We start from the raw sequence: 72,089 nt of genomic DNA on the forward strand, positions 1-72,089 counted from the left end.
TAGATAGATAGATAGATAGATAGATAGATAGATAGATAGATAGATAGATAGATAGATAGATAGATAGATAGATAGATAGATAGATAGATAGATTGATTGATTGATTGATTGATTGATTGATTTGGGCGAGATGATGCCAGGGTTCAGAACATACTAAGTAACAAAAAAATGTTTGAATGCATGAGTGGAGAACCAGAAGTTTATTAATTTGAGCAGCGAATTAGTCACGGGGTGGAGAAGAGCTGGCTGGTTTGAGTAAGGGGATTAAGTGATTGAGGGACAGACATAGTCGAGAGGAATGGAAATCTTGAAGGAAGGGCGTCTCACATTTTTAGATAGAATGTGATTATATTTTTTTCATTTCTAATATTTTAGCTGACTGTGCCCCAGTGTGAACGAGTATAACTTGAGATTGCCCAGGGTAAAATACAAATTGGAATATTAGTATATAGCATTTATAGCCTAAAGAGTGCAGATTAAAAGTGTATGATCTAAACATTTCTGTGTGAGTCAACAAGGATCAACCCCATTTTAGATTACGTATTATGCTTGCCACGTATTTGCTCCAAATGTGTCCCATCTTTTATAGTCCATGTTCAAATGCATTTACATCCTTTCCTCCAACTCCTATTTGCGAGCATCAAAAGTAGTGAATCCGGCTAGTCCTTGCACTATGTGTCTAGGTACACGTAGAATATATCACTTTAGGTGAAGTGGCAAAATACACTCCAGTACACTTTGCCTACATGTACAAGCCTCATCCTCATCCTGTAAAACAGTATTCAAGGCCGCCCCCCTTCCCTAAACAAAGAGCATCAGTTCGGTGAGTTTTGGAAAAGGCTTATAATTCAGACTGCGTTCCTTCACTTAAAACTATGCGTTCTGAATATATTATGACACATGCAGATTGCCAAGAATGTTGCACACATAGAACATAACACGGAGCTTAGCAACCAGCATATGTTCCTGCGTCCTACAAACGGAAGTACAAAGCGGATTCCTCGTCCATCGCTGTATTTTGGTTTCGTTTCAGGTTGACTTAGTATATTTTTACTGGGCCTGGGCAGGCTGAAGAGCAGCACCCGGTAAAGCAGAAGTGTCGAAATAGAACTGTCATCTGCCATGTCTCCAAACAATCCCACGAGCATTAAGGTTTACTATACCAGTGTCTCTGGCTCCAGGGAGGTAGGTAAAGCCTACATCAAATCAATTCATGAGGTGTGTAACCTTTTGAAACAAATGTGTCGCAAGGATGTATTACTCAAGTATGTCATGATTATATTGTTCTTATAGGAAACTATACAAACAATTTTGTATATGTTCGCAAATTGAAAGAATTGTTCGTATGCAAAGTGGTTTAGCGATGTTTGTAAAAAGTCATCCAAACATTTTCTGATGATGTGAAACTGGAGTTCTCCAGTCCTCTCAATGGAGCATCTCCAACACAGTCATTCAGAAATGTTTTTATGAACGTGACAGAGCCATGTCATGATAATCAGAAATCCACATACAAGAAATTTAAAAAACACTAATCTAAATAGATCTCAGTTACTTAGTCAGTGGTTGCCCTAAAGGTCCAGGATGGATCCGCCTCCAGGACTTATGCGGTGCATCCTTGATGACACATGATGGCTAACGCAAGGGCTTTTGCTTGATTCACCCAGGTGAAGAAGAGGCAGTTCGAAGTTACTCACCTTCTAGATGCTAATCAAGTAAAATATGAGCTAATAGATATATCGATCAGTGAAAACCTTCTTCAAGAGATGCGGCAGAAGAGCGGAAATCCAGGTGCCGTACCACCGCAGATATTCAATGGCGATGACTACTGTGGGGTAAGAGAAAATATCTAATGTTGTTAAATGTTTCCCTTTTTGGCAATGGCGCTTTGCCTGTCACAGTCTATTAGCTAGTTGAGCAAGAGCGTGCATGTCAAACAGTGACAAATAAGTGATGCAGGCATTAGTCAAATCATGCAGCACACACCCGATCACAGCTACCACTGTGTCAAAGTGGGGCAATTTCCAGTAACTGCACTGGGCATGGCTGGCAACAGCACTCAGGTAGGAGAGGGGAAAATTCAGTGGATGCAGATGTCGGGCTTTTCCATTTAACCTTCAAAAAAGAAGCGAGGTTCTAGGTAAGTAAATTCCTTCTTTATTTGTATATATTAAGAAGACAAGAAGGAAGAAACCACCCGCAACCACTCCAGATCCAGCTGTTCCCTTCAACCTGCCCTTCGCAATCTAAATAAAAATTGCTTCACAGAACCTTCCCCATAGCCATGTATTCCACCAACAGCACTAGCAAACTATAAATATGCCAAAGGAGAAGCCCCAACACACCTCCCCTTTATACACATTCCCAGTAATAAAACAATAGCATAACAAAATGCAAATACCATGGATGACCATAACAACAAATGCCACTTAATGATAATTTATTTTTTTAAAATATTTTTATTGCGAAACCATAGAAGGCACTGGTTCTCATAGCCTCTCAGGGCAATCAAGGACAAGATTATCAACATGCGATGTTCAGAGTAAAACACAGCCATATGGGCCCACATCCCGGAGGCAGGGCGGCGTAAATTCAGAGCATGTCTCAAATAAACATAGCCGTACATTAACAATATGTAGCCATCATTGTATTCCGCTGATTTTTATATACATATCCTCTCTCCCACGTCCTTCATATAATCCCACTCCTATCCCTCTGGATAACTACTTTTTGTTATGTTTCCAATAAAACACTGTTTTAACATAGAACAAGGAACAAACCCCCCGTGCGTGGCATCAGTGATAAAGTACGTGAAGAAGTCAGGCTATCCATGCGAGGCCCGAGATGCTGCAGACACTATACCCAGAAGAAGACCTTCGGGAATCAGAGCAAATCACAGCTATGTATAACAAGGAACATTAGTGTGCGTCTAGCAGGGCACTATCCCGGACCAGGGCCCTCCAACCCGTCTCCCTCCCCGTCGCTCTCGGATCCAGGCCCCTCAGGAGTGAACAACTCGGCACTGGTGGCATCTGAATCATCATCCCTCAACCCCTCTATACACATCAACCTCCAGGCAAGCAGGTCGTCCTGTAGTTTCCCATCCCGGCGAGTGCCCTGCATATGTGTCTCCTCAGCCAGGGACCATTCTCTAGCATCTCTCAGCCATAGGGATATCTCGGAAGCCTTCTGCCCCATCCAAGTGATAGCTACGCGCCGCCTTGCCAAGACCAGTAATAATTGTAAAAACTTGTAAGAGAGATTCCTTTTTTTAGGTTTGGGTACTAGGGCCAAGAGACAACGGAGCGGATCCAGTGTAATCTTGAGTTTCGTAGCACGACCAATATGGTCCACCACCTCCCTCCAAAAGGCATTGACCCCTGGGCACTCCCAGGCTAGATGGAAAAATCCCGCCCTCTCCGCCCCACACCTAGGGCAGTTGTGTCGCCTATCTGCAGAGATGCGATTCAGAGAAACTGGGGTCATATAGGTACGGTGGACAAAGTTAAAATGTATCAGCTTGAACCGTGCATTACACGAGACTTTTCGGGTCAAAAACCCAATTCGTTTGCGCTGTCCCGGCTCCAGAGCCACCCCCAAGTCCACCTCCCAGGCAGCCCAGGACGGCGCGGTCGGTGGGGTCGAATCCTGTCTCATGGCCGAGTAGAGCTCGGAGACCAGCCTTCTACCTCTACCACATGATATAAGGATGTCAAGGGTGTGGGTCAGCGGGGGTGCCTCCGGGAACTGACGCCACGTCGTTCTAGCCATTTCCTGGAGCCCTCTGTAGTGTAGGTACTGCCCCCCTCTCAATCCAAAGAACTCCGTGGCTCGTTCAAAGGACACAAAGGAGTCATCTGGATAGAGGTCCACCAAAGTCTCACATCCGCCATTCCACCATTCCCGGTAGGACACATTCTCCTCCATCCGGAGCACCGGGGCCAAGATCCACACCAGCAGCTCCCTATGGAAGGGGGCCCGTTTCAATACCTTCTCGACGAATCGCTGTCAAATTTCCGCTGTGTGTCGTACCACATAGGGCAAGGCCACATCCGCTCCACTTCCCTGCTTCAGAGCCTCTCTCAGAGCCCTCTCGTTCGCTCTGCCCGTCAGCAATTGCAGCTCCCAGTTATCCTCCTCCGCGAACCACTTTGCGGCTGGGAGGAGCTGTGCCGCATAATAATATAGGTCAAACCTCGGGGCCTCGAGGCCTCCCTCCTCCCAACATCGGGTCACCGTGCGCAGAGCAACTCTGCTACGCCCGCCTGCCCAAAGCAGAGACGTGAGGAGCGAATCAAGTGTGCGAAATACTCGGGAAGGAAGCGGACACAGGGTATTTTGCAAAAAGTACAATATCCTGGGGAGCCTCACCATCTTGGCGATTGCCAATCGTCCCATAAGGGAGAGCGGAAGCGTGTTCCAGAAAGACACAGACTTGTGAAGAGTCCGAAGCACTCGGTCGGCGTTGTAAGCCAGCAGGTGCTCGTCGGTCAGGGCCACCTGAATGCAGAGATAGCGGAACGCCTCACGCTTCCATCATAGCCCCAGACACGGGGGATCCGCACTCGGGTTAGGAGCACAGCCCACCAGCGGGAAAATCAAGGATTTACCAAGGTTAATGCGGAGTCCAGAGGCCGCGCCAAAGCGGTCCAGAATCCGCATCAAGGCGGGTAATCGATTCACTAGGGGACATCAAATAGAATAAAGCATCGTCGTCATAGAGGGAGATCACGTTTACGGTGTCGCCCACCGTAATGCCCCACTGCTCAAGCACGGCGCGAACAGAAACCGTCAAGGGCTCTATTGCTAAAGCGAACAGGAGCGGGGAGAGGGGGCACACCTGTCGAGTGCCCCTCCCCAGGGACCATTCCTCCGAGCGGGCCGACCCAAGCCGAACCCTAGCGCGGGGTGCCCCATAGAGCACACGGACCCATTGGCAGAACACCGGCCCGAACCCCGTCCTCTGGAGCATCTCCAGCAGATACCCCCAGTTAACCGTGTCAAAGGCCTTAGCCAGGTCGATTGCACCAGCACATGGGGACCCTCTCTCCCACGTACCTCATGGAGGATATGATTCAGGCGCCGCAAGTTCATCGTTGTATTATGGCCAGGGATAAACCCACACTGGTCCGAGTGGATCAAGTGGGTCATGTGCGGGGCTAGGCGAGTGGCTAATAGTTTAGTGAGGATCTTCGCGTCCGTATTGATCAGGGTGATAGGCCTGAATGCTGAAGGGTCGCAACCATCCCCACCCGGTTTCAAGATCATGCAGACCTCTCCCTGGTTCATAGTAGGTGGAAGAACGCCAGACTCCAGGGCTTCATTATAAACCTGCAACAAGAGGGGGGCCAGGACTCCCCCGAACGAGTGATAAAATTCAGGCGGGAAACGCTGATCTCCTGTAGCGTCAACCCCGCATCTAGTTCCTTCGCCGCTCCCTCCGAGAGGGTCTGGAGATCCAAGTCCTGAAGATAGGGCCGATATGAAGCCTCCGTGACCAAGGGGTCAGCTGCATATACGGTCTGCAGGTGGGATCGAAAGACTTCAAGAATAGCAGATTCCGAGTGCACCATATTGCCACTTGGGGCTCGTAGGGCAACTATCCTCTCCGGTGCAAACTCACGCCGCAGGATCCAGGCCATTAATCGGCCAGATTTGTCCCCTTCGCGGTGAAGACGCTGTCTGTACTGGCCCAAAGTATATTTATCAAGGCGGGTGAGGATGTCATGTACAGACATCTGAGCCGCCTTCTCTGTCTCCTGGTCCGAAGTATCAGGATCCGGGCGAGTCTGAGTGCGCTGAAGCACGACCTCTGCATCCCGTAAATCAGACAGTAGCTGTTTCCGGACCCCATATGTAAGGCTCATACAAGCCCCGCGTACCACCGCCTTCAGGGCCTCCCATCTGGTGGAGTAGGGTAAATCACCACTCCCCCAGTTCAAATCTATGTAATCCGGTAGTGCAGTCACCACGTGGTCTCTTCCCACTCGGTCTTGGAGAATGTCCACCGGCATTCGCCAGGTGCAGGGACGGGCAGCCTGGTCAGCCCACTGTGCCATGCATGTCACCGGGGCATGATCCGACAAATATCGGGCCTGATGTGTAACCGTCAAAGTAAGAGACGGAACGAGATTGGCCGCAAGTACGCGGTCCAATCTACTATGTGTCCCATGCGTCAGGGTATAACAGGTATAGAGCTTCTGAGTGGGGTGGCAGGTCCGCCACACATACAGAGCCCCCAAATTATGCATTACTTCTTGGAGGCGCCAACCCCACCAAGCGTGTCCCCCTAAGTGCGGCACCACGGTCTGTCTCAGGCCTCTCGTCAGCCCCCCAGAGCCCCAGGGAGCAGACGGTTACTCGCTGCAGGGGCACCCTCCCGATGGAGGATCCGCTTCAATATATCGTCAGGGGGAGAGGTGGGCACCGCGATCCCCGTTCACGGGGGCAAGGCAGTCCAGATCGCCGAGGCCGCCCGGCAACTCCCAGCCGCAGAGCAACGCGTGCCTGTCGCAGCCCCCAATGAGAGCAGGCGTGTTCCCCGAAGTGCGGCACTAGAGTCTGTCTCAGGCCTCTCGTCGGCCCCCCAGGGCCTCAGGGAGCAGACAGGCACTCACCGGAGGGACGCTCTCCCAGCGTAGGATCCGCTTCAGTATATCGTCAGGGGGAGGGGTGGGCGCCGCGATCTCCTTTCGCGGGGGTAAGGCAGTCCAGATCACCAAGGCCGCCCGGTAGCATCCAGCCGCACATCCACACCTGTCAGCCGCAACCTCCGATGAGAGCAGGCTCCTCCGAAGCCAGGCCCGACTCCAGATCGGCTGAAGGCCTCGTCCGGATGGGCCACTCCCACTGCAATGCTCCAATGTAGGCCCAGACCACGGCCTCACGTAGATCGCTCCGGAGCCCTCAGGCTGCCCACAGGATCTTTGGCGCAGTTTGCAAGGGTTCCGCGATTCGCCCCTCCAGTACAGGGGTCCCGCTGGTATAAGGGAAGCTTCAGGCTCGCAATTCCATGAATAGACAGCCCAGGCAGGATCTTTTTACAGGATAACTGGGTCTCCGGGATGGGAGCTGGCGGAGCTCATGTCCTGTCGGCCATGCTGCTTGGCCACGCCCCCCACTTAATGATAATTAACATTCAACACCAAATCTTGACATTTGGCAGGCAAATTGTCTTCCTATGAGAGACTCACATACCACTGACTCCTCCAATTGTTTCCTAAATTTCCCTCTTTCTCCATCTATACTTTACCCTTTGGCTCTATTCAATTGTTCCTTTCCTTTCTCTCCCACTCCATCGGTACTCTGTTCGCACCAGTAATCCCATAAACAATAGAAATGGTATCTTTATTGCACCATTTCCCATCATCCAATTTGACCTTTTATTTCTCACCTCCATCATTCTTTTGAGAGAAGAAAATTTGGACTTACCCTTTGGTAGAACTTGTGATATTTTTACCCTCACGCAATCACCAACAGGCACCTTAACACTTCTGTTTTTGCCAACATACTTGGCTTTATTCTTATTTTCTCTTGGTGTAAAAATATTTTAGAGTGCAGCCTATCACTAGTGGGCTGCTTTTATCCTGTTTTTAACAGGTTTAAGACAGTATTAAGTATATTTTTATATCCCTGCTGTGACTCGTATTTCCTGTGTGTTCAGTGGATGGTCTCTGTTTAAAAAGATGAAATTGAACCTACTCAAATTTTTTAATCACAAGTGTTTACTATCTGTTTTATTGATGCTTGCACTTTCATGGCCCTAGTGGCCGAAATAAAGGTATAATGGATGGATGGATATTTTTACCCTCACGTAATCACCAACAAGCACCTTAACACTTCTGTTTTTGCCTAGATACTTGACTTGAGCATGCAATCACTAATCACCCACATTTTATCGGGTTAGTTTTTGGAACGGAAAAGTATCCTGTCCAAGTTCTAAACAATTTGGAAGAAGGAACCCTACCTCTAAGTGATGCACAGTTAATACTTGGGAGTAGTTTTTATAGCCCTAAGAACTTTTATTAGCTTCAGAACACAACCTAACCCATTGCCCTTAGTAGGTTGCAGTTTGTATCTGAGGACTCTAATACACTGCTCAACTAGACCGTTACTCCTACGATGGAATAACAAAGTTTTGGAATGCTTCAAACCCAAATGGTTAAAAATAAATTAAACTGCGAGGGCGGGAATTGACTACCATTGTTAGTGTAAATTGCATCTGGACTTCCTTCTCCAGCAAAAATTGGCCTGCCTGCCTGCCTCGAGCAGAGAAGACCATCGAGGAGGATTAGGACATCGCACTTAACAGGAGATTTTCCCCCATGATGATTGAGCCACATGCCAATGCTGAGACAGAATACATGGACTGCCTGTGGAATCTTCCAGGAGACTGAAGATTGAGGTGACGCATCTCTGGGGCCCAATGAATGTCCCGGATCAAGAGCTATGCTGATTCCGGGAGAGCCCTTGACAGAGAGCTGCATGGCCCTTCTGGTGTGTGGAAGGGAGGAGCTTCAGTTGCCGGGCGTTGGAGATGGTCATGCCTGAGGTGAGATGCCCATGCTTGTGGCTTACTGTCTTAGACTGTGTGCATCCCTGCCCCCTGTGTGTGTGGGGCCCATTTTGCAGCGACACTGCTTCCCTGGTGAGCAAGGGGACTGGTACTGGGCTGGGGCTGTGGGAGGCACAATCTCAGGCCCGGCTTCTGTCTGAGAGGCCTGCGGCATTGAGCATTTTGAAGCTCTGCCACAGGCTCATCCTGCTGAGGTGTGGGGCCTATGGGCCTTGGGCAGTTACAATTTTCCCTCTTTGATCCTCTTTGATCCTCCAGGAGGAAGTGGAACTGACAAGTCTGCTCCTGTGTTGCTAGGCATTTCATTCGTAACCAGGACTTTGGTTACAGCGGAGGAGGAGGGGGTAACTTGGTTTGTACTAGCCCCCAGCCACCTATATCTTTGATACCCTTCCACTTGTCCTTATCATGTAATAGGGAAGAAAAGGGTAGGAGGTCCTTTGAATCTACCAACCCCTTCTCCAACTTCAACATCAATTGATAGAATGTTACAGAGGGTGGTAAAGGTTATCAGCAATGAAATTGACCTCATGGAGAGAAGGCTCTCCCTTAGTTTAATCAACATGAAGTCACCGCCAGGCCACTCACCTGGAGTTCCAGCCCCGGGTCCACTTGCTGCAGGGCCATTAGATTCCGTGCCCCAAACACTACCTGTGGTTAGGAAGAAGCCTGCCTTAAGTTCCACGTCAGACCTCAAACAGTTGAAACATTTGGCCAAAACTGGACGAAAGGGAATTTCAACCCCACTGCCAATCCATGCACCAATTTTTTATTCTGACCACCCCTATCTCCGCGATGCAGAAGGGGGCTCGATTGACTTGTTGAAAAAATTACGTGTGGGGGTGATTTCATTGGAGGACAGCCTAATGAAGATCAAGGACTTTTAATTCAGATGGCGTTTTCACCAGTTATTGCAGAGTTGGACACTATAGAACATATTCTTCTGGCACCCAGTGGTCTAGAGGTGCTTGATAACTTGAACTCTACTGTAGGACCGGCTCTTAAATCCATCAAGGTGGTGGACACAAGGATGGTTGATAATGCCGCCTGCTTATTTCCACCAGCACCAGTTGGTTTAATAGCCAAGGCCCCATATCTTACCAATAATTCTGTAGACTCTCTAATAATCAGTGACGGTTGTACTTATAACTTAAGTAGACAATGTCAAAAGTAGCGGTTTCAGATCCACCACAAGTGGGGGAAAGGCCCTATGGAGAGCCCAGTCCAAACAATCGAGCAGCCTGTGATTAATCTTCCTCCACATGCTTGCTCTTATGTGGTAGTTTTTATTGGGAGTTCCTCAATTACGAAGGGAGCAGCGGGAGACTCATGAGAATTTACTCAACAAGACTCTGCACTGGTTGACCCGGTATAGAAACCTCCCCCTTAACTTGAAAAGTAATATTCTATTGACAAGAACAGTGGTCTTGATTGGCTCGGGTCGTGGATCAGCAAGGTGACTGTATGGTTGTAAATTTCACATCCCCCCTTTTGGTTAAGTATCTAATTGTGGGCAAGTAGGAAGATGTTCGGTTGCCAGCAATTTTCTTCCACTTCCCCTGGGCTTTTTTTATAAATTAAGTTTGCCCACACCTGAGTTTGTACGTGATCCTGCTGCTGTCTTCAACCCTCCACCTCTTTCGCCATTTGGCATTCCAGTACATAATCGCTATGATGTGCTAGTTGATATAGACTGACACGAAGATACAGGGAAGGAGAGCTTAAGATCTGCAGTTGTACAGGATTCTGCGAATTGGACTTTCGATCCCTTTGCCTCTTAGAACATTGCTGGTCTTCAATCCAAACTTTCTAATCCAGAGTGGTGTAATTTCATTGACTCTTATGATATATGTCTGTTCCAAGATACCTGGTTCACCACTTTGCTTTATCGTCTAGGGTTTGCAAATTATAGCGAGATGGGTGTTTCTTCAGGAAGAGGTAGGACCTCAGGGGGTGTCACAATATGGGTTAAAAACACTCTCCATGCTCCTAATAAAGTTAAGTTGGCTTTGCCAGATATAGTAGACATCAGCTTAGTATCTTTTGATTGCATATCCTGTCATGTTTATAATATCTATTGTAGACTGAAGAGTGGTAAACCGGAGTCATTGGGGTTAGTTTTTTAGCTGCACACACAGCTGCACTTCCCTCTCAATTAATGAAAATAGTAGGTGGAGACTTTAATTGTCAGTTTGAACCGTTGGATGCACTTCTTAATCTGCATTCTTTCTAAGAGGACCAAGCATGGTCCATACCCCCATTGACAATCACTACAGAAGTTAGATGATCCCTCCTGGCAGTCTAGTTAAATGCTTTCACCTTAAATGTAAGCCTTAGGGCATGTAACTGTAGGACCGCTTCAGATATGGAAGGATGCCAAACATTTAACCAGCTCCAGGGATCTAGCCTTTTGGACTACTTCCTTCTGGGTGCTCAGGTCTGACCTGCCCTTATAGACATGACAGTGTTATCTTGCACTGATAGCAACCATAATCCGTAAATGCCCGTAGTTTGACTCGTCCATGATGATCTCTTCAATAGAAGGTTGGCCCTATCTACTAACAGGTGTGGGGTTAAATAGAGTGCTTTTTGCCTGTCTGAAGAATTAATTGGTAGCATATATAACTGTGTTGTCGGAGGAATAGATGACATTCTGCTATTATTAGAGCAGTCCCATCATGTGCTGTGTGACTTGGCTATACTTGTGAATGTTTCTTTCGTAAATCAGTTAGGGGGTGGAAGGATCCCTTGTCCTGATAACGATTTGTATTGTTCTGGATTCGAGTCATACACGGTGTGTATAAAAATACCGATAATGAGAAGGAAATTTGCCATTTGATCGCAGATAACGAACAATGAGCATGGTTGCAAACCAGGCATTTGAGTATGTGGTTTTGACTGCAAGATGTAGTGATCGATAAAGTATTGCCATATTTGTATGTTGCACGTTAATATAAAATGCACACTTTTGATCTATGTCCAACTACCTTCCCCAAGGTTACCTACATCATTTGTATTTACAGGCACAACATTGACCTCCAAGGCGTAAAGGACTAACACGTCGCCTTACCACTCACATACCACACGGTCCTGAAGAAAGCCCACTGACCTTTCTAGGCGAATAGGGCTGAAACATGATGACCTTTTAATTTCACGAGAATTGATATTGTGAGAATCTTAACAATTCTCTTTACGCATATCTACTATATTTTCACTGTTGACTCGAATCCAGAACAATAAAAATCGTTATCTGGCTGTCCGAGTTATTTTAATCTCACAATCACCACTTATCACTGAACACTACTGCTTTTAACCTTGGGTTACTACCTCCAGGTGGAGGCTGCATACCAACCAACCCTGTGATTATGCAGACACAAGAGTAATATAGCGGAGAACCAAGATATACCGCTACCAGAAAACATCTACTCACGTGCATAAGGGTTTTTTACCAAGGGACATACCACCTACCTGTAAAATGCAGGTTAGCAGGACAAGTGATCCTTCCACCCTAACTGATTTACGAAATTACATTTCAAGGAAACTGGATGGATCACGTATTTTTTCCTTCTCCCTCCTCAATGATTGATGAGTATACTTGTGAATGCCCATTAGCAGCTGTTTTCCAATCAGGAGTTCTTTTATATGGAATCTTGTCGCTAGGGCAAGAGGCAGAAACCTCCTACTTGGTATAGTCAGCTGTGCAGAACAACTAGGTTAGCGTTGTCAAATGCCATCAAGCAGCAAGAACAATTGAAAGTTCAGGAGGCTCGAAAGGTACGCAAATCTAGTATGCAAGAGGCTTATAGAGACTGGGAAACTAAAAGTGGGAACCCTGCTGGTATCTGTAAAAAGAAGTGACTCTTATTAATTTTGGAATACAGTTGCTACTTGTAGCTCGGTGGGGTGCCACCAATTCAAAACCATATACCGATGAATGATTGAGCTGTGCATTTTTCCAATTTGTATTCTCCTTATGAACCCAGTGTATCCCATGACATTGATTCGTCCATATTTGATAGCAGGACTGAGGCAACTCCATATGTTATTCTAAGTGACCCTCCTGATTACCAAGTTATACTACCAAGGAAGTTTTACTAGCAATCAGTAAGATTGTTCCTCATAAAGCCCTAGGATTGCCAAAGTCCCAGGAGATCTTTGCCTGAGGTGTGAGGTCCCTACTTTTCCCTCGTCTTTCTTGCTATAATGAGGTTTGGGGCTTAGATTATTCCTATTTTTAAGAACGGAGCTCGGGACCTCCCAGCCAATTACAGGCATATGCGTTTAATTGATTGTATCCAAAAATTCTTTGCAAGATTCGTCCTGAATAAGCTTCAAGAGTGGACATCACCTACACAGATTCTCCCCCCGCTGCAGGCAGGATTTAGATACCGGACAAGTACTTTACACCAAGTCCTTCAGTTTCAGCTTCATTATTGGAAAAATGTCTTATTTGAGTGGGGACGGTTATATGTGGTGTTCGTTGATCTCAGACCAGCTTTTGATGTGATTTCCCACTCTAAATTATGGCAGGTTTTTGATGATCTGGGGATGCCACACTAAATGAATATAATTAAGCAACTGCACAAAGGTAACTTCACCCAAGTAAGATGTAGCCAGATGGGAGAATTAACCAAGTCCTTCCCTGTCAAGAGAGGGTTAAACAAGGATGTGTCCTTGCGCCAACCCTGATGCTCCGACTCTTGCAAACATCATGACTTCGGCCCTGCTGTTTGCAGATGACACACTCCTTATCTCGAAATCCCCCATTGAACTCCAAAAGATCCTGGATAGATTTGACACATTTTGTAGCCTTTGAGGTTGGACATTAATGTTGCTAAAACCAAATATATGGTTCTCAACCCTTGTAAAACTTCACGCCCCAACAACACCCTGATAGGGTCTCCCTCGGAACGCGTTTATACTTTTGGGTACTTAGGAGTTACATTTACTGAACACTTTAATTGGCAAGCCATATAATAAGGAGAAGGTTAAGGTTAGAGTAAACATCAGGAGGCATTTTAAAGTTACATAAGGGCTCACCTTTTCACCCTATTTCTTCTGCTATTCAAATCTATAATCGTCAAGCATTCGAATCAGCTTTAGAGACACAGGAACGTGTCTATCCTAGGATTGATGGACAATCATTTTATGCAAGTGTTAACTGGCCTTCCTATAAGTACCCCATTGCTCACATTAAAACTAGATATGAGGCAAAAAAATATAACAGATAATATTAGGCTATGGTTTTTACTATATTGGAAGAGACTTTGGTCTACTCCCGAGTTAGCAGCTTACCAGGCAGGGTTGTTGGAGATATTACTTAGGGTAGGTGCAGATGATGTTTCATGGCTGAAGTATGTACGAGTTACCTTCTTTAATATTGGTTTAGGTCAACTTTGAGATGCTCCTTTAGAGGCCTGTGCAATCTCCAAGGCTCAAGTTAAGAATGCTTACCTGCTACACAACATGAGTTTACAGCATAGCCAGACCAATGTTGGATCCATCACCTTGGCATTTCTCCAACAGAAAGATAGCTACAAGTGAGGGATTGTTTTGGACAGAATTGAGCTGGCAAATGCAAGGAAATTATTCCTGCAGTTTAGATATGGGCCCCTCTCTCTCTCCACTTTCACAAGCAGATTGGGGGGGGGGGGGTGTAAGGCAAGGACCCATTCTCAGTTATGTCCTTCTTTTTTTAGAAGCAAATGAAACACTAGAGCATGCTCTACTCTTTTGTCCAGCGTACCAAGGTGCTAGGAGAGAGTACATTTGTCCATCATGTCGCAATCCTGGAATCAGAATGTATAGAGACGCTCTGAGAATTTTAAACAGTGACACTTCCCAGTGTGTAGTCTTTGCGGTTTCACGATTCTTATTGACCATGTGGAGGGTCAGGCAAAATAATTTAAAAGGAATGTATTACCTAGTATTGCCAAAGATGGAACTAATAAGATTCATGGTGGAGACTGTCTTATGAAAACTTTATGCTGTTTTTTATTTTTTTTATGATTTTAATATTATAGTTATGTCTTAATGAATTTATATATTTTTATGTTATTTTTAATTACTGCAATTTATATGGGATATTTTATTGCATGAACTTTGATGGCAAAAAATGCTGAATAAAGTGTGTTGTCTTGTCTTGACTCAAAAATTTCTAATATTTTAGACTAGTAGCTGTTTGTACAATTTAACTTCTGGCCATCGTCTGAAAAAATCCATGACTATAATACCATACTTAAATATTTCCACATACCACAATAGGCTCAATAATGTCCATGGCCAACTTATTCTAAGCTTTATTGGGAACAGCAACACCCTCAAAGGACTAGGAACAGTGTGTATTTATTTATTTATGTATTTATTTATTTATTAAGGAGTTTTATATAGAACTGGCCAGACCTGAGGGTATCAGCGCGCTTTACAACAGTTATAATGCAGGAATCCCAAACTAAGGCATATGTATACATGTTGGTTCAGAAGTCCCAGTGTGAGGTGCAACAATGAGACATTGAAATCCTGAGAACCTCGCAGAGTGCGCGTTGTCTAGGGCGGAATCATTTTCCGGGAGGGAGCGCGCGGGGAGGGGAGTTGGAGCGCTTGGAGGAAGTAGATTTTGGTGACAAAGTGTCATGGTGCAGCAGAATGCAGGTATGTGCCCGTTAGCAATGGTTAGCTGTTCGGGAATGCACAGTTGAGGAAGAGGTCTTTTAGGAGTTTTTTAAATTTTATAAAGGACGGGATGGTCCTAATATCTGCTGGGATGGAGTTCCAGATTTTGGGTGCATTTCCTGCGAAGAATCATGCAGTGTTTTTTTGTTTGCGTGTTTTCATCTGGATGAGCAGTAGGGAGGTGGAGCTCCTGAGGTTCCTTGTCTGGCCGACCTTTTTGAGTTTGGAGGCCAGGTAGTCAGGTTTCCCTGTGTGGAGGGCTTTATGCGTGAGGCAGGCAGTTCTGAAGCTGACAGGCAGCTCTAATGGGAGCCATTTTAGTTCTTTGAGTGCGGGTGCAAGGTGCTCAAATTTCCTGACTCCGGTGACCATTCTGGCTGCTGCATTTAGAGTTATTTTGAAGGGGGCTAGGTGGGATTTTGCTATTCCAGTGAGCATAGCATTTCCATAGTCGAGTCTAGATATCACCAGGGATTGGGTGGCTTGTTTGAGGTCTTTGGGCGGGATGAAGGGTTTTATTTTGTTAAGAAGCTTCAGATTGAGATAGGCACTCTTCACAGAGTTCTTGATGTGTCTGCCTATGGCAAGTTTGGGGTCTAGGGTGATTCCTAATGATTTTATGGAGTTGGCCGGAGTGAGATTACCATTGAGAGCATTGATTGATTTAAGTCATTCCATGCTTTGGGGGTTTTCTTTTTAGTTGAAGATGAGGAGGATTTCGGTTTCGTCTTGGTTGAGTTAGAGGTGGTTCATTGATAACCAATGTTGGACTTCTTTGAGAGCGTTATTTAGTCTCTGAATATCTTCAAAGGAGAAGGTTTCCAGATAGATCTGGGTGTCATCTGCATAGAGGTGGGAGGTGATGTAGGCTATTTTGAGTGAGGAGGTGAGGGGTTCCATATAAATGTTGAATAATTGAGGGGAGATCACTGATCCTTGGGGGACGCCTCTGTTGACGGGGTGTGAGTCGGACATGAAGGTTTTGAATTTTATCCTTTGGGAGCGGTTGTGTAAGAAGGAGGAGAACCATTGTAGGACCACCTCGTCTACACCTAGCCTGTTTTGAAGAGCCTTGATGAGTAGATTGTGATCCACCGTGTCAAAAGCTGCCGATAAGTCCAGGAGGATGAGTAGGCAGCATTTGTCAGTATCTAGAGACGATGTTAAGCATTGCGGTCTCGGTGCTACAGCCTTTTCTGAATCCCGATTGGTGGGGATCAAGAAGGTTGATGATGGCCATGTGCTGAGTCAGTTGTAGAAGAACGCACTTTTCAAGGATTTTGGCAAGGAGGGGGAGATTGGAGACGGGTCTAAAGTTGTTCAGATTGTTGGTGTCAAGACCTGTTTTTTTCGGGAGTGGTGTGACATGGCCAACTTTGAGGCAGTTAGGTATGACGCCGGTTCTCAAGGAGCTGTTTATGATCTTGCACCAGAATGGAGCTATGGAGAGTTTCAGCTTTTTTGTCAATTGGGTGGGTATAGGATCTAGTGCATGAGAGGCGGGTTTGGAGGTGGCGATCAGTTTGAGAATCTCAGTTTCGGTTATGGGGTTGAAGGATTTCCAGGCTTTCATGGGGTGCTTGCATGTGTTGGCTTCGGTTTCTGGGGGTGGGTTTATGCATGAGGGGTTGGGGTTGAGGTCTAGAGAGAGCTCAATCTTGATGACTTTGTCTTTAAAGAAGTTGGCGAAGTTGTCGCACAGGTCTTTGGTTGCCTTACCTGAGTTAACGTAGGGATTGGATGTTTGTTGTCTGATGATGTTGAATAGTTCTTTGGGTCTGCTTTTTGCGTTGTCCAGGGTGGTGCAGTAGAAGGTGGTTTTTCGTTGTTAATGTGTTTTTTGTATTTTCTTTGGGTTGCTTTGAGCTGCTCGTGGAGGCTTGTGGAGGGGTCGTTCCTCCATAGTCGTTCTGCAGCTCTTAGCTGTCTTCTTTCAGCGTTGATGTCTGATTTGAACCAGGATCTGGATGGAATGTTCCTAGTTTTTTTTAGTTTCAGGGGGGCTAATTGATCTATGATGGAAGTCATAGTAGAGTTAAAGTGAGTGGTGAGTGCGGTTGTAAAGAGATCATTAGTGGCGATAGGTAGGAGTGAGAATACCCTTTTTTCAAAGTCAGCCAAGGAGATCCGTCTAAGATTTCTCATCCATTTGGGGGGGTCATGGGTGGGGAGTTCATATGTGATTGGTTGAGTGATGTGGAATAGGATAAGGTGGTGGTCAGACCAGTCAACGGATAGGATATGATCGACTGTGACAGTGTCCCGTTGGGAGATGCTGGCATCAAGGACCGCTCCTTTGCTATGGGCAACTTCTGAACAGTGCTGCATAAGGTTGTTGCTATGCAGCAGCTCATTTAGGTTCTGGATTACCAAGTTGTTGTTTTCATTCCAGTGTAGGTTCAGGTCTCCCAGAATTAGGTTGTTGGCGTCTCGGAGTGAGCAATGAGCAATCAGGTCAGACAAATGTTCTGTGAATGCGGTGGTGTTTCCTGGAGGATGGTATAGGAGATGGCACTGGAATGTCTTGTTGTCGCTTGTGTTGATGTTGGCGGAAAGGCATTCACAGGTGTTATAGTTAAAGGTGTCAATTTCTGTCCCAGATATATTATTCTTATGAATGATTGCTATACCTCTGCCTTTTTGGTCTATTGGATCTTTGTTGATGTTTACAAAGCTTGGTGGCAGGAGAGTGTCCATGATTGGTGTCGAGCATTCGTTTAGCCACGTTTCGGTGATGAAGGCTATGTCTATGTCATGGGTGAGGATGGATTCTGCTAGCTCTGTTGCATGTTTATTGGCAATCTGCAGTTTATGAGCATGCAGTTGGTGGTGTGTGCCTCTTTGTTGAGGTTCTTTTTAAGGGGGGCCCTGAGGATGTTGGTAAGGGAGGCTGGGGGTCTAGGGTGTTTAGGCGGGGAGTGGTCCCTTCTGAATCCGGTGAGGGTTGAGGGGTCGCGGTTGATGGGGTGTCATATGAGGAGGCAAGATCTGTTGCTTCACTCTCAACAAAGCTATTCTAGTTCTGCTGGTATGGTCCAGGTTCCGATTTTGATTCGAGAGGGGGGTTGGGAGCCCCCTTTGGCGGGGAGTCGTGGGGAGCGATTGGTGAGTGGGGTTGTTCACGATGGGCGTGTTGCGGGGATTTTGGTGTGGTTTACAGAGCGAGGCGAGGTTAGTAGGATTTTGTTGAAGCCCTGAATTACAATAGCCAGCTGGCTTTCAAGCAGGGTGAGATGCTGACCCGTCTCTTCAGGGGTGGTGGTAGGGTGGCTCTGAATGGGGTCCTCCCGAGAGGGGGGTGTCCTGACGCTGCTGTCCTGATGCCTAGTTGATATTGTGTTGTCCGTGTGGTCCTTGAGCGGGGCTGAGGGTGCAGCATGTTGAGGGTCAAGGTGTGGCTGCCGCGTTCTTATGAGTGTGGATTTAGGGAAGTAGATGGGAGTTGTGGACTGTGTGTTGCGGTCCATCATAGTAGTTTGAGGGTGTAGTAGGTGGGGGTGGTCAAGGAGACGGTCGGTTGGGGGGGAGCCGTGTTCTTGGTGGCAGCTGTGAGGGTGATGTCACGTGCCGGAAGCCTAGTGTTCTTAATGGGGGGGATGTGAGTGGTTGGGGTGCTCTGCTGGAGGGCCCGACTTTCCAGGGAGAGGGGTTGGGTTGGGTGGGGAAGGAGGGCATGATCAGAGGTAGACCAAAGTGAGGGGAAGAGTGCTTCAAAAGCCTCTAGGTTGTCGTTGTTAGCTTGGATTAAGACTGTGCCAGTGGGGCAGATGGTCACAGAAGTATTCCCCCTCTGCCTCTAGCGGTTGGGGATAGAGATCGTTAGTTGGCAGCTAAGAGGTGTATTCTTCGTTTTGGAAATGTGTAGTTGTGATCGGATGATAGAGTTCCACTCTTCGGGTCTTTCAGTGTGAAAAATGAGATGCATTTTAATCTGGACTTTGGAGGAGCAGTGATATATGTCGGTGAATAGTGATTCTGGGTGCTGTCTAATCTGTTTGTGTTTGAGGTTTTTTTTAGCTTTGGGTGAGAGGTTGGGGGGAAGCTGATCGCGTAGGAGTTTGGGCCGTGCGGTTTTAGGTAGTTTGAAGTGGTCAGAATGTGGTGGTTTGGTATGACAGAAGGCATTTTGTCTATATTGGATGGGGGCTGCCTCCCAATTAGTGAGCGACGGGTCTGGGTGGCCAGTGAAGTAGGTCGGAGGTTAGCCCTGGGCAGCCATTGGAGGTTATGCTGCAGAGCTTGTCAGTAGTAATGTGACAGATTATTTATAGTTCTCGTGGTTTCTGTTAGGTTAAGTAAGGTCTTGGGTTGACAGGACTCACGGCAGTCAAATGTAGTTCTCCGGTGCAGTTTACGGGGGTTAGATCTTGGCAGCCATCAAGGCCAAGGGGGCACACAGCTTTGGAAAGGGGTGCGCAGCAAAGCTCGTTGGCGGCTCGCTGTTAGCTTTAACTGCTTTCCCAGTGCTTGCTTATTAAATAGTTTGGTCCTGTCCCGGGTCCTTGAATTATTGGGCCTCTCGTGGGTCAAATGCTGCTCCCCGGTTTAAATTCTGGGGGTTAGCTTTTTTGCGGCCATCTTGGGGTCAGGCCATGGGGTCCTAAAGCTTGTAGGAGCGGCAATCACTCTGTTGCCAGGGCCCACATCACTACCTGGCTGCGATTGGAAGGTTCGCCCCTCTTTGGAATGGTGGTGGCTTACCTATGCTGTTTGGTCACCCTGAGGGTTCAGGGCCAAGGGCAGCCATCTTATGGTCAGGCACTGGAGGTTCCATTCCGGGGCTCATCTTATCTCGCGATTTGCTTTCAGATCCTGTTTGGTTCAAGCTTAGTTCCTGGGTCCCGTATTGGAGGGACTCTCATGGGTCCGGGGCAGATCCCTGATGTAGTTATCCTCGAGTTAGCACTTGGCGGCCATCAAGGCGTCAGGCCATGATGTCAGACAGCTTGGGTAAGCAGCGTGTGGTAGCGCTAATAGTAAGTTAACAGTAAGTTGATACTTGTATCTTTTGGCACAAGACATGCAATCATGCACAAAATACTCAATACTTTTGTCCATAACTGGCCAATAAAAATGTTCCCCGATCCTTCTTTTCATAGCACACTTCCCTATGGCCCCTCGTGGGCCAAAGACACAACTTGGGAACAGCAATAGCCTCAACAGGACTAGGAACAGTAAGTTGATACTTGTATCTTTTGGCACAAGACATGCAATCACACACAAAATACTCAGTACTTTTGTCCAAACCTGGCCACCAAAAATGTTCCCTGATCCTTCTTCTCCTAGCACACATCCCTATGGCCCCTCGTGAGCCAAAGACAAAAATGTGTTTTTTATCCAAAGAGGCACAAAACACACATCTGAAGGAAAAAGGAGATTATTGATAGTGGACATTTCTTCAAACACATGCTTGTACTTGTTATCTGACCCATCACACAGCTCCCAGGAAGGCCTTCTTGAAGAATATAATTCCTAACCATCACCAAATCCTTATCCTGATTAATTGTAGTCAACTATTCATCCTGTGACATGGCACCCTCGGTATGATATTCCACTGTGAACACAGACACTAAGTAAGTCTTCCCCAACCTGTTGGAGTCAGTCCTCAGGAAGACGAAAAAGAAAATCAACCAACAAATATTTGGCTCTAGGAACATATTCCACTCTATAATTCTACTCAAGTAATCTATATTGCCACCTGGAAATCCTCAGAGTGGCCCTGCGTCCTCCTTTAGTGGTGAAAATGTTTAATGTTTATAAGAGGTTTACGATCTATCGGAACAGTAAAATATGCCCCATAAGTCCGGCTTGAAGTGAGAGATGCCAAACCAACAAGCTAGAACTTCTTGTTCCACTACAGAATAAGATGGTTCAGCTCCTATCTGACTCCTGGAAGCAAGAGCAACAACTTCCTCTCTTCCATTATGCTTCTGAAACAACACTACCCTCAAACTTCTCTGACTGGCATTCGTCATGACAATTCTCTCATCATGGTTATCGAAAGGTTTTTTCACCAAGTCGAATTCCAGACTACAGGTGTCACTCCACAAAAATCTCTAATTTGTTTCAGACATCTTCTCAAGTTTTTTTCTCCACAACTAAAAGAAAAACCTGGTGTAAACTTCTAACATCCTCATATAGGATCTTAGTTGGTCTTTGTTCTGCTGAAGAGCAAAATCTTCAATGGCTTTAACAAGACTACATCTGGGCTCGCCACCAATGGCTGACAATTTTCATCCCAGATAATCAAAACTTGAAGTACCAAACTTGAATTTTTCAACACTTAGGGCTAGATGTTGGTAATAGCAAATTACCGAATGGTAAATACCGAATTTTACCGATTCGGTATTTACTAATCGGTAATTGCTATGTAGGAAAAAAAATCGTTAAAAATACCGATTCGATAGGATTCGGTAATTACCGATTCAGTAATTACCGAATCAGTATTTGCCATTGATTCCTATGGGCCTTGAAGCCCACAGGATTCAATAGCAAATACCGATTCGGTAATTACCAAATCGGTAAAATTACCGATTTTACAAGGGGGACAGGGTGTCACTTTGACACCCTGTTGCACCCCTGTTTCTGGCTTGTGTGCCATGTGACACACAGACATGCCCTTAGGGCATGTCTGTGTGCCACATGGCACAGGTGTACATGCACAGATGTGCATGTACACTGGAATTCGTTATTTACCATGTAATAGTATTACATGGTAAATAACGAATCGGTAATGGCCTGTGGCACTGTTTTCAGTGCCACCTACATCTGTATTTACCGATTCGGTAAATTTACCGATTCAGTATTTTACAGAATCTGTAAATTTACCGAATCGGTAAATATACCGATTCTGTAAATTAGGCCTACCTACATGTCAAATCACAAATACCGGTCGGTAACGGCCGAAATTGGCCCGTACCGACCGGTAATTGCCGACCTACATCGGACCCTTAGTGTGACTCCCTTTGCCTCAAAATATACCGCATATGATGCACAGTGCATAAAAGGGTCCTTTTTAAAATTCTCTTATGCACTTTCAGAGTCAATAGATCGATGGGTCCAAAATATCTCATTTCCAGGTTCAACCACCACACTACCAAATGGACTCTAAGGTCTTCTCATGGCAAACTTCTTAAGCCACCTACTTTCAAACTTAAAACTTTAAGAGGTTAATCCTTTGCTGCTCTGGACACAAAGGCTTCGGATCAACTTCCCAGGCACTTTTAGATAGCAGTTGAAGACTTGGCTTTTTGCGTTCCCAGATTCTCAGTGTTACTCTGTAATTCTCTGATATAGTTCCTTTCTGGTCACTTCTGTGTTATGAAGTCATTCTTGTTGCCACTCAGCATCAGGTTGCTCCTATAGGAGTGGCAGTGCACTTTACAAGCAGAATACTCATCATGTTGCTGTTAATTACACCCATGAATCATCACATCATCCTGGAAGTCAGTAACCCCTGCAATATGTTTGAACATACTCCCAACGACCTTCTGAAACACAGATGAGGCTTAAGCTAAGCCAAAAGGCATACACTTAAAATGATACGCCCTATCAGGTGTGATCAAAGATGTTAGATGTCTTGATTCATTGTGTAGATTAATTTGGTGATAAGCCGAGGGTCATGTCCAGTAGAATGAAAATCTTTCCCTCTTTCAAAGTGGTCATACTTTCCGTAATATGGGAACAGGGATGCCTGCCTATCCAAATTTGTGAATTTAAATCATGCAAATCCACACACATACACAAAGAGCCATTGTCTTTGCAGGCTTAAACAATTTGAGCAAAACAATCAGAACTCTCTATTGGTTTTTATAAATTCCTGCTCACACAATTTGTCTTGTTCATTTGTGAGCTCAGTTTTCAAAGGTATTAGCACCCTGCAAAGTTTGTACACAACTGGTTATGTACAAAGCTTTTAAAAAGACACAGTTTCTCTTGAAGCATTTCAGGATATGAAGGTTAGGATCCTTCTAGCATGGTTACCTCCTCTTTGTGCTGGTGTCAGTATGATTTTATGACTAGTCTGACTGAGAGCCTGCTAATCAGGACGACAGTCAATGTGCTTCCTTCCTAAATTGACCATGGTAAGTACTGTTGTACATCCACATTTGACTACTGGTGTACCCTTGTAAGTCTCTAGTATATGGTACTAAGGTGCCAAGGGCATGAGTACACCAGGGGCCTCCCATGGGCTTCGGCATGTATTTGTCCCACCCATGAGAGACCACTCAAACTGCGACTACAGGCCTGCCATTGCAGCCTGTGTGAGTTTGTAATAGCACCCCTTACACAGATATACGGTTTCACATATCTGAGGTCACTGCACTTAAAAACTATAAGTCATCCCTCTGGCAGGCCTTTCAGTCCTGATGGCAGAGTTTTGATTATAAGTGTGAGGGTGTCCCTGCATGAGCTGGACACCCCTACAAACCCTGAGTTGATTCTCCAGGCTTTATAAGTGTGGTCAGCCATTTTAATATATATATAGTGGACATCAGTCATTACGAGATGTCTAACTACATAGTGGCTGCATCGAACCCAGTCAAGATGTATGGTATCAAATATGTTGGAATCATACCCCAACACCAATTACAGTATTGGGGGGGTCTCCCTTAGGGTATCCCCCTATACTCCTAGTTAAAGCCTTTCAGGGTCTGACAGCAAGCAGTGCTGCTGCTGGCCACAGACACGATTCAGACCTCCTGCGGCTGAGACCAGCTCGAGCAGGGGAAGGTAGCACAATCGGTTTCCTGCCGCAGGGAGGTGTGACCACCTACCAGACTGGACTTAATGTATTGGGCAAGGGTGGGGGCACTTGCCAGCACCACTAGACTGCGTTGAAGGGCACATTTGGTGCCCTCCTTGCATACTCCAGTTGGAACCAGTTGTGGGAGTCCTTGGCTCCCACTGTGGCATGAAACTGGACAAAGGACATCCCTTCTTCTCGAAGAGACCCCTAATTACTCCAACCCTTGCCCTAGGGTACTTAAGGGCTTACCTGTGGGTAGCTCTTCAGATTTGTCTCGAGACAAGACTCAAGCCTGAAACCACATAACTTTTTGACCGTCTGAACTCTTGGACTTCACTGGACTTCCCGTGGAACAGAGATTGCATCAAGGAAGACTGCTGCTCCTGGTCTCGCTGTTCTGCAAGTCTTCTTCGTCGTCTGTGCTTCTTCCACGATCATCAACAGACCTGTGCGCATCAAGGCCACCCAAATTAATCTCCCTTGGAGTGAAGGAGTCACTCCCCTGCATCTGTAGGCACCACAAGAAAGCTGACCGATCTGCTGCTCATGATACCCCATGGACTTGTGGTGATTCTGCAACTGCCTCAAGGCATTACCTGTTCTTTCTGCAATTTTGAGGCCAGTATGCCTCCTCTGAACCACTAGGACCAAACCCCTGTGCACTGCATCCATTTGCTGTTGCCAAGGCTTGTTGGCTCTACACTCCTGAGATCTTCAGGCTACAAAAAGCTCCAACCTCCAGTATCTCTTCCTACCAAGTACAGCGTCTTCACTGCATCTTCTACACTGTGGGCCTTCCTTTTTGGTGAGCTGCTAGAGGTCCTCCTCTGACTTTCTGTGCCTTCGGCCTGTGGGTCCTCTTGTGGGTCTTCTCCTGCTTCAGTGGGCTCCCCTGCTTGCTCAGGGCATGCTCTGACTCTCCTGCTTGTGGTGAGTTCCTTGGACCTTGTTGGTCCCAATGCTGCTTCTTCTTTGCTTTCTACGCCTGTTGCAGCTGCCGTGGCTTGTTCGTGCTCCCACCGGACACCGACCCCCTGGTTTTTGACTTCCAACGTAGGACAGCTAGTAAAAAGATCCTGGTCTTCTGCAGCATTGTCTGGTCCTCACAGCTGCAGCATCAAGGTCACCGTCAACTCTTCTGAACCGTCCGTCATCGGTGGGCATTGCTCTTCCGTGCCTCTCAGTCACCTCCAAGTGGCATCAACACTTTATATTTATTTGTATTTATGGTACTTGTAAAGCGCATCAATCATCCCGAGGGACATCACAGCGCTAGGAAAGAATGCATGTGCCAAGCGGCTTACTCTTGACCTATAGTTTGACTGATAGCTTCAGTATCTAGGAAAGAGAATGGTTTTCAGTTTCTCCCTAAAGATTACATGGTCCTCTGTGAGGCGTAGATCGAGTGGGAGATTGTTCCATAGGGCCGCTGCTGCTTTAGAGAAGGATCTGTCACCCATTCTGGCCTTGTATGTACGGTTGACTGGGGCCTGATAGCGTGATCTTAAGTTCTGTGAAGGAGCATGGAATTCTAGCCTATCTCGTAGAATGTAAGGGCCTGTTTTATGCAATGTTTTGTGTGTAAAACAGAGGATTTTGAGATGAGTTCTCTGTCTTACTGGTAGCCAGTGGTGCTCTTTTAGGCAGCTGGTAGCCGAGCTGAATTTCTTTTTATTGTAAATTAACTTAGCAGCGGCATTCTGAACCATTTGAAGGCGGGTGAACAAATAATCGGCCATGCTCACATAAAGAGCATTTCCGTAGTCCAGCCTGCTTAAAAACAGAGCTTGAGTCACCAACTTTCTGCATTTTAGGGGAATCCAAGGAAAAAGTCTTCTGAGAAGTTTTATGGTTGCGAAACCTTTTCCGCAGAACGTGTGGCCTTGTTTTTGCATGGATAGGGCATCGTCGAAGATGATGGCAAGATTTCTAGCAAACTGCTTAGGTATAGGGACAGATTTCAATTTCCCATTTCCTGCTGATGTCTGCAAGAGATGAGATGTAAGCATTAAAGAGGGTGGGGCTAAGTGTGGTTCCCTGGGGAACCCCATGCTCTTCAAATCTTTTGAATTTGAAGAGCAAGATCACATTTGTATTTTTTGTGTTTGGTCTTTTAAGAATGATGCAAACCAAGCTAGGGCTTTATGACAGATCCCTTTTTTGTGCAGAATTCGAAGTAGATGAAAGTGGGAGGCAGTGTCGAAGGCTGCACTGAGATCTGATAGAATCGTAGCTATGGCTTTTCCCTCATCAATAAGTGATCTGATGTTGTCGGATATGGCTAACAGGGTGGCTTCAGTACTGGTATTAGTCCTGAAACACATCTGTGAAGGGTCAAGTAAGTCATCCGTCTCTAGGAAGGTAGTCAATTGTTTGTTTACTAAGCGTTCCAAAACCTTGGAAAGGTATGGCAACTGGGATATGGGACTGTAGTTCGCTGGGTCATGAATTTTTAGGCCTGCTTCTTTTAATAATGGGAAAACCACTGTTTTCTTCCATAAGTCTTGGAAACAGGCTAATTCTAGGGATTCGTTACAAATTCTGGTGACATAAGGGCATAAAACAGACCTTAGTTTTGAAAATATATAGTGTGGGCAGGGATCCAGTGGTGATCCTGCTTTGACCTCAGACATTGCTTAAGCTACCTCTTCTTCTGTGAATGGAGTCAGAGCGTCTAGTTGGGCTTGGGCCTGGGGGTTGGGTGCTAGATTTTACCAAACGATGTCGATATCTTCAGATACGTTGTGGAAGGACGTGTACATTTTTGACACTTTATCAATAAAGAAATTATTGATCAATTCACAGTTCTCTGTCGTGGATTCCATAGTTTGCATCAAGTTAGTGGGATTGCAGAGTTCTTGTACGACCGTGTATAATTCTTTAGTGGAACTGCAATTATCTTCGATTCTTTTTGTGTAATAGTTAGTTTTTGCCTTTTTCAGTGCCACATGGTAAGTTCTTAGATTGGCTAGATAGTTTTATCTATCATTGCTATTTTTGGAAAGCCTCCATTTATGCTCGAGAGATCTGCATTTCCTTTTTTGTGACTTTAGGTCTGGTGTGTACCATTTTTCTGAGCGGGATTTATTAGCTGTATTACCAACACCTTTGGGGAGGCGCATTGACTTAATGATTTTTCTATTTCTTGTTGTAGGTGCAATACAGATTTATAGTGCTGTGTAGGGTGTTCATAATGAGTAAAATGGTTGGAAAATGACTCCTGAGTGACTAAATTCCAGGCTCTTTTACATGTCTGATATGTTGGTTCAATTCTTGAGTGCTTGTTTGGGAGGCTGATTGAAAAGGAGATCAAAGCATTATCTGTCCAGGTCAATGGTTTTATCTCAAGAATGTTAGTGTCTTTTATGTTAGTGAACAATAGGTCCAGGGTGTGTACGGATATATGAATTGGTTCAGAGATTAACTGGGTGAGTTGTAATATTGCCATATTGTCATTCAGATGTTTGACCCCAGGATTTGAGATGTTTTCGTAATGTAGATTGAAGTCTCCAATGATTAAAAAATTATTCTGTTTTAGGCTAAGGGGGAGAAGTTGAGAAAGTAGGTTTGTACTTTGTGCGGGATAGTAGCCGGAGGGGTTATATTAACTGCCCCTCCTAGTTATAGATGTTCCCTGTCAAATACTGAGAAGTCTAAGATTTCAAGCGTATCTACTTGAGTGGTGGTGGTAATGCAGGAGAGGTATTTTTTATATAAAATAGCTGTGCCTCCACCTTTCTTGCCTTCCCTATTCTGTTTTAGAATTTTGTAATCGGGTGGTAGGGCAGTGACAATGTCAGGCGTGTTGTCATCTAGCCATGTTTCCGTAACGAATGCCAAATCTGGGTTTAGCTCATTTAGGGCTACCCATACTTCAATACTTTGTTTTGGGAGTGATCTGGAGTTAAAATAGATATGATTTAGGGCTTAGTTATTAGGTTTGCGCTTGGTTGCTGTCTTAGTGGGAGTTGGCTGAACATCATCGCTTATCCATTTGCATTAAGGCAAGTGAGAGGTCCCTCTATCTCAGTTGGGGACAGTTTAGTGTGGCACATGGTTTTGTCCTCTCTTGCCAGCTCAAGGAGCCTATTTCTTGAGTAATTGTAAGGCAGTGATGTTTTTGGGGTGAGAGGACCAGGGGTTCTGGCTCCTGGGCCCGGACGGGCTCGGACGGTTGAAGTTCAGTCGGTGTTTGATGTATCCTTCTCCCTGGTTGTGGAGGGCTTTGAAGGTGTGGATCAAAATCTTGAATAGGCATCTCTTTTGAATGGGGAGCCAGTCAAGGTGTTGTTCCATGGTAAGGTGTTATTCCTGAAGATAAGCACTTCTGTCTTGTCTGTGCTGAGCTGTAGGCAGTTGTCTTACATGCAGTCAGTGATGCTCATCATGCACCTGTGGAAGGTGGTTAGCGTGCCAAAGTGGTCTTTTGATAGTGAGAGGATGAGCTGGATATTGTCAGCATAGGATATGATGTCCAGTCCATTAGATCTGACAACGTTGGCCAAGGAAGTCGTGTAGGTGTTGAACAGGGTAGGGCTGAGGGACGAACCTTGAGGGATGCCGCAGACGGTGTTCTTGGCTTCCGAGGTGAAGGGAGGAAGCCAAACTGCTTAGGTATAGGGACAGATTTCAATTTCCCATTTCCTGCTGATGTCTGCAAGAGATGAGATGTAAGCATTAAAGAGGGTGGGGCTAAGTGTGGTTCCCTGGGGAACCCCATGCTCTTCAAATCTTTTGAATTTGAAGAGCAAGATCACATTTGTATTTTTTGTGTTTGGTCTTTTAAGAATGATGCAAACCAAGCTAGGGCTTTATGACAGATCCCTTTTTTGTGCAGAATTCGAAGTAGATGAAAGTGGGAGGCAGTGTCGAAGGCTGCACTGAGATCTGATAGAATCGTAGCTATGGCTTTTCCCTCATCAATAAGTGATCTGATGTTGTCGGATATGGCTAACAGGGTGGCTTCAGTACTGGTATTAGTCCTGAAACACATCTGTGAAGGGTCAAGTAAGTCATCCGTCTCTAGGAAGGTAGTCAATTGTTTGTTTACTAAGCGTTCCAAAACCTTGGAAAGGTATGGCAACTGGGATATGGGACTGTAGTTCGCTGGGTCATGAATTTTTAGGCCTGCTTCTTTTAATAATGGGAAAACCACTGTTTTCTTCCATAAGTCTGGGAAACAGGCTAATTCTAGGGATTCGTTACAAATTCTGGTGACATAAGGGCATAAAACAGACCCTAGTTTTGAAAATATATAGTGTGGGCAGGGATCCAGTGGTGATCCTGCTTTGACCTCAGACATTGCTTAAGCTACCTCTTCTTCTGTGAATGGAGTCAGAGCGTCTAGTTGGGCTTGGGCCTGGGGGTTGGGTGCTAGATTTTACCAAACGATGTCGATATCTTCAGATACGTTGTGGAAGGACGTGTACATTTTTGACACTTTATCAATAAAGAAATTATTGATCAATTCACAGTTCTCTGTCGTGGATTCCATAGTTTGCATCAAGTTAGTGGGATTGCAGAGTTCTTGTACGACCGTGTATAATTCTTTAGTGGAACTGCAATTATCTTCGATTCTTTTTGTGTAATAGTTAGTTTTTGCCTTTTTCAGTGCCACATGGTAAGTTCTTAGATTGGCTAGATAGTTTTATCTATCATTGCTATTTTTGGAAAGCCTCCATTTATGCTCGAGAGATCTGCATTTCCTTTTTTGTGACTTTAGGTCTGGTGTGTACCATTTTTCTGAGCGGGATTTATTAGCTGTATTACCAACACCTTTGGGGAGGCGCATTGACTTAATGATTTTTCTATTTCTTGTTGTAGGTGCAATACAGATTTATAGTGCTGTGTAGGGTGTTCATAATGAGTAAAATGGTTGGAAAATGACTCCTGAGTGACTAAATGCCAGGCTCTTTTACATGCCTGATATGTTGGTTCAATTCTTGAGTGCTTGTTTGGGAGGCTGATTGAAAAGGAGATCAAAGCATTATCTGTCCAGGTCAATGGTTTTATCTCAAGAATGTTAGTGTCTTTTATGTTAGTGAACAATAGGTCCAGGGTGTGTACGGATATATGAATTGGTTCAGAGATTAACTGGGTGAGTTGTAATATTGCCATATTGTCATTCAGATGTTTGACCCCAGGATTTGAGATGTTTTCGTAATGTAGATTGAAGTCTCCAATGATTAAAAAATTATTCTGTTTTAGGCTAAGGGGGAGAAGTTGAGAAAGTAGGTTTGTACTTTGTGCGGGATAGTAGCCGGAGGGGTTATATTAACTGCCCCTCCTAGTTATAGATGTTCCCTGTCAAATACTGAGAAGTCTAAGATTTCAAGCGTATCTACTTGAGTGGTGGTGGTAATGCAGGAGAGGTATTTTTTATATAAAATAGCTGTGCCTCCACCTTTCTTGCCTTCCCTATTCTGTTTTAGAATTTTGTAATCGGGTGGTAGGGCAGTGACAATGTCAGGCGTGTTGTCATCTAGCCATGTTTCCGTAACGAATGCCAAATCTGGGTTTAGCTCATTTAGGGCTACCCATACTTCAATACTGTGTTTTGGGAGTGATCTGGAGTTAAAATAGATATGATTTAGGGCTTAGTTATTAGGTTTGCGCTTGGTTGCTGTCTTAGTGGGAGTTGGCTGAACATCATCGCTTATCCATTTGCATTAAGGCAAGTGAGAGGTCCCTCTATCTCAGTTGGGGACAGTTTAGTGTGGCACATGGTTTTGTCCTCTCTTGCCAGCTCAAGGAGCCTATTTCTTGAGTAATTGTAAGGCAGTGATGTTTTTGGGGTGAGAGGACCAGGGGTTCTGGCTCCTGGGCCCGGACGGGCTCGGACGGTTGAAGTTCAGTCGGTGTTTGATGTATCCTTCTCCCTGGTTGTGGAGGGCTTTGAAGGTGTGGATCAAAATCTTGAATAGGCATCTCTTTTGAATGGGGAGCCAGTCAAGGTGTTGTTCCATGGTAAGGTGTTATTCCTGAAGATAAGCACTTCTGTCTTGTCTGTGCTGAGCTGTAGGCAGTTGTCTTACATCCAGTCAGTGATGCTCATCATGCACCTGTGGAAGGTGGTTAGCGTGCCAAAGTGGTCTTTTGATAGTGAGAGGATGAGCTGGATATTGTCAGCATAGGATATGATGTCCAGTCCATTAGATCTGACAACGTTGGCCAAGGAAGTCGTGTAGGTGTTGAACAGGGTAGGGCTGAGGGACGAACCTTGAGGGATGCCGCAGACGGTGTTCTTGGCTTCCGAGGTGAAGGGAGGAAGGAGGATTCTCTGGGTTCTTTTGGTGAAAAAGGAGGCAATCCACTTCAGGGCGCCTCCTTGGATTTGTATGTTGTGAAGTCTTTTGAGCTGAGTGTAGTGTGATACAATGTTGACCACTGCTGACAGGTCGAGGAGGATCAGGGCTGACACTTTTCCTTGGTCAAGGAGGGATCTGATGTCATCTGTGGCTGCAATCAGTGCTATTTCTGTGCTGTGGTTGGTACAGAATCCGGACTAGGGAGTGTCTCCAGAAGATTGTTGCTCTCCAGGTGTTCTGTGGTTTGGTGGTTAATTGCATTCTTAAGAAATATGGCAGGAAAGGGTAGCAGGGAGATGAGGCGATAGTTCTTAAGTTTGTTGAGCCATTAGATGGGTCCTTGATTAGGGGCTTGACCTTGGTGTGCTTCTATACTTCTGAGAAGGTGGTAGTGGAGATGGATGCAAGGAAGATGATGCTGAGCTCACTGCTGATCGTCTTACTTCATAAGATGAAGATGTGGTGGCAGCAGGGGTTGGTGGGTTCTCCTGAAAGGATGGTCCTCATTTGTGGGGGCGAAATGGCTAAGGATGTCAGTGGGTTGATGTTCGAAGTTTCTGTAGATGGAGGAGAACTTGTCGTGGAAGAAGCCCACCAGAGAGTTTGCAGAGTTCCTGTGAAGTGCTGCTGATGTTTTGAGTAGCTATGGGGCTGGAGAACTCTCTGAGGATGATGGAGAATTCCTTGCTGTGGTTGAAGCTTGCTTCAATGCACTAAACAAGGGCACTTCCTTTCATTTTTTTTAGGAGTTGGTGGTTTTGGGTGAGGACAGTTTTGAATGTTGCTTGGTCTGTGAGCTCCGTGCTGGTGGGCCATTTCCTTTTGAGTCATTTGCAGATATACTCCATGGTTCTTAGTTCTGTAGTATACCAACTTGCTTGGGGGACCTCTTGAGCTCGGTGGGTTTGCTGGGTGTGACTCTGTTGGCACAGTCTGTGATCCAGGTGGTGAAGTTCTTGACTACCTATTCTAGGTTGGTTGAGGTGTGAGGGCAGGAGATGTTGAGGATGTCAGTCCATTGGCTCTATGAGAAACAAAATGCAGGAGCAGAGTAAAACAGGGTAATCCAAGAGCAATATAAAGGATACAGAGGCAGCAAAAAACAATACCAGCAGAACAACTAAGTTACAGAAAATTACAATACAATAGGGGTGTGACACTTGGAGGACTTTGGACGAAGTCCAAGTTGCCAATGAGCATTATCGCAGCAGCAGGGGAGCACATACTCTGACAAGAGTTTGAGGAGCTGCTCACTGGCTCCGTGCAGCAGCCTCCATAAGTAGTCCTGGGAGGTGGAAGGGGATGGCAGGAGGTGGAAAGCGGCAGAGAACGGTGGGAGCGGCACAATTCATCAGCAACAGAAATAATACAATGGCAGCAAAAAGCAATACTGTGATGTATTCCTATAGGTACTGTATCGATTCCCCTATTCCTGACCCTGGTCTGGTTAATAATTAACTAGCAGCCATCTAACGGTGCAAAAACCGTTATCTGATTAAGCCACACCACGGCACAGAAGCGCGTTATCTGATTAGGTCATAATGCATGCCATCTAATTAGACATGCTATAGAATAAGAAGGACCCGGTCACTGTTTTGTTCTGCTTATACTTTATTTTACGCAGAATCACACCCTAAGGTTGATTAATCCTTGGATATTTTGGCTTTATTTTTTCGAATAGTTACAAATTTCAACACATTTTTTTAAGGAAATTTTGAAACAAAGTCTGAGGTTTGTTCATTGCCGTGCACAGAACATATATTTACATATACTATAACCTTATTCACAATAACATACAAAAATTATAAATAAGTTATTTTTTTCTTTTTTTCACAATTTATACAAACAATAACAAAAGTGTTTCTAACTTCAAGGTTGTACCCTACTGAATGATTCTACCAGGTTTGAAAAGAAAAACTTTTTATATGTGTTATAAACCTGGTCACACAAAGGCTTTGAACTTAATATACGTTCTTTTATACCATTACACTCATGGAGGTGTTTAACCAAGCCTTATGTGGAACAAAGCATTCGTTTAATTAGGAATGTCTCAAAGCCGACGCGTTTCCAAGTCCGTAATTCATTTATCGGACTTTTCTTCAGGGCTTCTTAGTTGGGTACCTGTGTTAAAGCACGGGGAGGACATACTTTAATGTGGAACCTTCACATATCATGTCACTTTCAAGAAGGTTGTTTGACATTTGTTTATTACCTTCTTGCACTGTATGACCGAGTCTGCTGAGCTTGTCTAAGACTCTTGACTGGCGTTACTATTATAATCTGCAAAGTAAAACACAAGGGATGTATCTTTTTTTGCATTGGGGACACTGTGTTGCTGCTTCTGTTTAATTGCCCGGAGTATTCGGAATAACTTACATTTTTAATGACTCTTGTTTCTGCCACCGCATGTCCTTTAAGCTGAATTAGGTGCAGATTCTAATGTTGGGAAGCTCATCGGGTGCTGTAATGTTACAACAGCGCGGTTTTAGTTAAAGAGCTCAGAATGTTAAACGTGTGCATCTTTTTATATTCAACCCCTTTACTTACTGCTGGCTTTTGGTTTGTTTAGCGGGACGCCATCGTTTAGGAGCTGGCGCAGCCTCTAGTGTTTAGTTGCTCTTTCCCCCACGATCACCGAGTGCTGCAACGTTTAAACAGAGAGATCTCAGATTGGCGCTCTAAAAGATTTCATCAAGGAGGAGGAGGGCTCCGTGTAGCGGATCAAGCGGATCAAGCGCCCACGTGACGCCCTCCTGCCGGCTGGCCACGCCCACCTTCAGGCCACGCCCCCTTCCCGCCCTTCTTAAGCGCCAGTTCTCGAGCGCTCGCTGGGTTCACATCTCCTGAGGCGGAAAGCCGGGAGACGCTCTTTTTAGTTTGTGCATACTGTGTTTTTAAACTTTACCTGCTGCTATTTACTTGTTGCACTGCGAGGGCTCCGTGTAGCGGATCAAGCGCCCACGTGACGCCCTCCTGCCGGCTGGCCACGCCCACCTTCAGGCCACGCCCCCTTCCCGCCCTTCTTAAGCGCCAGTTCTCGAGCGCTCGCTGGGTTCACATCTCCTGAGGCGGAAAGCCGGGAGACGCTCTTTTTAGTTTGTGCATACTGTGTTTTTAAACTTTACCTGCTGCTATTTACTTGTTGCACTGCGAAGGCTCCGTGTAGCGGATCAAGCGCCCACGTGACGCCCTCCTGCCGGCTGGCCACGCCCACCTTCAGGCCACGCCCCCTTCCCGCCCTTCTTAAGCGCCAGTTCTCGAGCGCTCGCTGGGTTCACATCTCCTGAGGCGGAAAGCCGGGAGACGCTCTTTTTAGTTTGTGCATACTGTGTTTTTAAACTTTACCTGCTGCTATTTACTTGTTGCACTGCGAGGGCTCCGTGTAGCGGATCAAGCGCCCACGTGACGCCCTCCTGCCGGCTGGCCACGCCCACCTTCAGGCCACGCCCCCTTCCCGCCCTTCTTAAAGCGCCAGTTCTCGAGCGCTCGCTGGGTTCACATCTCCTGAGGCGGAAAGCCGGGAGACGCTCTTTTTAGTTTGTGCATACTGTGTTTTTAAACTTTACCTGCTGCTATTTACTTGTTGCACTGCGAGGGCTCCGTGTAGCGGATCAAGCGCCCACGTGACGCCCTCCTGCCGGCTGGCCACGCCCACCTTCAGGCCACGCCCCCTTCCCGCCCTTACGGCCATCTATAACAATGTGCCATTTTAGTACGCGCAGCGGACGAGCGCAGCGGGAGCGCCGACTTCGCGCCGAAGTCGCGCATAAGTCAAGCCCGTCTGCGCCCGTCCGCGGCCGATCGGGGCCAGGGGCACATCACTATGCCAAAATTTTGTCCTATTCGTCTAAGGACCTCATCGCCCTTCAAGGCCCCTGGACTCTCCCGGACTCCGTCCATAGACTCGTCTCTGCACTAGGCCTTGCCCCTACCCTCCCCACACCTCCGCTCCCCCCGCTACGCACCCCCCTGTCACCCTGCCCCCCCCTCGCCGATCCCTGCCCCACGACCCCAGCACTTTCTGTCATCCTACTTAACACCAGGTCAGCGGTCAAGCACCAACACGAGTTGTACGTCCTACTCGACTCTGAGAAACCGGACTTACTGCTCCTGACCGAAACCTGGTATTGCGACTCCTCCCTCCCCGCTCTCCTGGCTACCCTTCCGCCTTCCTACGTGGCCCTGCGTGCCGACCGTCCGGCGGGTAGGGCTGGAGGTGGGGTCGCCTTAATCGCAAGGTCAGATTTGCATTTTCTATCTCTTCCTTTTCCCCCTATGCTCCCCGCTGACTTTTTAGTAGTCCGTTCCCTCTTATCCTCCCCTCCTATCACTTGCCTTCTTGTGTACCGCCCTCCTCAGTCCTCACCTTCATTTTTATCTGCTTTTCAAGACCTATTGGCCAATTTGGCGGTGAACTATGCCTCGGTTCTGGTGCTGGGGGATTTTAATTATTGGCCCTCAGACCCACACGAGTGCCCTGCCTCAAAAGAATTCACAGAATCCTTACTATCTTTCAACTTCGTGTCACATATAACTGTCCCCACCCACTCTCACGGGCACACACTCGACCAGGTCTGGTCTCTCAATCTTCCATTGGCCTCGGTGGCTGTCTCCCCATGCCCCTGGTCCGATCATGCCCTCATCTCCTTCTCCATTCTTCACAACCCAATTTCCAAAACCCCGCGTGCCAAAAACACCTGGGCGCGGAACTGGAACAGACTGGATCTCCCCTCCCTGACTTCCCTGCTCCGCAATTCCATTCCCCCCCTCTCTGGCCTATCATCTGCCTCTCAAGCCAAGGCCATAAACACCTGGCTGGCTGGAGTTTGCGACTCAGTGGCTCCCCTACGTCGCATTTCCATCCGCCGACTCAAGGACTCCAATAGATGGTTTAACGACCACCTAAAAGAACTCAAACTGAGCGCCCGACGGGCGGAGAGGCAGTGGAGGAAAGATTATAGCCTTTCATCTAAAACCCATTTCCTGGCATCACTGGCTAAATATAAATCAGCAATCCTGGCTGCAAAAACCGACTACTTCTCCACGAAAATAACGTCTGCCGACAACAAACCCAGGGTAATCTTTGGCATTGTGAATGACCTGGCATTCTCTGACCGAACTTCGTCCCAAATCCCTCCCTCCCAGCCCCTCTGTGATCAACTCAATCACTACTTTTTGGACAAAATCACAACTATCAAGGCTAATATCCCATTACCCTCATCTGCTTTTGTTGATCCCTCCCCCCCCACCGTCCAAAACCCTCTCACCCTCATCCCTCCCCTCACTCAGGAATCCTTTCTGGCAATACTCCCCAAAGTTAAGTCAGGGTCTCCGGCGGACGTCTGCCCCGCACGCATCCTACAGCAAATCTACTCTAGCTGCCCTGATCCCCCTATCGCCTTCCTTAATAGCTCCTTGGCTAAGGGTGTTGTGACCCCTGCACTAAAGGCCGCCACCATAGTGCCTTTGTTGAAGAAACCCGGCGCGGACCCTTCCATCTCGGCTAACTTTCGCCCCATCTCCCTGCTGCCCTTTCTGGGCAAGGTGATGGAACGCCATGTCACCGCGGTACTGAGCGCTCACATCGAGGCGAATGGGGGGCTGGCCTCTCGCCAGGCAGGATTCCGCCCCAGGCATTCGACCGAATCGGTCGTAGTTTCAGTCCTAGATAACCTCAGAAAGGGTATGGATGACAACAACCACCAGGCACTGGTCCTCCTTGATCTCTCCGCCGCCTTTGACACGGTGGACCATACCATCCTACTTGCCCGTGTCAAGGCGGCTGGTATCGGGGGATCAGCTCTGGTCTGGCTCTCCTCCTTTCTGAGGGACCGCACTCAGGCGGTCCGACTGGGCGATTTCACCTCCACCCCTCTCCCTGTCACCTGCGGTGTTCCCCAGGGCTCCTCCCTCTCTCCCTTACTCTTTAATCTCTATATCTTTCCTCTTATTTATGCACTTCAGCAGCTGGAGGTCACCGTTTACAACTATGCGGATGACCTCCAGCTCATCTTTGATCTGTCCCCTTCTCCTCTCTCTGTCGCTAATTTCCAGTCAACTATGACATTTATCAGGGACTGGATGAACCACAACCATCTTAAATTGAACCCCGATAAGACCGAGCTGGTTCTCACTGGTGGTTCATCCAGCCCCTGGAACTCTCTTTTCTGGCCCCCCTCTCTTGGCCCGGCACCGTCCCCCTCCACCGTGGTCAAAACACTGGGTGTTAAAATGAATTATCAGCTCACTCTTCACTCACAAATCCGTTCCGTGGTTTCCTCCTGTTTCCTCACTCTCCGAACTATCCGCTCTGTCTCCCGCTTCTTCTCTCCCCAGGCACTTAAGATCATCATAGCCGCCCTGGTAATCTCACGTTTGGACTACGCCAACGCCCTCTATCATGGCATTCCAGCATATAGCCTGCGTAGACTCCAAACCATCCAGAACCAGGCGGCCAGACTGATATACGGCCTTCCACGCTATCACCACTCTACCCCCCTTCTAAAAGAGCTCCACTGGCTCCCCGTGAAACAACGCTCCCTTTTTAAGATTGGTTGCATGGTTTTTCAGGCCCGCCAGGGCACTGCCCCCGCTTTCATCGCCTCACTTATTAAACCCTATGTCCCCGCTAGAAATCTCCGGTCTTCCTCCAAGTCCCTTCTCCAGATCCCCCGCTTTTCACGCAAAAAGTGGGGCGGTTCTAACTTCTCAACTCTGGCTCCTATTTTCTGGAACTCACTTCCAGACAATCTCCGTTCTGCAACTCAGTATCTCTCCTTCCGTAGAGACCTGAAAACTTTCCTCTTCAGCCAGGCTTTCCCCGCTTAATATTGACTCCACCCTTCCATGGTCTTTCTCCCTCAGTTCTGAACCTCCAGCGCCAAGAAACCGCAAGGTGTACGCCGCGCTCTACAAGTGTTTTTAAATTTAAATTAAATCAACCCGTTATTCATAGTTTATTTTTACTTTTACTTACTTCGTGCTTTTGTGGGTTATCAGGACTTCATCATATCGAGGGAGTCACCGCCTCTTTTGTTTGGTTAAATGTTGCTTCCCGCGGGCGCTGCGGAATGTAAAGGGTAATGCAAGTTTTTAGAAAGGTTGTTTGTCACGCGCTGCTCACGCTATTCACTAATAGTTGCCTGGTTTACCTGCACTGTGTCGGTATCGCTGTTAACGTCTAGTCAGGTATCCATTCAAGGGAGTGTTTGTTGGTGGTCACATGACCGAGTTTATATTGGGACATGTGTGCTGGTAGTTATGGGACTTGTAGTCCAGGGATTTATTCCAAAAACGCAAGTTATTTACAGTTCACTTTTCGAATTATTGGGGGCATTGTTAACAGTGGTCATATTACATCGGATCCTTATATATGATTTTAGCACTCTCCATATTCGTTCAAACCTGCACTCACGCAGTCGTACTTTGCAATCAAATACGCTTCTCGTCTTAACAGTAATCTCTCCACATTGCCTCCACGTGGGGGAGCCTTTACCCCTGACAAGACGGACCATTTTAGATCTTTTTCAGTGTGCTCAAGATCAATAAAATGCTGGACCATGGGTGCGGTCAGCACTTTTTGCTTGATTCTTGACCGGTGTTGGGACAGTCTTTGACTAACTTGCTGGTTAGTTTTCCCAATGTAAAGTTTGTCACAAGGACAAACTATTACATAAACAACATTCTTGCTTTTACAATTTGTGAACTCATCATGGGTCCACTTGATGGTATTGTGCTCGAAAGTTGTGCCTTCGATAGTACTGGCGCACGATATGCAATTACCACATTTGTGGTGGCCTTTCACAGGATCTAAGTTCCATATGGTGCGTAAGTCACTTTTGGCTTTGGAGGTACCCAAGTCTGCTCGAATTATTTGTTGGCCTATGTTCTTGTTCTTTTTCAAGGCGAACATAGGTTTGGCAAAAGGAATTTCGAGATTAGATAACAAATGCCAATTTTTCAAGACCACAGATTTAAACTTATTTGTGAGTGGTCCATAAGTAGAGACACACACTAGTTGTTCCAATGGTTTCTTGTCTTTCTTGGTTAACAACTCTTCTCTGGGTGTGAACCACGCACGCTTGGTTGCGTGTTTTAACATTTTCTTGGGGTACCTTCTTTCTTTCAGTTGTTCGCACAGCATTTCAGCATGTGTCAAGTAATCCTCTTTTCTAGAGCAGTTGCGTCTGATCCGCAACAGCTGACTGTAGGGTAAATTTTCTTTGAGGCTTTGTGGGTGAAAACTCCGGTAGTGGAGAATGGTATTTTTGTCTGTGTGTTTTCGATGTAAGGTGGTAATCAATTCATTATTCCGATGGAAGACCTCAACATCAAGGAATGTTAGTCGTGAATCACTACACGTCATACTAAACTTTATGTCTGGATGCCTGTTGTTTAACCACTGGTAGAATTCAGTCAATTGTAGCTTCGTACCTTTCCACTGGCACCAGACGTCATCAATGTAGCGATACCATCTTACGATGTGCTCGCTATAAGGATTGTTTTGATAGATGAATCGTTCCTCATACAATGCCATGTAGAGGACCGCCATCTCTGGTGCAGAAGGACACCCCATGGCGGTCCCCTTCACCTGCATGTAGAAGGTATCCATGAATCTAAAAAAATTCCGTTTGAGTGCTAGACTGGCCAACTCGATTATAAATTTAGTTGGAACTCTTTGGGGTTTGGGCCTTGTCTCTAGAAAAAACTCAATGGCTTCCAATCCCTCATCTTGAGGGATTTGGGTGTATAACGAATTAACATCAAATGCCACCATCAGCTCATTGTTGTCATTAAATGGTAGATTTTCACAGCATAAGGACACAACCCCAATTTTTGGTACATCTAATTAGACAAGCGATATTCCTCCAGCCCCTGATAAGGCATACGGAGTTCTCAAAACAAATCGAACCTACAGCGACCTGGGAAATTCCCATAGCCATTGTTTTGATTTCACAGAGAACTTCAGCAAAAGAATGTGCGAACGAGCCCGTTCATATGACATCCTATTGATGTATATATGTCCATCCTTACGTCAATCTCGGCACCTTTCAGGTATAAATATTACCGACATTGCCTTAAGCAAACACATGCGGTGGTGACGAGATCGGAGCAGCGAGACGTGCCGAGGAGCCCAGCAGAGAGCGAAGCCCACAGGCGCTGCCCCGCCTTCCTGACGCGCTGAGAACGAGACGCTGCCTTTCTCCTGCTGAGAAATCCAGCTCCGGCGCTTCCAAGCAGCCCTCGCAGGCAGCTGGAATATCAAGACCTGGGATAAGAGATACCAGCCCTCCATCATTCTAGATCTCAGGTACAGAACTGAATAACCCCTTGCAGAGAATTCTCGAGTCAGTCCCTTGGCAAACAAACTTAACTTAAACTGCTACTTATCTACTCCCGCCCACGTATTAGGCTTAGGTCAGGTACACTGGGGTAGGCGAGGTTAGAAGCACCAGTTGAGTATGATTAGTCAAATGTATATATGTATGTATCTATTTTATCCATTTTAAAGTATCATATGGCTCAGAAACCATATCAATGCTTTTACAGTATTATTTTATAATTCTGTCTTTACTGTATGCACTTTACTTAACTATAAGTATTACAATAATAGCGATTCATTTCTCTTGTATGAGAAAGGAGACTGATCAATAAATAATATCTTTTATTGAACACGCCCGTCTTTTCCTTTTCTCTACCATCTGGTGAAACTAAGAATGCAGTGAACTAACTGAGTAAAATAAGTTGTCTTTTGTTTTCACACGACTCTAGAGATACACTCTTGATTAGGGGAGAGCAAAGTTGTCATGTTCTATGGTTGTCAGAAACTAAATCCCTTCTTGTCTATCCAGGGAGGTTAAAATCCTCCTTGCCTATTCGAGAAAGTTTCTAGTGAACTCTGAGCTAGCTGGCAAACACAAAACTTTAAGTCTAATATCGTCGGTAGAAGACCTAGTTAACCTCTGCCCTAGGTCTATACTATTGAAGATATTATTCCAATGCGCAGAGCCTATTGGGATAATAGGAACTACACTACATGGCGCCCAACCGTTTGGATAGGCGATAAAACTAACGCAAGACATTAGAGTAACTCAGTCGTGCTTTTTCACACAGAACCCCTTTTTCCCATAACACTCCAAAGACGTCTGGAGTGGGTGAAAGGTCATATCCACCAAACCTCGCAGGAGGAGACTCCTATGTATGGTTCTTGGTTAATTCAACGTTGAAGGATACACTGTTCCAAAATATTGTGCATCTAATCTTTGTTTCCATAGAAACCTGATCTGCAAACAAACAGAATAACCTTCCTGTCAGTAAAATGACAGAAAGTGAAGAAGAAAGGGAGACAGTTAGACTAGCAGCTGAACTCCTAGTAGCAGACAATACTCTGCTGGAAAATGACCCAGATGCAATACTCATCCCGGTCAACATAAGGAAATCTATAACCCTAAAACCTATAGAAAATGGACTGACACCAAGAGGTGGTACAGTCATATTCGTAATTGAGGCACACGAATATCGGCAGACAGAGGTATTCTATTCATGGATAAACTTTCCAGCAGCAAACGCTGTAACAAAGGACTTCCACTATTACAAAATAGAGGAACCTCCTAGTGAGTACACTCCTTTCGAGGAAGTGGAAATACCACTCAAATTCCAAGAGCACCTGCTCTTGTTTCATGGCACCCTAAAACATAATAATCACATCACCAGGCTCGGTCCACTAGGTAGACCAGGAGCAACGTGGCCGGTCCTAGCCGGATATACACCACATCCAGACATTGAAGAAATGCCTGCACCAGAGCTTTTAGCACAGCTAAAACATTTAATAAAAATACATAGACAATTAGTCCAATATGTAATGCGGACTTCAACAATCCAGCCAGCAATTAAAATTCCACAGCTGACCACTCATCAGGGGAACACAAATAAAATTACACCGCAAAACATACAGTCCTGTCTAGGTAAAGTACCCGCAAAACGGGAACAAATTCCTTTCTGGCTAGCACAAAAAATCACTCAAATAGAGGCGGTGTTTCCAGATACCACCCCTGTTGAGAAACATAGGATTCTGACTATCTGTCTTCCAATGGGAATCGCACCACATGTGGAGGACTGTGACACTTGGGGAACAGTCTATGCTTCCATTTACACAAAAACACATGGTGTACCATCCATGTCAGTAATACCAGATGTGCTAAAACAGATTCAAGATGAATACGGTCCAGAACCCGCTTTAACTCTCGGTATGAAACTACTGAAAGATTTCAAGCAGGTCTCGGCAATATTATTAGCCAACATAAAGGGAGAAGCAGCAAATGTGGCGATTCGCCAGAGGTTAAAAGAGACAAATATAGCAGACCAACCATCTGAAATTGCCAGAATCATAGAAAAATCCTATGAAGAACTAGGAAGAGATAGTTTGGGTGGAATACCAGTGAAACCTCAACTAGTTGAAAGTCCTGAAAAGGTATTTATAAAAAATAACTTAAACACTCAAAAAAAGAGCTGGGATGGAAATAAACAATCCAATCCTAAAGAAAAAAGATTCCAGTCCAGAGGAAGGTCTCCTCGGCGGAGAGAAAGATCTCCTGATCAAGGATGCAAGTCTCCCCAAAGGGAGCCCTCTGTGAAAAAATACAACCTTAGAAATAGGGATAATATAAAAAAAAACTGATAGATGTCAAGATATTGATACACGTCCCTCTCAATCTTTTCAGACTTCCTCGCAGAAATCGGAAAGAAGAGGACGATCAGAACACAGGGAAGAGCACGTCAAGTCCAAAGACAAAGAACCTGCTCATCTGAATAAAAAATTACAATTTCCAAAAAAGAAGGTAGCCAGTATTAAAGTAATTAACAATGCCGAGAATACTGAGGACACAGCTGAAAAACGGAGAATGGGCTCAGACAATGCTAGACAGCGCAGCAGAAGTGAGCATAGCTCGCAAAGTCCTTATGAATCATCTGGAGACAGTGGACACGAATGAATACATTCAGGTGGAAACTGCAGATACCAGAGTTAGCAAACCTCATAAAATATATGAAATAACATTGCGTATAGAGGGGGATAAGACTAGAAAAATAAGGGGTCTATTTTGGGATAATCTCTCCAAGGGCTATGACATCCTTCTAGCGGAACGAGACTGGCCTCCAGAGTTTGTCAGGGAGTGCCCACATGGCGAAGAAATAATTATGCCTGCCTTCTCAAACCATATTCCAATTCATAAAAAATATACACTTGCAAGAAAGTGGGCAGTAGCTCAAGCCCCTGCCTTATATAAAAATCATGTGGGATGGGATGAGGACTCTCCTCCTCACAAAATGCAGTTAAAATCACAACCTACTGCACAGAGGCAGTACCCGATTAAGCAAGAAGCTAAAAAACAGGTAAAAGAGATCCTAGATCAACTTGAATACCAGGGGGTGATTGAAACTTGCACCTCACAAATGAACAACCCTTTGTTTCCTGTCTCCAAGCCAGACAATTCATATTGTCTTGTTTTAGACTACAGACACCTTAACTCATGTTGCAAAACATTTGCGGTACAAAATTCGCATAGTGCTGCACTAATGAATAACATAGTGCGCAAAAAATACAAAACCACCTTAGACATTTCTAATGGAGTCTTTTGTCAAAATATAGCACCAGAGAGCATATATTTGACAGCGTTCTCAATAAATGGCACGCAAAACAATTTCTGTTGTTTGCCCTAGGGGTTCAAGAACAGCCCAGGATTATTCTCAGCGAGAGTAACTGAATTACTACAAACATATGATGAGGAGGCATTATCTTATGTCGACGACATCTATCTAACAGATGATGACTTGGATACTCACTTGAAGAGAGTGAACACCATAATACTTGGGTTCGCAGCAGAGGGTTACAAATTCAACTTTAAAAAGTCAAGAATTGCCCATCTAACAGTCCTGTTTTTAGGATATTATAAATTATGCAGAGAGAATTAAACCTCTCTATGATCTAATAAAACCAGATTTTAAAAAAATCAATTGGACTCAAAAACACACAGAAATTTTGAGATCTTTACAAACAGATATGTTAGTTAAAACAAAATTACAAACACGTGACAACACACGCAACCTTGTGATTCGAGTCATCCCAGGAAGATGCGGATTCACATACCTGACCTCTAATGAGGGAGAGAAGGTACCAATAGCATACAAATCACATTTGTACACAGAAGCTGAAAAAAGCTTCAGCATTAAGGAAAGCATTGTTCATGCGGTTCAAACAGCTGTAGCAAAAGAAAAATACCAAGCAGACGGTAGACAGGTTACAGTCAGAACAGCAGAATCAGCTTTTGAGGCATTAACAACACCATGTAATTTACCGACAACTGCACTAAATCCAGAATGGATACAATGGGTAAATTCTGTTGCTACAGACAAAGTAAAATAATATTTTGACCCGGAAATGAAAGAATTAAAATATCTAGAATATGAAAGAGAATACCCTCTGCCAATCGACATTCTGCCTTTACGACAGTACGCCTGTGTAATATATACAGACGGTCATGCTCAACCCTCAGTTTGGGGAGAGCTGGCTTACAACGCCACATGCGAAATTGTAAAAGAAGTGTGGCGCGGAGGTAAATTAAGGCCTCTACTTACAAAAACACACTCAGTGGAAAATAATTCAGAACAGCAAACTGAAATAATAGCATTAAAAATGGCGCTAGATAATGCCGATCGCGAATTCCCGACACTTATAGTGTGCGATTCGTATTACTGCGTCAAATCATACAATAACGATTTGCAGAAATGGATTCAAAACGGTTACAAAGATGACACAGGTGCCACAATAAAGCAGAAAGCGCTTTGGGAACAATTAGTTCTTTTAAGGAAAGAACTACCAAAAACTCACGTGATACATTCACTGAGTCATCAGCGTGATGGCGTTCACGTTGCAGGGAATTCATTGGCTGAGACAGCCACAGCGGTAGCAGCAAAATCGGCTTCCGTAGCTACAAAAAAGCGTGCAGTAAAATACATTGACGGTGAAACTGTGCTGGCGGTGAAAACGTCATCAAAAGGCGACTGTTCAGCACTACCGATCAGTTATCCACTCAATTATACATACATAATCGATGCAAACTCAGTCCCTTTTGCTCGAATCCCTGGAGTGGGGGATAGAGTAATTCCAAACACGGACAGGAGAGGCTTGTTAATAGCAGACGCACATATGGGTGAGGGTCTCAGACACCTTAAGCTAAAAAATTCTCTGGAAGAATTACAATCAGTGTACTGGTGGCCAGGCATGAGCCTGCATCATCACATTTTTGTAAAAAACTGCCCAGACTGCAATAGAGATCGCAGTGGCGAGCGAGGAGGACTATTGCCATGGCACTTCGCTCCAGAAAAACAACAACAATAAGAATGTACCCATCACGAAAAAGCGTTATATTAACATAAAAAGACTAATTTTCACTTATGATGTAGACCCCAGCGCTCGGCTGACGTCTGGACTGTTAAACAAGGATTTGCAAGTCTATAATGGCATATACGCTAGGAGCATGCTACGTTTTGAATAATGTGTTCCCTTTAGCCCTCAGGCTTAAAGGGAAGCATGACCAAATGAGCATAGCATAGCGGAACTCTTCTCACTTCCTTCCTGAGGGATACGGGATGGTGTAAAGAAAAAACCAAGACATAAAGCAATCTATAACGGAAAAGGTATTAGGTTCGGGAGCTGGGTGGGTCAAACATTTAATAAGTGTCCAACGTAGTCTAAATAACCTGCCAAGGAATTCTCTGAAAGGGTTCAGTCCGTACGAACTATTGTTCGGGACTAGAATGATGATCCAAGATCTTGATAGTCAGACTTCAGTGGTTAAAGACAAAAGCTTTGATATCAAAGATCGTTTGGCTATTTTACAGGACTTAAATGAAACAAGAAAAGACCTGAGCAACATAAAGTTGAAACAACAGCCAACAACCACTGAAGAGAAACCACCTGTCCCAGCAAGGCCTGTCTGGATTCCAAAAGTCGGGGATCTAGTCAGAGAGAAGATCGCGGTAAAGAAGGAATTTGGGCCTTCTTACAGAAAAGCAGTTCCTGTCTTGTCTGTCAACGGGACAAGATCAGTAGTACTACCGCCCCTTGCTGGTAAAAAGGAGAACCGAGTTGTATCCATCGACCTGGTTAAACCACAATCATGTGGCCGATAACAAACAGTAGGCCAAGTGGACTCCCAAGAAGTAGCAGAACACCAATGTTTGCTACGAATACAGAGGCTCAAACTGGAAGACTGATCACATTTGGAAAATCTACAGTGAATCAACAAGGACTATGCAACAAAGCAATGGAACTTGAACCTCTTAAAACCCAAATTAAAACTTTTCATCAACAAACAACAACCTATGATGATGTAACTGCAGACTTTGCTAATGAAACAAAGCAAAATCCAAAAACAATTGGAACAATTGACAGAACAGCATCCGGCTACTTCATCAACTTCGATGATTCATCTGAAGACCTGAGTGAAGCAAAGAAACAGCCATCAACAAAAACTTTTAAAGATAAAGCTAAGGAACTTTTTCAACAGCTGAAAGAAACCTATCTGATTTCTCCATGGATTGAATTTTGGGTGGCCTTCGGTGCATTTATCCTCATTCTTTGGCTCATCATGGTACTATGCTTGGGACGTTTCATTGAAGGAAAATATGCTAAAATGGACACAGCAAGCCAGAAAATCAACTTGGTCCTTAAACCACACACATCTTCACACATCGAGAAAAGAGAACTTTCTTCAGTGAACTTCACAGCCAATCCTATACCAGGCGGTGTAGCATGGGACAAAACTGATTATGAAATCTATGGTCCGGTTGAAATCCTGAAGTATCCACACCAATTCAAGATCTCATTGAGTGACTTTGTAAAACCGAGCTCATTTGCTGATGATTGGGACTTTGAAAGTATTAATGATATGATGTCTGATCTTGTGATGTCTGCTAAATTTACAGAACATGATTATTTGCAGGGTTCGTCTAATTATGATCAGATGTTCTGCTACAACCACTATGGTAACCATTATCTACATAAATCTGCACAACCTAGAAATGTTTTAAATTATAACCAATGGGAACATTGTGCTACTCCTCCAAAAGACAGCTCAAAAACATTTTATGATAAATATTCATACTTTTCAGGGTTTAACACAAGTAAGGCAGAAACATTTTATTTCAAATTGTCAAATAAGACAGGTATGAAGACCATGCTTACAAACACAAAATTGATATATTCCGATTCATTCTTTGAACAAATGAATACATTTGGGTTTGATTTCTGGAACAATAATATTGAAGCAAAAACTGTTTGGGGTACAAGAGATTGGCAAGTACAAGGTATAGAATCATTGTTTAGAGCCTGCATGATCCCAGAACAAATTATATTTTTGAATGACACTATTCAACAAACTACCTGTCTTGGCTTAGCCAAAATCAAAGATTTGAACAAACCATCTATTCCAAAGCCAACAGTGAACAGTAATAGCTCTATAGATGATGAGATAGACGTAAACCATATATTAAACCAAAACAGAACACATCCTGAATGGAAAAAATGGTTGATCTGGCCCACAGATACAAATAACTGTCAAGACAGATTCCTGAACAAAAAACAGGGGTTCACATTGACTAGGCCAGACCCTAGATATTCCCAAAGACAACATCCAGGGATAGTAACCACCTACAGCGTGGGCAAGCTCTGCCTTCAATGGCTACAAACGTCCACACTGGCTGAAATTAAGCAACACCTAACTTTACTTACAGAAGGTGCTGACTTGCGTGATTTCATATTGGGACCACGCAAACAGCGTCAAAAACGTTTCATAGCGGCCTCTATATATGCAGCGTATAACGAAGTTTGGAAAGTAACTCAAATTGAGACAGCAGAAAAAATACGGGAAATTGACCGTATTAATTTGGAAAAATCACTTTCTGTGGTGGACAATGGGTTAATGACTCTGTCCTCCAGAATATATTCTCTGGACAGCATTGTGTCTTCAGCAATCGATATAATATCGCAAGACTTACTGATGTTACAACACGGTCAGTCCCAATTGCGTTCTATTGTACAGCTTGGCTGGACGTTACAAAATCTGCGTTCTGGCTATGTGCCTTGGCGTTTAATCAACACAACGTCATTATTTAATATCTTTAACCTTACTGATAAACAAATCAGTCTGGCGCAGAAGAGTGCTGACTATACAATTCTGAGCATTGAAAGACTTGAGAGATTACCATTGACAATGTCAGAACGACCTGTCATTGAATGGATAATACATGGAATAATAAATATTCCAATAACTACTTTCCAGTTTCAATTCTGCCAAAAATATATACAGGCAGGCCAGTATGAAAGGTTGGGTAAAGGGTACATTAAGTCAATATGGAACTTGCCCTATACACACGAATGTGTCAGTAATAAAGGCCAGAAAGTGTTTCTCAGTGGCAATAATTGTGCAAGATCACTAAGCGGTACACTTCTGTGTCAGGGTATTAGCTTGCATGGAGCCTGTGAAGGGACTTCAAATAACCTTTCATGTTACCAGCTAGGCACACCTGCAACACAAATAGAACCATTCTTTAGGAGACTCTCGAACGGGAGTTACATTCTAATAGTAGATCGCAGATGTTGTAGTTTGCTGCCCGGAAAACCTTATCTCATAACCGTGACTAGGAAGGTCATGTGCTGTGAACGAGTATTGTTCCCGAACGATTCTCCAGACAGGGAGGCAAGGTTATGGCCCGATTTGAAAATTGCTTCTATTCGAATAGATACTTTAAGCAGAATGAAGACTGTGCTCCTACAGACGCCGACCAGGCTCACGTCATCAAAAGAAACGTATGATCTCCAAGTTGCAAGGACAACAGAAGAGATTCATTCATTATTATCAACTAATTCCCCCATACATTTCGCAGAAATACTGAACGAAATCTTAAATATTTCTGATACCACTGGTGTCTCCAGTGTATTTAAAGCAGTGTTTTCGGGTGCTTTAACTCCATTCAAAGCCATCCTGGGTATTTTTCCAGACTTTGTCCATTCCATTTTTGGCGGACTTCCACTCCTTTTGGGGCTAGTAGCGGGTATTCTATTTTTGATCCTGTTATTTCGCTATGGCAAACCATGTCACAGACAAAACACCTGCGACAAGGGAAGAAATGATCCTAGCCATTGGCTACCGGGACCGGGTAACTAAAATCCTTGGACTATCCCGGCTTAGAGACCTGAACATGACTTGGTCTCTTTCATTTAGACCAATGTGGCAAAGTTGTGTTATGCCTGTATTAAGGTGCTTGCTATGCGGCAAAGAATGCGTGTTGGACACCTGTCTGGCACTACTATCGGATGTGCTAATGGACGCAGATACCTTGTTGGGTCCGGTAACGGCTCATGCATTGTGCTGTCCCCAGCGGCTACCAATCCTGATGACGGCATTCGTGGAGACTTCACCACTACGATTGAGGGGTAGTGAAGCACAAGATGAAAGCAGCATCGATCAGGTACGACCTTCAGTCAGCTATGCTGATCAAAACATCAATGGAGGCAATCATGCTCAGGCTCATGAATGCATGGTAACAACCTTTTCCGAATTAGTGGAACTTACGCAAGAAACTGTTGACAGTTTTTTCAACAGTCTAAATGATATGATGTTTTCACCAGAGCAGCAGGAATAACTTTGAGCAAAATAGCACTCGGAGTTCCCTACATGCTGAATTTGGCCTTGAACTTCTCAAAAAGCGATATGAACAATTTTTTCCTCAGTTTGTTCAGACTGCAAGAACCTTTTTCCCCAATTCCAAAATATTTACGATTTTTTGGGACACTTATCTTCTGCTTAAAGTAGACATTATTCTTAGAGAACTGAATTTTAGGTAGTCACGAGACATTAGCTATCCTCTAGCGCTCTCATACAAAACTTTATGATTGTGATGAAATGGTCTCGCACTTTTTTTCTGTATTAAGAGCCATTTCATGTGTGGTTTTCGCATTTATTCATGCTGAATTTAAAAATATGCGTTATATGTTTAGCATTATTAGACTGCTTATGCATATAGTACACGTGATAGTACATATGATTATGTTTCAAAATTTTCAGGATACATATGAATGTATTTTGGGGTGGTACGATATACACAAACGCTACGGGTTTCACTATGCCTAGATTTGTAAATATGGACATAGTCTACGTGGAGTGGGTGTGATGTATTCCTATAGGTACTGTATCGATTCCCCTATTCCTGACCCTGGTCTGGTTAATAATTAACTAGCAGCCATCTAACGGTGCAAAAACCGTTATCTGATTAAGCCACACCACGGCACAGAAGCGCGTTATCTGATTAGGTCATAACGCATGCCATCTAATTAGACAAGCGATATTCCTCCAGCCCCTGATAAGGCATACGGAGTTCTCAAAACAAATCAAACCTACAGCGACCTGGGAAATTCCCATAGCCATTGTTTTGATTTCACAGAGAACTTCAGCAAAAGAATGTGCGAACGAGCCCGTTCATATGACATCCTTATTGACGTATATATGTCCATCCTTACGTCAATCTCGGCACCTTTCAGGTATAAATATTACCGACATTGCCTTAAGCAAACACATGCGGTGGTGACGAGATCGGAGCAGCGAGACGTGCCGAGGAGCCCAGCAGAGAGCGAAGCCCACAGGCGCTGCCCTGCCTTCCTGACGCGCTGAGAACGAGACGCTGCCTTTCTCCTGCTGAGAAATCCAGCTCCGGCGCTTCCAAGCAGCCCTCGCAGGCAGCTGGAATATCAAGACCTGGGATAAGAGATACCAGCCCTCCATCATTCTAGATCTCAGGTACAGAACTGAATAACCCCTTGCAGAGAATTCTCGAGTCAGTCCCTTGGCAAACAAACTTAACTTAAACTGCTACTTATCTACTCCCGCCCACGTATTAGGCTTAGGTCAGGTACACTGGGGTAGGCGAGGTTAGAAGCACCAGTTGAGTATGATTAGTCAAATGTATATATGTATGTATCTATTTTATCCATTTTAAAGTATCATATGGCTCAGAAACCATATCAATGCTTTTACAGTATTATTTTATAATTCTGTCTTTACTGTATGCACTTTACTTAACTATAAGTATTACAATAATAGCGATTCATTTCTCTTGTATGAGAAAGGAGACTGATCAATAAATAATATCTTTTATTGAACACGCCCGTCTTTTCCTTTTCTCTACAATCTGGTGAAACTAAGAATGCACTGAACTGACTGAGTAAAATAAGTTGTCTTTTGTTTTCACACGACTCTAGAGATACACTCTTGATTAGGGGAGAGCAAAGTTGTCATGTTCTATGGTTGTCAGAAACTAAATCCCTTCTTGTCTATCCAGGGAGGTTAAAATCCTCCTTGCCTATTCGAGAAAGTTTCTAGTGAACTCTGAGCTAGCTGGCAAACACAAAACTTTAAGTCTAATATCGTCGGTAGAAGACCTAGTTAACCTCTGCCCTAGGTCTATACTATTGAAGATATTATTCCAATGCGCAGAGCCTATTGGGATAATAGGAACTACACTACAATACAAAAACAGAACAAAAAAGTTAAAGACAATCACAATACAATAGGGGTAAAACAAAACAATTACACTTGAGCAGCGTCCAAGTCGCCTATGAGCGATTCCGCAGCACCTGTGGAGCAGGAACGCTGACCAGAAGTCTGTATATCAACCCTAAGCAGACCCATGCAAGAGACAGAGCCACTGATTGGTGTCTCTCTGTCCATTAGGTTGGAGACCAGCCAGAATTCCTGAAGTTTGGTGTGTTGTGGCCTGTGGTAGAAGAGGAGTTAGACTAGCCTGTGCGGAAAGTAGTTGCCCTGAACACTAGAAGATATGCACAGGTCCAGCCTGTTGTAGCACCTGTATGGAGGATGCCTCAATAAATTAAGGGGCGTATTTACAAGCCCATTGTGCCACCAGTGCATCACTTTTATTGATGCACGTGCCGCGCAATGGGCTTCCCCATGTTTACAATGCCATTTAAATTCACCCTGTGTGACTTTTCATGCCCTTGTAAATATTCACGTATAACTCTGTGTGAGGGGGCATTCCATGAGTGTTGCTGTGGGTGTTTTCCCGCGCAACATCCATGGAACATGACGCATTCCCAGGTTTACAACATTTTGTAAACCTGGGAATGGATCAGAATCCCAGCCTCCCCAAGGGAGGTATAAGGAGGGATGTATGATGTTACAACGCAATCAAAATGATCGCGGTACATCACAACGCATCTTTTACAATGCAAGTCGTTACCACGACTTGTGCTGTAGGGTGCTGGACCTAGGAATAGTAAGATTTACTATTCCAACTCCAGCCTACGTACAGTAGGGAAGGTGTTGGAATAGTAAATCTACTATTCCTTTGTCTAGAGCGCCCCCCAGAGCAAGTCGTGGTAACGACTTGCGTTGTAAAAGATGCATCGTAATGGCACCACGGTGTTTTGACCTCGTTGTGAAGGATGTTTACCCATAAGGAGGTGCAAAGAGGAGGAATACTTGTATTTCTCCTCGTTTTTTCCTCTTTCTATGTGTGCTGCAATCTGCAGCAGGCATAAAAAGATGAAAATGCCTTTAATGATTGTTTTTGTGCAGGAAGGTGTCCTTTCCTGCACAAAAACAATAGTCCCCTCACCTCAGGCACCCTTGCAAAATGACGCAAGGGTGTGTGTGCTGCTACACAGCTGCTATTTGTGCGCCTACGTTGGGTAGAAGAACAGGGATGCACCGCATCTTGTAGATACAGCACATTCTTACCCTTTTATTTTGCCGCACAGCAGGAAGACTTGCTTTGTGTACAAAAATAAAAAATAAATATACTTACCTTAATGCTGCTGCCGCTACCTCCAGTGCATCGGCTTTTCCTGCTTCTTGCTCTTGGGCTGGGCACAGGCTCCCATCCGGCCCTGCAGCCAATCCTGAAGTTGCTGTCGCATGAGTGCAGCTTCAGGATAGGCCTAGGCATTGTCAACGTGCGCTTCCAGGAAGATTGGAAGCATGTGCCTGCTCTCTGCAGCCCAGTAATGCAGCTGAGGCTGGAGAGAGCTTCACGGCACATGAAGGGTTTGGCCGGCCTGAGACAGCTAGCCAAACACCTCATGCGCAGTGAAGGGAGTGCCCACCACTCCCCACCAGCAGTATCATCCCCTGGACCCACTCCCAAGACTTGTCAAAACCTGTTTTATTATCATTTCATGTACTGGTGGTGGCGGGGGCAGCACTCCCTCTCTCTAATGGAGTGAGTTGTTTTCTTCCAGCAGGAATTTCTTCAGATGGAGTGTTCTCAGGTTCAATAATGTTCTGGTGATGATTGAGGTCTCAGATTTATCCTGTGTGTCCAGTGATTAGAGAGATTTTGCCAATGAAAACCCACTATTTTCTCACACTCTCCTCACCTCCTTTTACAGCACTTCCTCTTTGCTTTACTGTAAAATGATCCAGGATCTTGGTTTCAGGATGGCAGAATGGAGCTGCCACCAGTCAGGCTTGGCTTCTGTTCCTTAGTCACTCACCTATTAGCATCCATTAGCATATATTAAGATGAGCTCTCCTTCCACCTAACAGAGACAAAACTGAATCTCTTCCACCCGATACTATTACTGGAGCCTAGCCGTCAATAGGATGAATGGGAAAAGGTGTATATAGCATCGGCACTCAAAAGAGGTAGAGCTGGAGCTACCCATTTTTCTGCCAGCTGTTATTCCCACTTCTAGAAAGGTAATCTCTGGTAAGTAATTACCAATTAACATACATTTGTTCAGAGGCAAGCTATTGTCTATGAGTTGGTAACTTTTCCAGCCAAGCATGTATCAGTGTAGTCCATCTGAACTGCAGCACAACCAGAGCATAGTTTGCCTCACGTTCTAAATATATCTACAGACACTAGACTGTATTTCTGCCATACATGTCAGTAGTGTGACTGCACACTGGACCCCGTATATGACGTTTAACTTCCACTAGTTTCCGCTAGCCTATCTATTCATGATAACAACCATTTGCAATAACTAAGAAGTCACTTATACTGCACTAATGATCACACCGAACTTCTACAATTCTAACCTACTACAAACAAACTGGAGCAAACACATGAAACTTTTTCTTTGAGAGCATAGAAGAAATGCTAATAATCAACATTACTCAATAACCACTAGATTTGCCATTAACCCTGGGATCTGGAGAGGCATGCTGCTCACCATAAAGTATTTTAATACCTAGTCAGAGACAGTAAACGCTATATAAATACATTTACAATGTAATGCAGTGCACCATATGTACATTTTCTACACCTTCTACAATGGTCTGACGGGACAGTTATATAGACCAATTGGGTGACATCCATTTTATCACTACCATCTTATAACCATAGCACACGCAGTGGCACTATTTGGTGTGACACTGGGAATAGAGTTCTAATACCAACAAAAATAGGTTCTAGAAAGAGGCAAAAATCAGGGGTGACCATGCAGAAAAGGCGATTATGCTCCACCAATACTCTACCGTGCATATTAGCAGAGGTCATAGGTTCATCATGAAGACATCCAAGTGCAGTGACAAATTTTAAGGGAATACCCATCCTTCCTATATTTCCGCTCAATAATCACCCCCAAATTCTATTAAAAGCCTTTTTAGTGACTAGAAAGAAAACTATAAAAGGTTTCCACCTATTAGGTAGAAAGCAAACTAATTCAACACAATATCACCCTCTTCTCATTTGACTCACCACAAGCTAGTTTTTTGTATTCTGCCCCTTCAAAAGTTAGACAAGTGAAACTTTGAGCAGGCCTCAATTACCAACATTTTAGGCAGTGTAGACAGGAGTTACTAACATAGCAAAGTGAAGTTCACATGCAATCTATTAGAAAAAGTGTACTGGAACATTCATATATCTTCAACTAGTGTGTTAGAGACCACCAGAAATGTAACTCAAGTGGCACTCCAGCACTTGCGGGAACTCCGCAGAGTTTTTTTGTCACTTCGCGGAGTTCCACCTAGCAAAACACGGTGAACTACCCCCAATCCTGCACATGATCAGCAAAAGATTTTCAGATCAAATTTATTTTATGTGTTAAGTTAGTCCAAGAGCAATAAAGTAGTTTAACGTGTCCGTTTTCTTTCTTGTTCTTTTTTTAGGACTATCAGATGATGCATTATGCAAATGAAAATTGTACGTTTCTGAAGTTCTTGAAGTTGCCAGAAAGAATAAAAAACCAAATAATTTAACAAGTCAATCTCACATTTGGTAAATAAAAAGAACAAAGCTTATGGTTCCAGAAAACTCTGGAAAATATTTGAAACAAATGTATGTATTTTTTAAATGAAATATATAAAAATATTTGTATTTTTACACATTCCTTTAAGTTGTTTGTTTAGATGAGTTCGAATATTATGTGTTGTGCTCTGTGTTTCAGTGAATGAAAACAACAACGTTAATATATGCGAAAAAACACTTAGGAAGCATACTGACTAGTGGACTGGTAATTTAATATTAAAGCAAATGCAAACACCCAAACAATATTTTATATACAAAAATCACTTTTTATTATTATTTTTAATAGTTAAATATATAGATTATTCTTATGTCATCTTTTGATGTACTGTAGATAATAGAAGGATCAAGTTGATTTCTAAAAAATTCAGAATTAGACCTTCATTGATATATCCATCACCTTGTGTGTTTTATACAGATACTAATCTATGTATCTCAGACATACTTGTGCACTCATATTTGTCTGCCTAACATCGCTAATTTTATCAGAAGATTGTGGTTCTTTAATATATACATTGTTAGAAATGAAGCATGATCAATCTGTTAGATCACAACAATTAGCTCAGTGTGTTAAATATAACTTTTATCAGTTCTTTTCCCTGTACACACAGTATAATTTGTTCACAACATTGTTGTACTCTTTTATATCTGAAGAAATAGGATAAACAGGGGCATTCATATATGTCATGGTTAGGAATGGGCTCCTACACACGTTTCAGCTTTACGCCTTCATCAGGTAGCCATGTACGATAAATATGAAACCTGAAAAAAAGGGGATTGAGAAATGTCGGGGTTACATGATGTCAGTCCTACTCGAGTTTATACATCATACATACTAGTTAATACTCTTAAGGGCCCCATTGTCAGAGGAACAATTGACCCAATGATAAAGGGAAGAGAGTAAAAAAGTGAGAAAGTAAAGTTTTTTTTAGAGATTAAAAGAGTTGTGATCTGGAAAATGATGTCAGAATAGTGCCCACCCATGCGTGTGACCCCAATGGCCCAGGTATTTAGACTGCCTATACAGTGGTGCGTAACCAGTGGCTATCTACATTCAAGATTAGATTCAGAGTTCGCTGTTACCTTTATAGGGTTAATCTCTAGATGGGAACTGCTTTTAAAGCTAGAAATTAGAATGTAATGAAGGCTCCAAAACTAGTTCTTCTGGATAAGCTTGTCATAAGCACTGGCAGGCGATAAGAAAAAACAGAGAACGAGGGGTGATTTTAATATCTTGTCTCATAGTGAAGTTAAAACCGATCTACTGAACTAGTTGAAGTTAACAACAACGTTAATTAAACCAGTGAATGATACATTTTTGACTACTATCCACACTTTTTGAATTAGGTTTTGTCAGCATTACTACTTTGAAGAGGGGCACTGCCATTCAGTGTCATAGTGTGTGTGCTCTGTCACTGTAAACATAACGTAAAAATCTTGCTTCACCCAATCTGCTTATTAAACTTTCCAGTAAAAATGCAATTTGTCACATGAAATGTGCCAGTGGCATGGAAGTTAACATGTGGGCTGCAATATATATTTCTTAATATGGTGTCAGAAAAATGATTGTGGCCTGATTGGTTGTAGATTGAAAACTTCCCCAAACATGTCAGAGAAGAGTGCTATTCTATGTAGTCAAGAACACGTTATTTAACTTTCCTTCTTTCTGGTGGATACTCTACTCAACCACAGACTCACGTTCTAAATATATCTACAGGCACTAGACTGGATCAGTGGCGTAACAAAAGCCCCGACACCCCTTCGGTGCATGGTGGGACCTGAGCTCTGGGGGCCCCTCTGGCACTGGCAGACCCCTGGACTGAGAACTTCAGACTGGGCCTGTAACGTGGAGGGGCCCCTACATGTACTATGCAGGGGGGCCTCCTCAAGTTTGACTATGCCGCTGCTTCCATGCACTGGTAGGTAGCACCATCAGACACCTCAGGTGGCTTACAACCCGTCTCCTGAAGTGCCCCTGCACTATGACAGCAGTCTTTTCAAACTATTCTACTCTCTCAGATGCAGATCAACCTTAACAGATTGGAGATGATGATGTGGCAAATCGAACTTGGGACCTTTTTTAAGTTAAAAAAATATATATTTATGGAGCTTAGGATGGCATCCATAAAATAATACTAAGCAATCAAACAAGAGATAGAAAAAGAGAAAAAGAAATGTAAGAAAAACAAAAGAAGAGTCATACAATGCATAAAAAATGTACAGTCTAATTATTTATCAACTATATATATTCGAGGAAATATAAGGGAATACTTGATATAAATTAGTCTTAAGGTCTTCAAAGGGAAGTCAGGGAGATTGTAGAACGTTCTGGAGATAAGGTGGAGGGGGCAACATTTGTGATATCGAAATATTCAGAAAATTGAGTGACAGGTGTCCAAAGGGCCTTTTGTGTTAAAAAAAAGATAATTGTAATTGTAATTGTAAGCAGAACTTATACAGCACACTGTAACCCAACAGGCATCCTGGCGCTAAAAGAGGGAGGTAGTGAAAAGCCACTGGGAACTGAGTAGTGGAAAGCATTAGCTAGTAGGAAAGAGCCAAGTTTTTATTTGTTTACGAAATGGTAAAAGATCATTCAGCTGTCGCAGCTCTGGGGGCAGCTTATTCCAAAGTCTGGCAGCCGCAACACTGAATGCCTGACCCTCCAGCTTGACTCTTCTGGTCCGGGGAATTTTCACCAAGAAAGCTGAAGAGGATCTAAGACAACGGGGAGGAACATACCAGCTGAATTTACTTTGTAATAATATAGGGCCCAAACCATGAAGTGCTTTGAACACAACACAGAGTGATTTGAAAGACAATCTCTGCACTATAGGGAGCCAGTGCAGCTCCACAAGGGCCTGAGAAGGAGAGGAGTGTCGAGGATGTGACAAGGCCAACTTAGCTGTCATATTCTGGATACTCTGTAGTCTACCAGTCAAGAACTTAGGGGATTCCAGCAAGAGGGAGTTACAGTAGTCTAATCTACTCAAAATCACGCCTCTGACTATCAGAGGGCGTGTTTGAGCAGGGAGCAAAGGAAGAATCTTCCTCATAGCCCTAATAAGGGAAAAGCAAGACCCTAAGGTCTTATAGACATGGGTCTCCAGAGTCAACTTTTCATTAAATAGGACCCCCAAGTTACGAACAGACGTGGACGGTAGCAGTGGGGGGTACGCATGAATAGGCCAGACGTCAGCTGAAAGATGCAGTGGCGCTCTCCCATTCTGAATGCAGAGAATTTCAGTTTTGTCTGCATTAAATTGCAGAGAGTTTTCTCTTAGCCAATGAGCCATGTTCCGCATGCAGTTGTGAAAGTTCTCCAAGGAGGTTGACTGTTCACTTTCCAGTGAAAGAATCAGCTGGGTATCATCTGCATAGTTAACTACCCCTAAGCCAAAAGATCTAATAATGTCCATCAAAGGACACATGTAAACGTTAAAAAGAATGGGGCTAATCGCAGATCCCTACGACACACCATGATGGACCTTAGTAAACTCAGACTGAAAAGGATGGAGAGCCACAGCTTGACATCTGTCAGCTAGATAGGCGTGGATCCATTTTAGTGACTGACCAGCTACCCCAATGTCTTCCAGCCGGATCAGGAGGACGGAGTGGTTGACCGTGTCGAAAGCGGCAAACAGATCTAATAGGATCAAGATGGCATGTTGACCCTTGTCTGCACGCAAACGAAGATTGTCCAACACGGTCAGCAAAGCAAGAGCAATCAGAGAAAGTTGCCAGCCGACACGTGTTTGGTCATGGATAGTTAACCGTGACTCTTCAGGGCTGATCTCATGTGAGACACAACGGTATCAGAGGACCGGTGATACTTCCAACCCGGTCACAATCGGGTTTTCGGGTTTCTGAAGGAACCGATTCGATTCTTGGTTCCCCAAAAATATTTTTTCGTCTCAAATCCACAGTTGGTAGCGGGGCAGACGGACGGGTAATGTCGTCTGTAAAGCAGTGGCTATCTGTCACCGCTCGGTTGCGGCGAGGAGTGGTCGCCGGGTACAGGAATCTGTACCCGGCGACCATATAAAATATTTTTGGGGAACTAAGAATCGGTTCCTTCAGAAACACGAAAACCCGATTGTGACTGGGTTGGAAGTATCACCGGTCCTCTGATACCGTTGTGTCTCACATGAGATCAGCCCTGAAGAGTCACGGTTAACTATCCGTGACGAAACACGTGTCGGTTGGCAACTTTCTCTGATTGCTCTCCCTTTGATAGGAGCAACAGGAGTGATAAGGAATAAATTTCTTTGCAACAAAATGATCTTATCTCTCTTTTGCTAGAACATGTGATACACTTCACAAAAATTTACACTCATTATGTGTGCTCTGGACCTGGCTTGATCAATTCGGAAGAGGGGGTCTCTACCCCTGTTTCCCTTTCAAAGGTTGTGGTTTTCCTTTGACCAAGATGCACCTAAACTAAGTTTCTCGAACCATTTAATTTGGGTACCCCACAATATCGTAAACTGTTGAGTGCCATCATTTTCTGAAAAATCTAAAAAAAACTCTCGCTGGACCCTCACGGTCAGCAAAGCAGTCTCCGTGCCATGCCCTGGCCGAAAACCATACTGGACCTCATCCAGTAGATCATTACCCTCAAGAAACTGGGAGAGTGCTCTACTCACAAGACGTTCCACAATCTTCACTGGGTAGGGAAGAAGTGAGATTGGCCTGTAGTTTTTAAGACAGGCTGGATCTAATGAGGGCTTTTTCAATAAAGGGGAGACGATTGCTTGCTTCCAGCAAGGATTGATTGCACAGCTGTCTGAGAGGGGGAAATAGTTCAGCACCCAGCACTTTCCAGACCCTATATGGAAGAGGGTCTAAAGGTGAGCCAGAAGACACACTAAGCGCAATTTGTTCGAACACCTCAGCGGAAGGTGGGTCGAAATGGTCCAAACGAAGCGGCTGAGCCAGGGTCTCCATTATCACTCTCCGGCCCTCCGGCCTGGCCAATAAAGGGCCAGTAGTCATATCAGCCAGACTACTTTCTTCAAGTTCCTTGATGATAGTGTTAATCTTATTATCAAAGAAGACAGCCAAACTGTCACACAACTCCTGCATGGGAGAGTCTTGTTGTTTGTGCAGGACGGGTTGGCTATGTCATTAAAGACTTTAAAAATGCTTTTAGAGCTGTTGGAGGCCTTCAGAATTACATCAGCAAAGTACTCGGCTTTGGTGGAGATAATACTCTTCTTATAGTTACTAATCTTCTCTTTACAGGGTGCAGATAAGCATTATCCAGCCGGTGATTGTGACAAACTGCATACCACCACGCCTTAAAAGACAATTGTGTAAAATCCTTCCAATTACAGGTTATTTGTTGAAAAGCAAGTGCTAATAACAGGTCTAGTATCTGCATGTTAAAAGGAGCAATGACCCAGACCTCGGATACACTACCCAAAATGACATTGGAAATAGACAAAGAAACATTTCTCCAGAAAATACGATTAATTTGAGGCCAAACTTGTAACCAGAATGTAGAGACTAGGGCACAGAGGTGTCCGGCATGGCTCGCAGGTGGAGAGGCAGCACGGGTGGGGGTGCGGCTGCGGGCTCCATGAAAAAAATAAGAATAAATAAAACTCACCTTGCCGCCGCCAGGTCCTGTGTCTTCTTTCCTGCTCTAATGGAGCGTTGTGATTGGTCTGAGCGCCGTGACACAGTGCTAAGCCAGGGGCTGGAGAGGTGGGCATGTTTTCCATGCAGGCTGCATTGCACAGGGGAACAGGGGAGAACGCATGACTGTTTTGGGCGGCCCGAGAGGGCCAACCAAACAGTCACTGCAGACTCAGGTATGGGCAAACCATTCCTCCCCTGTCCTGCTCCGTAAGCAGAACAGTTCTAATCGCTGGCAAAAAAAACATAAAATGGTAATAATTAATTATAGCAGAGGAGCCGCCACTGCTAGGGGGCAAGTGAAAAGTACGTGTTTCAAGTCAGCTAGTGGTGCAGAACAAGTCCCGCAAGTCTTGGAATATCTTGATTAATCATACAAAGGGTGTCCAGTGTCACAAAAAGTCAGTTATAAATTAGTGTTTTTGTAGTACTGGCTGCAGGGGAGGACTTTCTAATTTTAGCCCAGCTTCGTTCCCACCTGGGTATCGGTAAAGTTATAGAGAGATCTTTCTTCCATGTAAGTTCAGTTTTAGATTTAGATATCAAAGTGGGAGCTTCAAGTAAATGGGAATAAATAATGGAAGCTTTAGGAGCAGGTAAAATAACAGCCAACTGAGTGGATGAAGTACAAAGGGATGGAATAGATTTGAAATAATTATATGCTTGAACTGTAACCCCATGTAAAAGTAGACATTTGGCTAAGAAAGTAGAATGAAGGCTAAAGAGACCTTGAACTTGAGGGAAAGTAAGGGATGAATCCTGACCAAATAATTAATGAACCCAAATGATCCCTTTAGTTCTCCAGGAATGCCAATAAATAGGATGTTTCTTCACCTAAATAAATTGTTTATTCCATATAATAGAATTAAGAAATGAGCACAGATCCGTGGGAGAATAAGGAATTCAGAAGATACTATTTTGCAAGTATTATTGATAACAGGAGTAGACATTTTTCTAGGTTTTTGCATGGAGGTCAGGAATTCTAAAAAAGAAAAAGGAGACAGAAATGCTAGTTCCAAACAGACCCATAACAGAGTATATAGCGAGGAGTGTACACTCCAATGAGAAGCTTTTTCCAAAAGGAAAGACTTATGGTATTTTGGAAAATCAGGAAAGTATACTCCACCTTCAACTTTAGGCCGTTTAGCTTAGATAAAGACTTACAAGGTTTTTTAGTATTCCAAAGGGATGCAGATAGTATTGAATTTTGTTTCCCATAATGCTTGAGAGGGACATGTAGGGAAATATTAGAAAGAGTAAAAAAAATAATCGGAACCAGCATCATCTGAATGGTGTCAAGACGATCCCACCAAGACGAGCAAAGAGGATGCCATTTACTATTTAGAGAAAAGATTGTATGAGTGCTATTGTCCATATTAATTGAAATAGAAGAGGTGAGGGAGGAAGAAAATTGAAGCGCAAGATATTTAAGTTGTTGAGATTGCCACGTAAAATGGGAAGAAGAAAAGTCACGGCTAAAAGTGAATTTATTAAGGGGCAAAATTGCGCATTTGTCGGTAATCAGCTTATAACCTGAGACAGATGAATAAGAAGCAACTTCTGATGCGATAGCAGGAGGTGAAAAATGAGGTTTAGATATAAATAATAAAATGTCATCAGCATACGCAGCCAATTTAACCTGTTGTGAATCATGGATGAAACCATGAATATTAATATTCTAGCAGATGCGAGATAAAAATGGTTCTACTGCTGTGCTAAAAAGGAAGGGGGAAGAGTATAGCCTTGATGAGCCCCTGAGTGTAAGCTAACATAAGAAGACGTCAGGCCATTAACCCAAATGGCTTTCCTTAGGGGAAGTTTAGAGGAGATAAATAAAAGCCATACATTTTGGTTCAAATCCAAACCAAATTAAAGTTTGAACTAAATAAGACCAAATAACACAATTAAAAACCTTTTTGCCATCCAAGGCAATGGCCGCTAAAGAATCGTGCAAGCTTGCAGACCTAGAAATAATATAAAAAAACAAGTGAGTATTGTCCGAAAGATATCTGCCCTTGACAAACCCGAATTGTTCTTTCCTAAGAGATCAGGAAGAAGTACTTCTAGCCGTAAAGCTAATGCTTTAGAGAACATTTTATAATCTATGTTAACTAAAGAGATGGGTTGATAATTTTTACAAAAGTGTGGATCTTTACTCACTTTTGGAATTAAACAAATGAAGCCATCAAGGAATGAGCCAGAAAAGGTAGCCGATTTACTAAAAGAATGAATTAACAGACAAAGTTTAGGAAGAAGCAATTTTGAAAAGTGTGCATAAAACTCAGCTGTAAAATCATCCGGGCCTTGTCTTTTTTAAGGGAAACAATGCGAGCTCAAGTTCTGTTTGAGTGATATCCGTCTCTAGGGAATAGAAATCAACTTGAGACTGGTCCGGCTTTAAAATAGAGGATAAATAACTTACAATTGCAGGATCTGAGGATAGACAATCTGGCGTGTATAGATATGTGTAAAGTGTTTTAAATTGAGCGTATATATACTGGCCCCGGTGATGAGAAGAACCACTATCGTCAATTATGGATACAATGAATAATTTATTTTGTTTAATTTTAAGATAATTAGCCTGCAACATTCCAGATTTATTTTGGCCTCTGTTAGAAATTGGGGTCTCCAGTGTGCAGAGATAGATACCTTTGTCCAAATAGGGAGCCCTGCTTCTAGTCATGCTAAGGGTATACACACTTTGGGTAACAACTGCTCACCCCCTGGGTAGCTTGTCTTGAGCAGACAGACTTATCCAAAAGGCAATGTGTAAAGTATTTGTACTGAAAACACAGAGTAAGACAGTGATAACACCACAAATGGACACCACACCAGTTTAGAAAATTAAAGTATCTTTATCTAAACTCAACATGACCAAAACGACAAAAATACAACATACATGTAATAAGAATATGACTTTAAAAAGGTTTCAAACAACTTGGTCAATAGAAAACTATGGATGTGTGGTTTCTCACAAAGTACCTGTAGATGTGACAAAATTCACAGGGCCAAACAGCTGCAGAAATGGGAAGCGTTGGAAACAAAGAGATGCATCAGTTCCTGAGACCTTGGGAGGCGATGCAACAGTTCAGTTGCACACAGAAGTGATGCGTTGAATCCGGTTTATAGGGGGAAGTGATGAGTCGACTCCAAGACGTTTCTGGTCCACCGGTGAGGCATCGGGAAAAACTGCGCACAGGTGCGATGCGTCAAAATCCCGGATGAGTTGGTGATTGATGCGTCAGTTCTTTCAGCCTTAACAGGCGCTGCTTTGGTTTTGCAGCGGCACAGCGATGCGTGAAGATTCCTCTCGCACGATGGTCCTGGGTTAGAAAAACAGCCGCAAGAAGAGCGATGCATTGATTTCTTCCGTTCTTCTTTTCTTCCAGCTCCCAACAGCAGGAACAACCTCCAGAGGCCCAGAACTGGATGTAAATGTAAATGTAAATGTGTTGGACTTGTAAAGCGCACAGCTGCCCGTAAGCATCCCGGCGCTTGCTTAGGGAACCCGTCCTGGTATTCCCCTGTGAGAAACCCCGGCAGGGTGTCCACAAGGTGAAAGCCAGGCATCCCGCCACGAGGGGCCGTAGTGGAGATTAAGCAAGCTATTGCCCAGAGTCGCAGAGTGTGACCCCGTGAGTTGAGTAGGCACCAGAGCGAGAATTGTCGAGTCCGTGGAATTTTGAGCCCGAGACCCGCCGAGGCGGGGAATCGAACCCTGGTCCACGGTCGATATCAGCTTCCGGGTCTGCCGCCTCTAACCACTGAGCCACGCTTCTCCTGGCACCTCCTGGCAGGTCAGAACTCTCAGCAACAGAGTTCAGGTGAGCTGGATATGAAGTATTTGTATTTCTGAGACTTCAGAACAGGAGGCCAACACACACAGTCCCTTGGAGACCTTCTTCAAGCTACAGCAAAGTTCCAGTGTTTGTCCTTTCCTTGGCGGAAATAGCAACTACAGGCCACACACTCCTCACAGTTCTTCAGCTCTTCTCCTTCACAAAGGTTCCTCTTGAGTCCAGAAGTAATCTAAGGTTCTGGGGAAAAAGGTCTACTACTTATACCCATTTTGGTTTTGTTCTCTTTGTACAAGGGTCTCTGAGCCCAGTCCAAACCAGTTATGTCCTCACTGGTGCAGTATGACCATAGGGGGTGGAGAAAGCATTGTGCAAGAGAGACAGGCCCCATTCAGGGGCAAGGAAAACTCCCCCACCCCACTACTCTAAATGCAGCCAAGGTCTATTCAGCTCAGCTCTGAGTCATCCAGGAAGGGTCAGGCACACATCAACAGTCACCTCTCCCCCCTTCGGCTGTCTACGGTGAATGCACATCCCCATCCCCTGTCACTCTCAAACCAGACAGTCAATCCACAAACATGCAGAGGCACACAGAATGGTTAAACAAGAAAATGCATATCTATATACACATAACATTACAATGTGTAGAACAAAGCAAATTGTGATACACCAATCCATATTCAGAAAACAATCAGACCCTTCAAAATATAATTCCTTTCATCGTACAAGGAAAATGCCAAACATTGGGAGCATTAATGAAAACAGTCGGGGTTACATTGGCTTTATGATTCCCTCAAACTGTGAAAAGCCACCATATGGCCCTTTCCTCAATGTCAAGCGTTTCGAGACCCTTGTCAACTCCAGGGGCTCTCATCAGGGCTTCTTATTTTAATGTGGTGGTGTAATCTAAAAAAGTAAAAACAGAGATATTTTTAAGGGCCTCCCTTTTGGATTGATTGACCATGTGAATAACAATTTTCAAGCACAAAATTATTCCAAATAATTAACTGATGGGTGTCAATTTTCGCCTTCAGTATAGTCTGTTGCCAGCCGTAGGGTGAGTATTTGTAAAATAACCCTGTTGGAATATATGTGTTTGAATTTGTTTTAGTTACTAAGAAAGCAGAAGGGGTCAACTTTACTGTGGAAAAAATAAATCGGACATGTACCTGTGTTGCAGTGATTATGGGGTTCGAACGTGGCTCCTCTCTTTTATCCAAAGAATTCTTAAAGCTACAAGTGTCACTCAGGATATTGATCCCGTCTAAAAAAAGTGAAGACAAGCATATTCATGCTTAGCCATGCACTCGATGGAAATGCTAGTGGCAATTTTACATTGTTTATTGTGCGCATACCCTAGGCAATGTTACAACAGTGATAACAAACTTCCCGGGTTTCTTCTATTTCGAGGTTTGACTTTATGTGCTCCTGGCATAATCATGTCTAACAAAGTTGAAATAAAAGCATGTGTCTCCTTTAGTAAGGAATACTTCATAAAAGCACTTTGCAAGCATGCGTAAGAATTTTAGACATGGCGTGGAAGAAATTAAGCTGTTGTCCTGGCTTCGTTTTAGGCGTTGGAAACTGTATCTACAAAACGGTTTCACTTCGCTACAAACCTCCGCATAACTGAAATAGAAATGAACTGAGGTTTCAGTTTACCATGTGCTTACGAGCGGAGCAGCCTTAGGATATTGAGGGGAATATTCTTACTTTGTCAGAGGTCGGACGTTACCTCACTATACACACAGACACCTCAGGATGAGGCCCTACAAGTGATAGAACTTTATCTGGAAAGCAGACCAAAACCTCATAGAGTCCCAACGGAGTTTATTCTACAACTGGCTGAGGTGGTTCTCAGTAAACCACACTACCCACAAACCTATACATTAATTAGTATTTTTAAATGTGCACCCACTTGAAATGCCTGCTGCTGACCTGGTTGTTTGACACAGACTAGGAGAGACGCTAATTGAGTTCAGCTTCTCCGACCTCTGACTAAGTAAGAATATTCCCCTCAATATCCTATCGCTTGCTCCGCCTGCTTACAAGTAAGAAAAGGGAACGTTAGGGCCTGGCAAGTGAGTACCAATCATGTTCATAATTAACACAGAGATCATGTGTACGTTACCACTTAGCAGCAGTGATAAAGTGTCCAGAGTCCTATAGCCAACACAAACAGGTCAGGAAAAAATAGGAGAAAAAAGCAAAAAGTTTAGGGATAACCCTGCAAAAAGGGCCATGTCCAAAAGCCTCCATAATACTTAGCGCTAGATATGAGAAGGTAAGAAGCAGGGTTATCAGCGGATACCTTCTCAAAATTAAGTTTGGCATTGATTAGCTGATTTAGAGCCTGTTTAGAATGGGACATATAGTAAAAATGCTCTAAAAGTTTAATTTCATTAAAAATGTGTTTAGATTGTTATTGAGATAGTCGTCTCCTTTTAGAAATGAAATTAATTATACAATTTCGAGCTGAGGCTTTAAACGTATCCCATACGGTATAAAAGGGATTAAGGAGGAAAAGGTCTGCGGCAAAAGCAGTAAAAGAAGAGGTGAAAGAGGAGTCCAATAAAAGGGAATTATTAAATCTCCATCTCTTAGGAAGAGGCATGATGTTTAAATGCAAAGATACCGGGACATGGTCTGAGATCAAAATGGATCCAATATCTGCAGAATGCAAGGATTGACTTAGGTGATGTGAAACAAAAATATAGTCAATTCAAGATTGTGTACAATGTACTGGAGAAAAAAAGTGTACTCCCTTAAAGTTTTATTGCACAATCGCCAGGCATCAGTACTGTTGCGTCTTTGAAAAGTTGGTGTGAAAGTTTTTGTGATTTGTTTGTGATGTAGTGTGATGAGGAGTGTCTATATAGAAAAGGATCAACAGGTAAGTTACAATCACCAGCCAGAACTAGATTGTCATCAGGGTACTGCAAACGCCTCTGTGAAATTAGAGACCAATATTGACAATCAGGTACTTTAGGTCCATATATGTTGAACAGAACAATTGGAATCTTATCACAATACATTTTAGGTATTAGCCATCTCCCCTCCAAATTCTTTTCCTGAGAAATCAAATGAACTTTTAAAGGCTTGTGACACAATATTACAACTCTGTGTTTTTCCCCATAGCAGGCGAAAAGTAGACTTCATCCACCCATCCCTTCCTCAGTTTCATAGATTCTATATCCGAGAGAGGAGATTTCTGTAAAAAAGCTATGTGAGCGTTAAGATTTGACAAATGGGTGAGAACACATCTTTTAATTGAAGAATTTAGACCGCTGACATTCCAGGAAACCATTGTCAATACCATTGTAGACAAAGAGAATGAAGAAAACACTCAGACCTTAATTGGGAGACAACATAGCAAAGCCAAAGAAGTTGTAGAAGAAGGAATGTTCTGTTAGAAATAAGACAAGGAAAAATGTTTAAAATAAGAGAGAAAAGCAACGACAGAAAACAGGAGGATAAAGAAAAGAAGAAAAAGAAACCCATAGAGAAAAAAATATACACCGAACATTAATACAGCATAGACGGAGCAAACAACAACCAGAAAGAAGGACATACCTAACAAAAACCCGATGAAGGTAGGGGAGGGACCACATGAAGAAGACATCATGTCCAATTGTTCTGGAGTGTTGTGGCGGGGGCGGTGTGACAAGTAATGAGGAACGAAGACAGCCAAAACATAAAACAACACCTGTAGGATAAGAGAGAATAATTTATAATGTTAAATCGAAAAACCAATCCTAAATTGTTATACTAGAATGATAAAGCTCGTCAACAAGCGCATTCCATAGTATAATCTTATAAACAAGAACACTCAGCAACAAAAGGCAGTCACTTTGTAGAGGTTGAGGGAACAACATCCATGACATCTGCTCTGCAAGATGTAAGAAAATCCCTCCAACGAGATGGATCTTTATATAGTGAATTTGAAAAAACACGGCTGGAAAATACCAGATTGGGCTCTTATGGAGCGAATGTCAGGTCTCATACTCAAAAAGTCTCTTCTTCTGTCTGCTGTAGCCTTGGCAAAGTCATGAGAAAAATATAAAAAATGCTCTGACCAGGAAATTATTTATGTACAAAATCTGTATACTCCAAAAAGTATAGAATGACACCTCTAGGTCTTTTAGGAGGTGCAGCAGTCCAAGGAGGACAACCCAAACTGTGAGCTCTCTGGATGTTAAGTTTCACACTTTTTGGTAACTGCAAGACCTGAGGGAAAAAAGATATAAAGAAAGAGATAGAGTCCTCCCCTTCTGTGTGTTTGGGAAAAACATAAATGTACAGGTCATTCCTTTGATTACAATTTTCAAGTTCTTTGACCTGTCTCTGTAAAGAAGAAACCTCTAACTATAGGGAGTTCACTTTTAGAGATGTGTCATTAAAATCCATGAGTAGTTGCTCCACCAAAGACAAACATTCCTCCATGAGTGAATATCTATCACTGAGAGTTTGAAATTCAGCATTAGTGTCCTCCATAAAAGGGCGCAGAGCTCTAATTTCTTCCAATAACAGATCAAAAGAAGTTCCAGGTACAGATTTTGTAGGCAACGGTGGGTCTTTTTTAAGCCTCTTAACTTGTGTCTTATTGACCTGGCTTTGAGATGACACTGAAATAAGATATGAGAAAAGACCCAATTTGGCCCCGTATTTTAAGTGAGATTCTGCATTGCATCAGAAACAGCTGATGTAGACAAACGCCTTCGTAATTTACCTACTGGAGACTGAAGTGGAGAGCTTCTGACCTGCCCATGAATTAGAGTCACACAAAATGATCGTAACAGCGCAACCAATGCAATGCAAGGTAATTAGTGCTCCACCCCATATACTCCTAAAACTGATGCAGCAGATAGGAATCCCAAAGCAAACATGTCAGTAAAAAGGAGATGCAGAGCATAGATTGAAGTTCTTCTCAAAGTTCCACAAAAATGCTGCTGGAAACCTTTTCAGTGCTTGTGCAATCCTCCAGTAGTATCAACAGCTGAAGAGAATCATTTAAAATGCAGTAGAAAGCCATAAAAATGAAAACACACCTCTTACAGGAGAGGAAAAAAATGTCTTTAAGTGTAGAGGCAACTCAGGTGCAGAAAATGCCTTTAAGAGTAAGGACTGCCTCTAAAGCAGGAGTCTGCCAGTCATTTCTCATAATGAGTAGGCTGACTGCTCTCACAACTAAAATGGCAGCAGGCTCTGAGGGAGAGAAGCAGAACACTTTTATTCTATTTTATTTACCCCACTGCATCATGAAAAACCTAAAAAACCATAGCCACTGTGCATACCCTCCAAAAATGGACCTCAGAGTGAGAAACACAGTGGGGGGGCCACGCTGCCGACATCCACACCACCCTCCGGAGATTCAGACAAGAGCAGCCATCTTCAGCGTGCGATAAGCCGGGCCCCCCTCAACTTGGGACTTTTTAAACTTTTACAGGAGTCCATGCCACAGAACATGGAGGGTGGGGGGCAATGCAGAATCTGAGGTTCCATAAAGAATCCACAAGAGAAAAAGTTCACAAAAATAAGTAACTTGCTCTTCAAAAGTATATTTCTAACCATGGATTCCTCACCTCATTAATTCATACCCAATCGGTATCACCCATGATTGGATGGTATAAGAAGTGGACTCATACCAAGACGTCCTGCAGGACTGTGTTGCAAGTTGTTAATCTTTTCAGGCCTGGGTGATGAAGCAGTGGTGCTTTGGACAAATGCCCAGATGACCATGTAGCAGTCTGGCAGACGTCTATTACAGGAATTCCACATGCTAATGCTGTCGAAGCAGTCTTAGCCTTTGTGAAATGTGCCCATAAGCCCTCGAGGCAGGGCATAGCATGGCCAGGACATAGCATGTCTTTAGGCACAAGACGATCTGCCTGGAAAGGGTTTCTTTTCTGTACTGCCTTCCCCCTTTTAACACTAGTAAACCCCCACTAAAAGCTGGTCATCAACTCTGCATTCTCCTGTAGCTGTAGGAGCCAAGAAATTTATTTCTGTCTAAATGGTGAAGCCTCTCCTCCTTAGAGGGATGCAGAGGAGAGAAAATGGGGAGGAGGGTAGTGTACTGACACATATGAATGGTGATAGGAATTTTAGCACAAATGAACGAGTCCTCAGCACCAATTTGTCAGGGAAAAAGGTGGTGTACAGGGGTTGTACTGATCATTCCTGCAACTCTGTGAAACGGTGGACAGAGGTAGCTACAATAAAAACACACTGTCTTCACTGTGAAGCGTTATAGAGAACAACTGTGCCTGGGATCAAAAGGCTTTCATATTAATAGATAAGGACCAGGTTAAAGTGCCATTGAGGCATGATGAAAGACATCAATGGGATGAAGTACATTGAGAAATTGTAACACAACTGTAGACTTTAGTAAGAAAGGTTGATCAGGCAAACGCAAAAAGCCTAAAGGGTAACCTATGATTGTGGCTACTGCAAAGCCTTGATGAGTCAAAAATAGGACAAGCACTGTAACATCAGACAACTTGTACTATAGAGGATCAAGTTGACGGTATACCACACAAGATCACATATTGTTCCCAACAACCCAAATAGAGAAAAGTGGTAGAATTGTGCCAAGCTGCAAGAATCACAACTAGCACCTCAGGAGGTAAGCCAAAACCTCTAAGTTGTCACCACTCAACCTCCATTCATGGAGGTGCAGGCTGTGGAGATACAGCTGTGGGACCTTTCTCTGTGGTTTATTAGCACCTGAACTGACCTCCCTTGATCAATGAGAGGAAGCCCTTCAGGGGTAGTTGAATGGTACAAAGCTTCAGAACATCAATTTATAGTTTGCGCTCCTCTGGAGCTGAGAGATCGCTGATTTCCACTTCTCCCAGATGACCTCCCTAACGCAGAGACGATGCATCTTTCACCTCTGCAGCTCAGGCTGGGTTGGAGGAATGGCCAGCAACACCATAGGTTGGTGTCCATCATTTACTACTGTAGATTCCAGGCAATCTCCTTTGTGATGCAGATTCTGTCTAAAAGGCAGGCCCGGAGCTGTGTACTCT

At 44.2% G+C, this 72,089-nt stretch overlaps 1 protein-coding gene across 1 annotated transcript; it reads left to right on the forward strand.

Annotated features, from left to right (window-relative positions):
• Window positions 1–1,095: 1,095 nt before the first annotated feature.
• On the forward strand, window positions 1,096–55,614 carry LOC144827706 (SH3 domain-binding glutamic acid-rich-like protein 3). Its single transcript, XM_078685918.1, has 3 exons — window positions 1,096–1,185; window positions 1,665–1,832; window positions 55,486–55,614. The coding sequence occupies exons 1-3, from the start codon at window positions 1,123–1,125 to the stop codon at window positions 55,573–55,575; spliced, it is 321 nt and encodes a 106-aa protein (XP_078542044.1). The 5' UTR covers window positions 1,096–1,122; the 3' UTR covers window positions 55,576–55,614.
• Window positions 55,615–72,089: the final 16,475 nt, after the last annotated feature.

Source organism: Lissotriton helveticus, chromosome 4_1, assembly GCF_964261635.1.
Source record: "Lissotriton helveticus chromosome 4_1, aLisHel1.1, whole genome shotgun sequence".
Classification (NCBI taxonomy): Eukaryota; Metazoa; Chordata; class Amphibia; order Caudata; family Salamandridae; genus Lissotriton; species Lissotriton helveticus.

Bases quoted from the DNA above. Each gene is read 5' to 3' on its own strand.
- LOC144827706 (XM_078685918.1), top strand. From the start codon at position 1,123: ATGTCTCCAAACAATCCCACGAGCATTAAGGTTTACTATACCAGTGTC. The intron at 1,186-1,664 runs GTAGGTAAAGCC...TGATTCACCCAG, and splicing joins GTGTCTCTGGCTCCAGGGAG to GTGAAGAAGAGGCAGTTCGA. The intron at 1,833-55,485 runs GTAAGAGAAAAT...TTCTTTTTTTAG, and splicing joins ATGGCGATGACTACTGTGGG to GACTATCAGATGATGCATTA.